The 71,800-nt window shown below is 43.2% G+C and overlaps 3 protein-coding genes across 3 annotated transcripts; 1 reads left to right on the top strand and 2 right to left on the bottom strand.

The window, feature by feature from the left end:
* Positions 1 to 12,728: 12,728 nt before the first annotated feature.
* Positions 12,729 to 33,102, bottom strand: Wdr92 (WD repeat domain 92). Its single transcript, XM_032916544.1, has 8 exons — positions 32,832 to 33,102; positions 27,085 to 27,185; positions 24,677 to 24,807; positions 22,445 to 22,546; positions 20,099 to 20,214; positions 19,105 to 19,239; positions 17,423 to 17,520; positions 12,729 to 13,882 (listed from the first exon to the last, which is right to left on the bottom strand). Exons 1-8 carry the CDS (start codon positions 33,012 to 33,014, stop codon positions 13,675 to 13,677), a joined length of 1,074 nt encoding a protein of 357 aa, XP_032772435.1. The 5' UTR covers positions 33,015 to 33,102; the 3' UTR covers positions 12,729 to 13,674.
* Positions 33,103 to 33,413: 311 nt separating this feature from the next.
* Pno1 (partner of NOB1 homolog) lies at positions 33,414 to 41,261 on the top strand. The gene is made up of 7 exons (XM_032916780.1): positions 33,414 to 33,665; positions 33,790 to 33,939; positions 35,814 to 35,897; positions 36,075 to 36,135; positions 36,385 to 36,502; positions 40,483 to 40,553; positions 41,056 to 41,261. Exons 1-7 carry the CDS (start codon positions 33,462 to 33,464, stop codon positions 41,121 to 41,123), a joined length of 756 nt encoding a protein of 251 aa, XP_032772671.1. The 5' UTR covers positions 33,414 to 33,461; the 3' UTR covers positions 41,124 to 41,261.
* A 4,011-nt stretch (positions 41,262 to 45,272) lies between these two features.
* Positions 45,273 to 63,224, bottom strand: Ppp3r1 (protein phosphatase 3 regulatory subunit B, alpha). The gene is made up of 5 exons (XM_032916012.1): positions 63,184 to 63,224; positions 50,340 to 50,516; positions 49,251 to 49,310; positions 48,699 to 48,883; positions 45,273 to 47,380 (listed from the first exon to the last, which is right to left on the bottom strand). Exons 1-5 carry the CDS (start codon positions 63,194 to 63,196, stop codon positions 47,333 to 47,335), a joined length of 483 nt encoding a protein of 160 aa, XP_032771903.1. The 5' UTR covers positions 63,197 to 63,224; the 3' UTR covers positions 45,273 to 47,332.
* Between the last annotated feature and the right edge of the window lie 8,576 nt (positions 63,225 to 71,800).

Raw genomic sequence — 71,800 nt, 5'->3', positions numbered from 1 at the left:
ACTCTCAGCTCCTCTGTCAAGCCTGTCTGGATGCTGCCAATGCTTTGGCCTTGATAATAATAGACTGAACCTCTGAACCTGTAAGCCATCCCCAATTAAAGGATGTTTTTATTATGAGTTGTCTTAGTCGTGGTGTCTGTTCACAGCAGTAAGACCCTAACTAAGACAATAGGTATATAGTAAGGGACTATGGGGGACAAATAGATCTCATTGGCTAAAGGAAAATCGAACAGATAGTTATGAATGGGTGGGAACTGGGACAGGAAGTGGGGAGGGGAAGAGACGATGAGAATACCTGAGGGAATATGGGTGAGACAGCCAAAACTGAGGGCCATTTGATGGGTAATGTGGAAACCGAATACAGTAAATGCTTCCTAAAATATATACAGATATGCAGGTGATCTAAAGGAGGGTACTGAATAACGGGGGGACTGTCTTAGTCTCTCTAGAGCCACAGAACTTATGGGATGTCTCTATATATTAAAGGAAATTACTGGAATGACTTACAGGCTGCAGTCCAATTAACCAACCAATAGGCAGCTGTGAATGGGAAGTCCAAGAACCTAGTAGAAGTTGCTCAGTCCCACGAGTCTGGGTATTTCAGCTGGTCTTCTGTGTAAGCTGGAATCCTGACTGACAAAGTAGGCTCCAACAGACGTGCTGGCAAGTAAGTGCAAAAGGGCAGAAAGGAAGCAAGCCTTCCTTCTTATGTAGGCCTCCAGCAGAAGGTATGGCTCAGATTAAAGGTGTGCACCACTGTGCCTGGATCCAAGCTGTTCTTTACTTGGAACTTGCTCTGTCCCAGGGTGGCCTTGAACTCAGAGATCTGCTTGCCTCTGTCTCCTGGGATTAAAGGCGTGTGCCACCACCTTGCCTGGGCCTAAGCTTTCCACAGGTGCTATGCTTCAAGACTATTGAAAGCCTGTGTCTTCCAGACTCAAGATCTGGATCACAGGTGTGCCATCCACTTCTGGATTGCAGTTCCTTCCAGATCCAGTCGAGTTGATAACTGGGAATAGCCATCATGGGGGACAGAGCCCCAACAGGCTATCTCTTGTCACCAAATGAAGCTTCCAGTACAGGGTTGGGTTATGCCTAATTGACTTGTTGGCCAAAGGGGATCCCATGGGAACCCAAAGACAACCCAGGCTGTTGCTAAGGCTACAGCCTGCTCTCCACAGACTGAAGGCAAGGCCCTCTTGCTTAAAATAACAGCTGCACACACAACTCGCTGAACACAGAGATGGCCGTGGGAAGGGGAGAGTCAGTTTTCTTCAGGGAAATGTTCAGGAGAGGTGAGCCATGCTTCAGCAGATGGCCCTATACCAATGCACATACGGGCAACATCAATTAGACTCAGTGGGCTTGAAAATAAAAGTGCAAGAAGTTGGGAGAGAAGAGAGGGGAGGGGAGAACGGTATTGGAAGTGGAGATGGGGGTGGATTTGATCAAAACATTACGTGCATGTGTAAAATCCATTTTTATTTATTTTTAAGATCCTTTTAAGATCTCATAGGATGGTTCACACCTAAAAAATGTTCATTGGCATAGTGAAATAAATGTATGTATTAATCAGAATGAACACTTCTACTTCAGACAGAGCTGTGCTCTTTGCAAATCTGCAATGTTCGCATCAAGATCAACCTGAATTTACTGAAATTAAAAATTGATGCTAAAGGGGGCTGGAGAGATGGCTCAGTAGTTAAGAGCACGTTCTTAACTACCGAGCTATCTCTCTGGCCCTGAATTGTTTAATATCCGTGTATTTATTTACCCATTCCGTGTTTGTGTTTGTCCAATGTGTATCAGAAGGCTCCTGTAGGGACCAGAAGACAACTTCTATGAGTTGGTTCTCCCCTTCTCCCATAAGGGCTCAAGGATGGAACGCAAGTTGTCCGGTTTTACCCACTAAGCCATTTTCACAAGCCCTCGGTTTCCATTTCTAAAATGAGAGCTAAATGCCCAGGAAAAAAAAATCCTCGAATTCATCCAAGTTAAGTTTGATAAAGAAATAATTAACAACAAAAGAGGGAGTTTTCAACTCTGGAGTCAGACTCCCTGCATTTCAACCTATTTTCTATTATCAGCATCACAGTGTTGGTTGAACTGTTGAAACTGTACACGTATCTTTTCTTCACCTGACGTAATCATCTTGGAGGCTTGCAGCCTCGGTCTGCTAATCTATGCCTAGTCCCTGTAGCTTCTAGCCCCTGTGTTACCGAGACCTAGAATGTTTTCAGCCTCTGAGACTTGTTGCTGAATAAGCTTGCCCTTTCTATTTCTTTCTGATCCCTGGCTGGCTGGTTCAATTCAGCTGTCCTGGTTCAAACTCCTCTCCAAGCTGACTGATTCAATCTGGCTTCTCTTGGTTTCTTCTGAATTATTCTGCTTGACACCAAACTAACTCTAGCAATCTGTTCTAATCTTCTGGCTTCTTCTCATTCTCTGGCTTATTCTGTCTTATCTAAGTGTATCTTGTTCTCTCTCTTTCTCTGCAACCCGCCTCTGTACAACTGTCTCAGTAAAACTGCCCTCTCTCTCTGTACTGATCTCTTAAATAGCCTCTGTTTTCTCTCTGTTCTTCTGAAAGTTAGGCTTATCCTATTCTGTCAAATCTTTTTCTGATTTGGCACTTTTTCTGCCACTCAATTAGACATCACCTTCAAACCTGGGTGCTTCCTTCTACAAACTGACTTTACTTTCATTGTTTGGGATTAAAGGTATGTACTAAGGGCATTTCTGTTCCAGCCAGAGGAATTAAAAGTTTATTCTAAGGCTGAGCCACACCATAAGTAGAAATAGTTGTTTCCGGGGGTGGGGAGTAAGTTCAGTGGGAGAGCGCTTGCCTAGCAAGGGCAAGGCCCTGGGTTCGGGCCCCAGGGGGGAAAAAAAAAAAAAAAGAAAAAAAAAAAAAAAAAAAAATAGGTTTTTCCAGTAAATAATTCCACCTCAGTGTTCACAGTGTGACCAAATATCCCGTAACATATACCCTTAATCATTTCTATTCCCTCACTTGTAAAATATAGACAATATCATTAACTGCCTTTGAGGTTTTTCCTAAGGATTAGGATTAAGTATCTATGCAAAATTGCTTAGCACAGCTCGTGGTGTATAATATTATATATGTATATGCTTCGTTTATGTGATACAGGGTCTTGCTATACATCTCAGATGGGCCTGGAACTTGTGACCTTTTGTTTCAGCCTCCCAAGTTTGAGAATTATAGGCATATACCACCATGCCCATATATATATATATATATATATATATATATATCTGATGGCACTATTAGAAATCAGTGGAAGTTGTATGACGTGGGCATAACTGAAGGAAAGAAATCATGGTGCTGAAGCAGGTGTTGAAAGCCTTCTAGAAAGGCCCTCCCAGGTCAAAGAAGAAACAATGTCACTGAATCAGTATCAGTTCATGTAGGATGATGTCATACAGCTGAAGGCAGGTACAAGATAGAACGAGGCCTGTCATTGGATGAGAAGGAAGGATGGGCGGGAGAAAAGTTTGAGGGAAGAGAAGGAGACTGGGACAGAAGGAGTCTGGGGAGGAAGCCCTGGAGAGAACATGGAGGCTGACGTTAAGATTCCACGCTGTACCTTTACAGGTTGTTATGAATGTTCTTAAGGGATGGGTGTGTACAAAGCTTTGTATGTCTAGGTGAACAATTATATCTTATCAATTGGATCAGAGGTTATTGTGTTGTGTGTTCCTTCTTGTGGCAAATTAAGTTTAAGAGAGTGTATGGTGGCTGGGACACTAAGCCGCCGTGGAATTAAAATGTCTGTTTCTAGCATGGTGGCAGCCTGCCTTGGGAACTGGAGGGCAGAGAGATTATTACCAGGCTCAGAGAGAGGCCATCGGCAGTGTGATATGGAATGGAACAAAGCGGGTGAGAGAGGCTTTGCTGGCTGAGATTAAGATATCTACCAGATATCTTGGGGCACTGCGTTGCCGGATCTAGTGGGGGTAAAAGACAGCATTTTATTTTTTATAATTTTACAGCAACCAGTGCACACGTGTGTAGCCTTATTCCGTTCCTATATCCCCAGTGTCTATCTTAGTGTTCTAAGTTGCTGTGAAGAGACACATGACCGAAACAACTCTTCTCAAAGAAAGCATTTAATTGGGGGTTTGCTTACAGTTCCAGAGGTTTAGTCTGTTATCGACACGGCAGGGAGCATGGTGACACGAAGGAAGGCATCATGATACTGGAGATCTACAGGCAGCAGGGAGAGAGAGAGAGAGAGAGAGAGAGAGAGAGAGAGAGAGAGAGAGACAGACTGACTGACTGACTGACTGACTGACTGACTGACTGACTGACTGGGTGGTCCTGGCCTGAGCTTTTAAAACTTCACATCCCATCCCCAATGACATACTTTCTCCAACAAGGCTACACCTCCTGTGGTAGTTAGAATAGGAAGGCCCCTTTTTAGGCTCATAGATTTGGACACTTTGTCCCCAGGAAGTAGCACTATTAAAAGGAGTTGGTGTAGCCTTGTTAAAGGAAGTGTGACACTGCGGGTGGGTTTGGGGTTATAAATACTCAAGCCAATCGCAGTGTCTCTCTGCTGCTGCCTGACAATCCAGATGTAGAACTCTCAGCTACCTGTGGGGATGCTCCTTCAGCACCATGCCTGCCCGCATGCTGCCATGTGTCTTATTGCGATGATAATGACCAATGCATCAATCGCTTCTATTGTATCTTCTGCTGTTGAGATTCTCTCTTCCATCTCTTGTATTCTGTTGGTGATGCTCGTGTCTATACTTCCTGGTCTCTTCCCTAAGTTTTGCATCTCCGGGGTTGCTTCCGTTTGCATTTTCGTTATGGCTTTTATTTCCATTTTCAGTTCTTGAACGGTTTTATTCATTTCCTCTTTAAATGCTTCGGTAGACTCCGTAAGATTAGATTTTAGGTCCTATTCTTGCACTTGAGGTGCGTTGGGATATCCAGGCTTGGTGTAGTAGGATAGCTGGGTTCTGGTGGTGCCATATTGCCCTGGCCTTTCATTAATTGTGTTCTTATTTGTTCTGGGTGTTAGCAGGCCTGTAGTCCCTAACGCAGCAGGCAGAGCTGGTAGACCCTGATGGCTACAGGCCTCCAGGATTGCACGTAGACCTGTGGACCAGAAGAGGGAGTGCTGAGGGGAAGGGGCAGACCTCACTGCTACTAAGCTTGCCTGGAATTGAGGCATAGGGATCTCATCTGATTATCCTGGGCGACAGCAGGTTTCCAGGGATGCAGGCAGAGCACGGCCCTCGGAATACAGTGCAGAGGGAACAGGGCACTGAACTCGCTGCTGCTGGATTTGCCTAGAGGAGCCACACACAGGCAGAAAATTGGGGTAGGAGTCTCACCTGGTGGTCCCTGGTGGCTGCAGGCCTCAAGGGATTGCTCCCCCCCCCTTTTAATGTAGGTCTTGGAGATAAAAACAAGGTCCTCAAGCCCTTTGCTGACAAAACTATTTCCCCAGTGCCCTGTGTTCCTACAAGAACAGAAAAGTTTGTATGTACAGTTAATTAAGAGTCAGAGCATTGGACGCATGGTGCCATGTAACACATAAAGCACTTACTGTGTGCTCAGCACCAAAACAAGAGTGAGGCCGGGTGAGGCAAACAGGGAGCACTGTTGGAAAAAAAACCTCACACTCATTACTCTCTCGGTGTTAAATTAATTTTTGACTTTTGCTCTTGCCAATTTTTTTCCTGTCCCCACTTTGAGTTATTTGATTTCACATGGTGTCATGACTGACAAGTTTATGAAATTGGGGTTTAGGCTTCTGTGTACTCATGATGTTAGAGACGGTTGCCAACAGGTACCCCTTGACCCACTGCCTTTCCTACTATCCTGGCAATTGAAATATTAATTTTAAGTGAGTCTTAGTGACATCTAGTAAGAAACCCCAGTATTTTGGTGTTGCTTGTTCTTCGGTGTTTCATCTACTTGTGGCCACTGAGATTGAAAATTTCAACTAAGTTGTGACACACTTATATATACGACCTTGCTAATTCTTGTAAATTGTTGAGTATTTAGTAATGAATGGCCTGGTATCCAGCATCAAACCATCATTCGACATTCGTGTAGCACCTGGGACCATATTTCCTGGCCCTTAAGGAATTTGCCATCTCTCCCGTACCTTCACGGTTCCGCTGTCTCTCCGGCACGTTCATGGGTCTGTGCACACCCACTCTGTTGGCCTTCTTTCCCATATTCTTTCTTTAACACACTTCTCTCACCTGCCCAGTGTAGGGGTGATCTCTCCTCACAATGCACCTCTGGAGTTGAGAGGGGCTCTGCCTCTCTTTAGAGGATTTGCACATACTTTAGCTCACTTGCTGCTGACACGTAGAAGGTAGAAGATTGCAAATGCTGAACAACTTATCCAGAATCCGAGCCCTGAAAGGGCCGGAGCATGTGGCTGCGTCTTCTAAAGTCATCCGCTTGCTCAGAGTCTCTCTTACTTCAGGCCGACGCTGTGGTGCGACCCGTGTTGTTTGGACATTTTAAACACAGGTATGTCTGATGAACAAACGTTATCAGCTGTGGCTGTGCGACCCTCCCCTCCAAGACAGAGAATTTCCATCCCAAGCCTTTGTTGCATCCATTAGAAGAAAGCTCTTTGCCTGTGGTGGAACCTTGCTGTTTGCTTTTGCAGATAAGTGAAGCCGGCCGGCCTGAGTCGACTAAGAAGAATAGGGAAGGGCACAAGAATCCAAGACAAATTTGTCCTGGGAACATGGTTTGAACTTCCTCTTTTGGTCCAGCCATGCCAGAAAGCATTTCACCCCTGCATGTCATTGTGGGATCCCTTCTCCCAGCGTGAATTGGGCTCCTGTGTGGAATCACTAATAAAACCACAGCTTTCCACCAAGCCGTCAGTGCACAGCCGTCCTGCTCTGCTTCTCTCCCCTACGAGCCATGGGCACACCTTTTCTCCAAGCCACCTCTGCTGGCCAGTCCCCACCCCTCAAGCTCACGTCAAAACCACTTCCCTCCTGTCGAGCTGGTTTTGCCTTCAGCCCCCTCCCCGTTGCGTTGTTGGTTTCGTGAGTTCTTTTTTTGAGACAGGTTCTCATGTAGCCTAGCCTAGTCAAACTTGCTATTTCTACGCAGTCAAGGATGACTTTGAGTTCCTGATCCTCCTCCTCCTACCTCCTACATTCTAGGATTAGAGGGGTACGGCATGCATGTGGTGCTGGATTCAAAACTAGAGCTTTATGCAGGCTTAGCAGTCACTCCACAAGCTGAGCTACGGCCCAGCCCTGATTCTTCTTGATTCCCATCTAGCTTAGTACCACATGCTTAACAAATTAATACAATTTTGGTGGATCTTGGCTCTTCGACGCTATCTTAAGCTCTTCAGCATGAGGTGAGAATGTCTCACACAGCCCCAAATCCTGAAGCCCTGCTGCCAAATGATAACGGAATTCTACTGAGCGTGAATTGTATGCCTGCAGAGTTTCTGAAGCTATCGGACTCTGGGCCTCAAAAGCTTGTGAGGTAATTAATTATTACTAACGCACCATACGGATGAAGAAAGGATGTTCGGAAAGGAAAGGGACACAAGCTATAAAAATAGGCTATGAAATAGAATTAGGATTCTAACCTATACCCTTTGGGCTCCAGAACCCATGAGCTTATTCACTACACGAACGCTTCGTAAATATGGATTATTAACCACACACAGAATCCCAGTGGCACAGCAAACAGACCGGGATTCATTAGCTTTGGGGAAGTCAGATACTTCCTTATAGCCTGACAGATTTTGTCTGAGTCCAGACAGAGTGATTAAAACCCCCAATTCTTCCAGCCGATGCATTTGACCGAAACATCTATGGGCTCTATGTCTTGTTATTGACTACATAACTGCCCATGTAGCATCCTCACTATATTAGTATCCCAAGTAATCTAGAGATGATTTAAAATATGTAAGGAGCCAGGTAGATTCCATGCACATACTGCGCATTTTACCTATGGGACACAGACAGATGGGGAGCATCCCAGGACCATCCCCTAGATAATGTCAGGATAGCTTTGGACAAGGTTGCTTTCTTGACTAAGGTTCTTCTCTGTACAAGAAAACACAAGAGCTGGGCTACAGTATTCACAGCCATCAGACAAAATCCACAGCTCAAAATGACTGGTACATAAACAGAATTATTCATCTCTCACAGTGAGTAGTTGAGGCAAATTATCTGGGATGGGTAGGGTGCTCCCCTCTTGGGTCACCACCACCCTCTTGGTCCCACCCTTCCGGAGGTCTCTTTACATGGTCTCAGCTGACTTCACCTATCGGAAAGAGAGGCTGACATGTGCAGAGTTGATTGTGTGCTCCTGATACTGAGCCCACAGAGCCTACATTGTGCCTTTCGTAGAAACCCAAACCCTGCCTAACTACAGCAGAGACAGCCTGCGTTAGGACTTGCGTTAGTTAGCTCTCCATCACTATAACAAAATACAGGACACAGGCTCCTTAGGAAGTAAAAAGGTTTACTCTGGTTCACAGTTTAAGACAGTCAAAATTAAGTTGGTGGCCCTACTGTTTTGTGCTTCTGGCAGTGGCAGCGTAAGATGGAAAGAAGAAAAAAACCCAACAGTAAACAGTACACATAGTCCAAGACGCAAGAAGAGAGGGTAGGGAAGAGACTAGAGCCCCACAGTCTTTTTGGAGGGCATGCCTCAGTGATTTCAGACCCACTTTCTGTACTATTAGGAGTCTTATGACAAAAAAATGGGAAAGTGAAATCAATAAACACACACAGGCTGGTATAGCTTTAGTCAGAACTGAGGCAATGCAAAAATCTGTTTGGATCAACCTTTCCAGTTGGACTGTTTTTACTTAAGATGAAGCAAAAGCAGAAACTCGAGGTATAAATTATGAGTGAGCTAAATTATCAATACTGAGAGGCTCTTTCTTGTCTTTCCTGGTATCAAGGCTTCAGGCTGCTCTCGCTGTGAGCACTCGGCTTCCTGGACACATTCAAACTCTGGGCAGCCTACTCTTTTGGGGTCCCTGTTTCACTATCTCAAAATGCCATAGCACCTCCCCAACACGGAACCAAGTCTTTAGCAAATAAACCTTTGGAGACACTTGTCTAAACTGTGAATTATCTTTACAAAGAGATTCCTATCAAGTCTCTCTAGAGACAGGCTAGCAGTTTTCCCTCTGTCTGGACTCCTCTGTGGGATCCTCAGCTTCAGTAACCTAAACACACACACACACACACACACACACACACACACACACACACACAGACACACACACATATTGACACACACACAGACACACACACACACACACACACACACACACACACACACAGACACACACACACACACACACACAGACACACACACACACACACACAGATACACACACACACACACACACACAGACACACACACACACACACACTGACACACACACACACACACACACATACTCACACACACACAGACACACACACACACACAGACACACACACACACACAGACACACACACACACACACACACACACACACACACACACACACACAGACACACACACACAGACACACACACAGACACACACACATGGATACACACAGACACACACACACAGACACACACACATACACACACACACACAGACACACACACAGACACACACACAGACACACACACAGACACACACACATACTGACACACACACAGACACACACACAGACACAGACACACAGACACACACAGACACACACACAGACAGATACACAGACACACACACAGACACACAGACACACAGACACACACACACACACACACACACACACACACACACACAGTGCAAAGCCTGTCATTTCTCCTATGACACATCACTTAGCAGACCTGGACGTTTCATTCAGGTCCCAGTGCTTCAATAGACTGTCATCTGTCTTCTCAGGAGTCTGCATTATGGTAGCTTGGGAATCCTGAGTCCCCTAACCTGGGGAGTCATAGAGTTATGTTGGAGCATTGTTCCAGAGCCTTGATTCAGTCAGGTGTGTGTTGAATCAGGAGTTAACAGGACTCAAACCTCCTTATTACAAGAACGGACACCCCTGAGTGTGAATGCTATCTCCTACCAGATAAGGGATCAGCAGATCAGACACCTCCTTATCTGCCGGCGGAGAGAGCCAGAGCCCTGCTCCTGTTGCTACCTGGCTCGTTACCTCCTCTCATTGCCAGCGAGCCTGTCTCGTTTGCGTGGCCGTTCTCAGATTCTACCTACTTGGACCGAGAGGTTCCTCCATCCTCAGGGCTGAAGGACACCTCAGAATAATGCATGCTTTCAGGGAGATCACAGGATTTAGATCCGGGTTCAGCCTATCTCCAGATAAATGAATTGGAGGGAGAATCTCTGAGGCATCTTCCAGAGCTGACATCCAATGACAAAAAGGAGCTGATAAAAAAGGGACCATGAGCAAAGTCGCGGTACCAAAGTGTCTTCAGCTTCCTGTGGGAGACCTGCGTCTTGACAACATGGCTGTTTAGTGGGTTTCGTCTCAGCTGGATGGTCCATAGACCCACCGGGCCAACTGGGGGCTTTTAATCAAGTTTGCTAGTGTAGGAGTGGATGTAAAGAATATGGCTCTTTCCCACGTAAATCTGGAGCAAGGAAGATGGGGAGAAATCCTGGCGTCCTTCAGGGAGGTGTGACGAAGTCCTCAACTGAAGATACTTTACTAAAATCAGAATTTCCATGTAAAGAAATGGTGAGGGGGATGAAGGAATATGATGTTTATTTGGCAAAACAATTACTTGCTTTAAAGACAAAGGCGAGTCTTTTCCCTAGGAAGAACCCATCCCTGGTACTAGACATCAGACTGGCAAAGATACAACCTTTGTCTGCTGATCTCATTGCATCCGAACAAGCACAGATGTTATGTGGGCTTTTTCATGAGTTTGTGCTTTAAGAGAGAGACCCTTAAGATAGTGTGTTTCTTGAGGTTCAGTTTGTTTCGTGTGCTTTCTGGGAATTAAACAGTGCAGATTTTCCCAGCTGGATTTAAAAGGTTAAAAATCATGTTCTTTTTTTAATCAGAGGTCTGCGATGGAACCATCACCCACGAGGAGGCAGTGCAGTATGGGTATCCAGTTAAACCAAAGCTTGGGCTTTGCATGACATCTCTAGGACAGAATGTCACCAGGACACGAGCGGTGAGAGGCAGGTCGAAGCCCGCAAACGTGACTGAATATTGTGGCTCCCAAGGACTCAGTGGTTATCAGAAACTTTCAGGCTGTTACTAGGGTTGAGGTGGGAGTAAAAACTGTTGCATACCCCTTAGACACCAGTAAGAGAGAGAGAGAGAGAGAAAGAGAGAGAGAGAGAGAGAGAGAGAGAGAGAGAGAGAGAGAGAGAGAGAGAGAACAATAAACTGTAGAAATGCAAAACGCACCCACTTAAGTCACCAGAGAGGTGAGTTCAGGTGGGTGCTAGCACAGGCCGGGTCAGGAATGCTCTAGTTAGTTGCCTTAAAAGGATTCTTTAGTGGGTTTATGCAGACACCAGAAGCACGGTGTTTCTCCCCAGCTTTGCACCAGCCTTGGGACTGACTGCCCTAGCTGCAACACCTATTTGAGGTTCGAAAGAAAATACAAAGGAAATGTGAGTTTTCAAGAAAAAAAAAGTCTAGGCGAAAAGGCCATGTTTCCTGTCATGTTCTCTACCTCACTGGGCTTTAATAAAAGCCCAATAGGCTGTGCATACAATATTCTGCACATCATTCAAAAGGGACGAAATAGCAATTTGGGCATCTGTGTCTTGTCTGTACCAGATGATAGGAGGGTCACGAAGGAGTTACTGGGTACCTAGCTGCAGACAAGGAGAAACCCGAAGTAACAGCCCTGGGTCCCAAGCCCTAAAGTGTCTATAAAAGCACGAGCTGATAACACCCCAAGTTTGGCCCCCGATATGAACTCAGCCAGAAGACCATGCTTGACTTACTGTAGCAGGATCTGTTTGCATTGCCTGAGACCCCTATCCCCTCTTCCTGTTCCCAGTTGTCTGCCTATTATTTCAATGTGCACTGCCTGAACTGCTTGAAGCAGCCTCGGGCCTTTGAAGAGTATTATCTGGCTAGTGGTTCCGTTCCTCTGTTTCCTAGACTGCTTCCACAGGAACAACTGACAACATCTTAAACTTAATGAAGTAAATTAATTGTTCTACTTAAAGCTTTCTTTATCATCAATAAATATTCTAAGGCAGATTTTCATGTATTTCCTATCTTTTTTTTTTTTTTGAACACTGGGGGGGGGGGAATCCAAGTGGCCTTTTTAAAGGCCAATTTTATTTTTCTTGTGTTACACCCACAACCTCGTTTCTTTCAAAATGTGCTTTGTATCTGTGTGTGTGCATGCACCAGGGTCAGGGCTGAGTGTGTGTCTCTTTCCACCTTACTCACTGAGAGACTCAGAACTCGGGTTCGTCCTTGCACAGCAAGCACATAGCCCCCACAGCTGTGCTCTGTATAAAAGCATTTGGGAATAAGGAATCAACTGGTTTTGTAAATTATGAATATTGTAGGTGCCTCTGTCCTTTTGAACTGAGCTGGGGGACAGAAGTTTAATGCAAGTATGATTAATCCAGGCTGTCCGGAGGCTCCGCTTAGGATGGGGCCAGAGTCAAGAACAGTGAGCTAAGGTGTACTTAACAAGGAGGGAGAGAGGGAAAAACAAAGCGAAAGAATAAAAGCTTCCACATATTTTAAAAACCTGTTTATTTTAAAAATATATTTTAAAGGTTTAACAAAAAGCTTTAAAAAAAAAAATCACTCCAATCTTCAACGCTCATCATCACTTACCACAGTCAAAAGACAGCCAAGGCCTGAATCTGAGTAAAAGAGACGGGAAGTCACAGTATTACCAGCTACACTGCTGAAAACAGCTCTCCAGGCTGTCCAGCCAGCTGTGCTCTTCTGGTACTTACAGACCAAGTGAAGTGACTCCTAGTGGAAACACTAAAACAAAGCACGAATGTACAGAGAAACCATGGAGCTTTGGAGATACAGAACAAACTTAAAATACACTTAAATAACAACTACTCACTTTGGCTTTTAAAAATATTTTTTAAATTTAAATACATTTTTTTAAATAAATTTCTAAGAATGTGCCTGTATCTGTGAGTACCAGTGCTCAATACAGCCAGAAAATGGTCTGAGACGCCCTCAACTGGAATGAAGGGGTTGTAAGCCACCTGATGTGGCTCCTGGGAACCAAACTTATCCTCGGCAAGAGCATCAGGCAAGCCTTCTCAGGGAGCTGTCTCTTCAGTGCCAGCATCCAACTGGTTTTAAAGGCAGGGTCTCATAATGCTGCCCAAGCTAGTCTTGATCTTATGGGCTATCTTAATCCTCCTGCCTCAGTTAAGTAGCTGGCACCACAAGCAAATACCACAGCTCTGGTTCTAATTGTTTGAACAGAAACACGGGGAAAGGCACAAAGCAGGTCCTGGTGTGTGGCACCGGCACATGCAGCAGCGTGCCGGTCAGGTCACCAAACACCCAAAGACGCTAGAGGCTGGCTGGCTGGCTGTGTACCTGTGGCTGTCATTCATCCCTCAAATCCAACCGTCTTCAATGAGGCCAGAGGACGCAGAGCTGAATTCTCTGAGTAAGCCTCTGGACAGTTTCACGTTCACGCCTTGGCTCAAATGGTCTGGAGTTTTGTAACTATCAGCACGCGCACCATCTGGTCAAAGGAACTACAGATGCAGAGCCCCCTTTTGTCAGGACTCCAGTCCAAACTGGAGATGGGCTGAGTAGACACGGTCACGTTCTGCAGAAGGCTGACGGAACCCGCGACTCCCATCTCGAGGCCCTCTGAGTCCTTCTTTGACCGATGAGCAGGGTATTCACTAGAAACAAGAGGCAGACTGGTGAGAGGGAACGTGGCATGCACTGTGGTGTTCTTCTGTGTAAGCTCCAGTGACTTTACCTCAGCTGATTACGGAAGCAGCGCTCAGGGCTTTCCAACACTGACCTTACTCGAGTAAAGGCAGGATTTCAGCTCAGCCCTAGACCGACACACCTCAGGCAATGGTGACTTTTCCTGCAAACTACACAGCGTCTCGATTCAGCATCTGCCTGTACTTTTTTAATATGAATGCTATAGGGTGGTCTGATTTGGGGCTCTCCATAATCTTTTGTGGTAGTTCTTTCCTAAATTTGGATGGCTAGACACCATGGGCAAGGTGTGTACAACAGAAAAGGCTATAAGTGACATTTACGAAAGCCCATTGAACACATCCACAAAAGAATTGGTACCACACCCCACTGCAGAGTCCGCCATTCAGACCTAGCCTGAGGACCTCTGTACTGTCACCCTGGGAATGCCACTGCGGAGACATTTTAAAACCAGTGCTTTCACAGTGGAGAAAACAATGCTAAGAATATCTGGGTTTTTTTTTCCGGCTAAAATTATAATATTTTAAGGCAAGAAGAGGGAAAGCTCAGCCAACTAAATAATAACTGGTGTAGATCTGAAAGGTGGGAAGGAAGAAACAACCTTCTCTAAGGCTCTAAGAAACACCTCCTCACAGGGCCGCTCAGAACCGACACTGCCAATGCCAAAACCCTGCAGCCAACCAAGAACAAAACAGAATCCAGACCCAGAGGCTAAGAGGCACAAAGCAATCCGACACAGTAGAAATGGAGGAGAAACCACAGGTAGTAAACATGTTCTCTTCCTTGTACAGCCAACATACTATTTTACTTAAAAGGAATAAAATGTTCACTCTCTCTCTCTCTCTCTCTCTCTCTCTCTCTCTCTCTCTCTCTCTCCCCTGCAGTGGCACGTCTGATACCCTCCTCACATCTCTTAGCAGAGTTTGCAGTTCCTTAGCATTAAAACAAAGTCCATGTATGGCTGTGCACACCTTAAATCCCAGCACCCAAGAGGCTCCACTACCTTGAGGCCAGCCTCGTCTGTTTAACAGTTGCTGGCCAGCCAGGGCTACATAGTGAGACCCCATCTCAAAAACCCAGAACAATAACAACAAAAACATAAGTAATGGTTCTATCCTCTCCACATTATCTACGTAAGATTTTTCTGTTTGTGTGTTGTTAAAGTCTGCATCCTCTAGGAATGCCTGGAAGGCGCCCTGTGAATGCTCACAGCTTGGCTGTACTCTCAGGCCAGAGGGATAAGCACAATCCTAGCTCAAGTGCATTTTATTCCAGCCACTTCCCTCTGCGGGCACGAGAAGCTTCCCAGCAAAGCTCCAAAGCATTTACAAAGTAACCAAGTTACCCGCTGTGATAATGATGAAGCTCACCTAAGATAACCTCCAAGAGTCGGGCTTATCCCTTCCTGGATAAAGTGCTTCCTCTGCAAGCACCAGGACTAGATTCAGATTCCCAGAACCATGTAAACACCAGGCTGCCTCGGTGCTGCCTTGATCTTACTCCTTGGCAGGCAGACAGAGAGGGAGAGTCAGCCCTGCTGCACCCATTCAGACAGCCCAGCCATAACCAGGGAGTTCCCTGTTCAATAAATAAAGTGGATAGTGATCAAGAAAGACACCGGATGTCGGCTTTGGGTCTCCACATGGGATACAGTGGTTAATCTTGAGGGAAAAAAGCCAAGAAATAAACTTCAAATTTCTAAGTGCATATAGATCCAGTCTTATTAACAAAGTTAAAAAAAAAAAAAAAAAAGATCCAGCCGCCACTCCACGCACATGTGGAGAACTGGTACTTGCTTCCTTTAGCAGTCTCAAGAGGGAGTCGAGGAGTGGGCACAGCTTAGCTAATGAGCCTGGCAAAGCCTAAACTGCAGCGAGACTGGACTAGAACCATGGAAAGTAAAGTGCAAAGGTTCCAGGATCAAATGATCCATCTATCCAAACACCTCCCAGATCACCTGGATCAAATGATCCATCTATCCAAACACCTCCCAGATCACCTGGATCAAATGATCCACCTATCCAAACACCTCCCAGATCACCTGGATCAAATGATCCACCTATCCAAACACCTCCCAGATCACCTGGATCAAATGATCCACCTATCCAAACACCTCCCAGATCACTTGGATCAAATGATCCACCTATCCAAACACCTCCCAGATCACTTGGATCAAATGATCCACCTATCCAAACACCTCCCAGATCACCTGGATCAAATGATCCACCTATCCAAACACCTCCCAGATCACCTGGATCAAATGATCCTTCTATCCAAACACCTCCCAGATCACCTGGATCAAATGATCCATCTATCCCAACACCTCCCTGATCACCTGGAACACCTTTAGTGACAGAAAGCACAACTTAAGAGACAAGGCTGGATGGAGTGTATTAAAATGTTGTTTCAATCAAAAGCAATCACAGGTTTGTCAGGTAATAGCTTCTCTAACAAGTACTATCTGGCTGCAGCCCTGTTTGTCAGCTTTTAAAAGGAGCTTAGAGAAGGGTTTGTAACCCTGAAAGGCCAAGCTACATTGTAAATGCTGTGGTTTGGTTTTTTTACACTAGTAATCAGATGCTAATTTTGAAATATCCTTCCATTGTAAGCATGTCATTTTCTGAATAACGTGTAAGGCTTTTTGTGGTCCTAATGAAGTTTTCAATTGGTTGAAGACGTGCTGAAGTGACAGTCGACCTGGCAGCACTTCAGTGTCTTCGGGAAACATGGACGATAGCACATGGTACAGCTTCCACAGGAGCTCAGCCTGCCCCGGTGGACAGGGTACAGGAAGGAGACAGGGGTGGTGACGCTTCACCTGGAGACCAACCAGGAGCCTCGGGCTGCCTTCCTTCGTTCTACCACAGGGAACTTAGCAAACTCATTTCCCAGACCTAAGCACTGTGACCCTCTCCCCAACTCCAGAGGCAATGCTCTAATGATTAGAACATAGAACTTAACTAAAGTCTTGGATGAAACAAAACAAAACAAAACAAAACAAAACAAACCTGGAAAAAGCTATATCCCCCGTCTCCCATCTCCTCTATCCCTTGATCCCTCCCTCTTTTTAATTATTGTTTATTTTTTGAGAGGGTCATATCTGGTAGCCTAGGCTGACCTGGAACTCATTATGTAGTTCATGCCAACTTCAAACTCACGCAATCCTCTTGGCCCATCTTCGCTGTGCTGGAATTAACACTGTGAACATGCCCATCTACAATTTCAAATTTATGGGGGGCTGGGATTGAGCGGAAAATCCAAAATATTTCTAAGTAGTTCTCATATACAGAGACATAACATGACAAATACATTTATTGTGACAGAAAAGGGCAGATTTCTATTAAATTAATTAAAAGAAAATATTTTGAAAATTAGTTACATAACACCCAGAAAGTATACATCCTGGCAAAATGAATTAAATCAAATATTAAGGGAAGAAAAGAAAAACTCATCGTCTTACTTCACACCCACAAATAACCTGAGAGACTTACTACTTCCAGAGGTGCAGATTCCCGGCGCCTCCCGTGGTCAGGAAGAGCTCCCTGTTTTGAGGCAGGTGCCGGACTTGCCATACAGTGGACTTATGGGCCTAGTCAGACAAAGACAGTACACATGTAACGTGTAATGGGCTTGCGGGCCTAGTCAGATGGTACACATGTAATGGTTAAAGACTAAATGGAAGCCTGAAGCGTGGGCTCTAAAACAAAGAACTGTAACAACCACCTTTTCTTTAGCTGTTACTGAAGAACATTTTATAGCTGCTTTAATTTTGGCAGGCAGGTTTGCTGAGGAGTATAGTCTGGGTCGGCAGTATGGCCTGCTGGAGCGTCCTGACTCGAAATGTTTCTGTGAAATTTGAAGGTTCTATGGCCTACCTTTGTAAGTGACCTGAATCTTCTCTTTTGCACTGTCCAACACCCTTTCCTTGTGTGTTCTCAGTGTTTTAACTACAAAATGTCATGGGAGCTTCTCTTCTCGTCCTGTCACTGTTCTCCAGGCTCCTTAGACAATGCCTGAGCATTGCTTTTCTAGACTCAGAAAACTGCCCATGATTTAGTGAAAATGTGCTTTTGGTATAGCATTTTCTTTCTTATACTCCCTTAATTCCAGGACCAGGTTTTCTCATGGTGCCCCAGAGCTCCCTCATGTAATATATGAGAACCCTAGACTTAAAAGATCCTAAAGACTCTACCAGAAAATTACTAAACTTAGTAAATACTTCCAGCAAAGTATCAGAATATACAATTAATACATGAAATTCAACATCCTTTGAATTTCCAATAATGGTTTTGCTAAACAAACAATCAAAAAACCCCAACTGAGCGGTGGGGGTGCACACTTTCAATCCCAGCACCTGAGAGTTACAGACAGGCTGATCTCTGAGTTCAAGGCCTGTTCTAGTTTAAATCCCCCAGCATCATGAGGGGTGGCAAGAAATGAATGAAATGCCATAGCATCCACAGTAGGGAGGGGTGGGATGTAACCTTATTTCCTGAGCAAGTTGCACATTCGAATCTTCAGGAAACAACCAACCTGCAGCTGTTTTCCTTCTTAAGTTTAGGAAAGGGTCACACTCCCTGCCTGTCTCTTTAAGGTAGGATATTTCAACATGGGCTTTTATAGCTACTTTATTCCAGACATCTTCTCTTTTTTTGTGAGTTATTTTCCCTTTTTCTTTCCTTATCTATTTTTCTAATCTTCCAAACCAAAAATCTTCCCCACTAAGCTATCTCAAGCAGAAGCCAAAGTGTAAGAAACAGAACATTCTTGAACACCTACCATTTTCTAAGCCAGTGTTTTAAAGTAAGTTCACTTACTACAGCAAATGATAACATAAAATAAAGTGGGATTAAGTGACATAGTGAAAATGTTATTTCTGGAAAGTACACTGCTAGTTATTAACAGAAATATGCATTTCTTAGAAAACACTAGGCTAGGATTTCCTGACCAAATTCTTCTCTTTTTTTTTTTTTTTTAACAATAAAATTAAGATTCCAGGCTAACCAAGATAGTAACAACAATCAGGAATTGTAAAGCTGTCAACTTTTGGAAAAGTATTGTACACAAAATTGCTTAAGATCCCACACATACGTGGCAGATAGAAAGCCTGGAGACACATTCTAGTACTGTCTAAAACAAACACCACCCTCCACAGAAAGAGCCCCGTATTTACCTTCTCCGTTACAGAGGCAAAGCCTTTGGTAGGATGCTGTGTTCTCATGTCGAAGACGTGGAACTTGCCTTCCAGGGACGTAGCCACTAACTTATTCATACTTATGTCCTTTCTGTCAAACTCCAAGCTGCACACCTGAGAGCACAGAATGTGCATGTAATGAGGAGGGGGTTATAGGCTTTGCCTGCTCTCATATACGCACACCAGGTGGGCACTTGATGACGCCCAGGAGGCCAGACTGGGGTGGGGGTGTCATATTCCCTGGAACTGGAGTTACAGATGGCTCTGAGCCACCATGCGTACGCTAGGAGTCAAACCCTGGTCCTCTGAAAGAGCATTCGATGCTCTTAATCACCGAGCTGACTCTCCAGACCCTGTTGGCTCTTCTAAGTTATCTGAATGGCTTAAAAATGAGAAGACCATGGGGAGGTGCTTGAATAATTATTAAACCTTTGAGTTAATTTGATCAACAAAACCATCTTGGGTTCCCACGCTCAGTAGAAGGTCACAAACCCATGTTTTCATTATTTAGCACTGCCTTTAGAAATCAGAAAGGAACCAAGTATACCTTAAAAAAGGTGTAACAACTGAAGAACCAAAAGTCCAAAGGTATTTGGTGAAGCTTTTCCTACTCCAGCAAGAAAAAGGCCTCTTATTTACTCAATTCCATATCATCCGTGTGGTCCTCAAATGGGCTGGAGGCTCCATGGACTCTGTACAAACCACATCTGAATACGTGTTCACTTTCTTATACTTTGGTTGTAAGCTGAGCCTTTAATGGCTGAGCCATCCCTTCAGCCCATGAATTCACTTTGTTAAGAAAGGATGTATGGCTGCCATTAGATTCAAGATGGCTTGGCCCTGAAAGGCTACCTTTTGTAGAAGACTGGAAGGCATGGGTTAAGAGAAGGGATCTGAGGCCTGTGCTGGGCTAGGCGGTAGGAGCAGGTACAAACGCGCTCAGGGAAGTGGACAGGACAGCAATGCACATTACCCCATTTTTAATGTTTGTCTCCCACCGCAGTGACATGTTTCTCAGATCAAACAACTTGATGTCCCCATTGTCGTAGCCAGCACAAACCACACGCTCTTCTTGATTATAAGCATTGCCTGGAAATCAAGGTACATTTCAGGGCTTAAGTTCAAGGTAAAGGCTTCTGAGAAAAATAATCTCACTTTTAAAAATTACTGGGGTAACCCCAGCCATGTCCTAACAGGAGATGAGGAGTAATAACTTTAAAAAAAAAAAATGCTTACTAGAAACTCTACGACAAAAGTCTACTTGAGCGTGTTTACTGGATTCTAGACAGAAAGGCAATGTTCCCTCACGCTCAGATATGGCTTAGGGCTTCTCTGGCAAGTTCTTTGGCTCTATAATCCACTCTAATATGTGCAAAGAGAGACCAACTACAGTTCACGTTGAGTAGGGCCTGGAAGACACTTATGCTTCTTTTGCATTCCTGAGTAGTGACAATATATGGATGCAAATGTTTTAAAATTATTTTGCAGAAAATTCTCTGTAATGAGTTGGAATGCATCTTTAGTGGTGTAGATGACCACACCTGAAGTTTAAAATGTGACATTAATTTCAGCATGCTTAGCTCCAGGATGGTTTTCCTGCGTAACTCTTACTAAATGAGGAACTGTGAGGGAAGAGGAAGGTCCTACCAATGTGTGACGGTACCTGGGTGATACCTGACTCCAATGTCTTCATTCTCGACTGCCTCCAGCTTCCTCCTCATATACTCCAGGCTTGCGTTTCTACTGTGAGCTCTTGATGGTACAGTATCTTGCCCTTCTAGGTCCCAAGTTCTCAGCTTATCACTGCCCCACTGCTTGTGAAACTTTTCAGTGAAAAGCATCTTCCCCTCCATGATCAAATCTCATGATCACCTTGGGCAGAATCTTTTATGTTGTTCTCCATTTAATGTACATAAAATTGTAAATACTATTTACTCTGTATCTGTCTTGTGACTCATTTTCATTGCCTTCTTTACCTGGAACCCTGCCTAAAACTTCAACTCATCACCACTGTGCCTCCCCACCCCCACTGCACAGCAGCAGTGGCATCCTGACCGCACGGACCGTCCACGGCAGATCACTACCTCCAGGCCCCACAAATAACTGTGCCTAGAGTCGTCTCTGTGGCCAGTTGCTCCACCATCTCCTTCTGGGGCACTCTGAAGCTATTCCCTATGTTGCAAAGTTTTCCCTATTTCTGAGACAGAAATCCTCTGAATCCTTGTTCTGAGATCAAAACGATCTCCCTCCGTGTCTGCCTCTGTCTGTCTGCGTGACTGACGCCTCTTGCCATGGTGTATCATGTTTTACACTGTAGGGAAAGCAGACGTCAGCTCTTCCTCACTGAACCATATGCTTCAGGTCTCAACACGGCCCCGTTTCACTGCTGCATATTCACAGTAAAGTAATTAAAAAAAAAAATCTAAAGTCGGGCATGGAGGTGCACGGCTGTAGTTCCAGGGCCTCGGGAGGCTGAGGCAGGAGTATTACTTGAACCTAGAAGTTTGAGGCCAGCCTGAGCAGCACAGTGAACTCTTGTCTCAAAACAACAAAACCATCACAAAAGCCGGGTTGTGGTGGCACATGCCATATTCCAGCCCTTGAAAGGCAGAGGCAGGAAGATCTCTGACAGTTTGGGGCCAGCCTTATCAAAAAGGAAACACAGGTTTAAATCTAAATACGGAGCAGCATGCAGCAGTACGTGCTTGGGGAGGCCACTAGCCTGGGCTCCGGCCTGCAGCGTTTACAGTCAAAGACAAGCAGCAACACTGACAAGATCAGTATGCACTGTGAGTATATTAACACAGGTCATAGTTATCAGACTTATATGAAATAATCATGTAACGGCACAACTATTTTCTAGAAAAGAAACACTGTAAAATGCAGTGTGAGGGTTTTTTTGTTTGTTTTTTTTTTTAGGTTATCACTTGGATTTGAGGCTTAGCTCTATTAATGGAATTTGGTACTAAACTAGGTCAATATTACCAATTAAACAGAAAAACATTATAATAATAGTAAATACTTTCGATACTCAGTAATCATGCCCACTCTAGGAGCTTTAGTGACGTTACTTCATTGGCTTTTCAATGCTATTAGCCATGCTGTACGTAGCCATGCTGTACACAGCCATGCTTTACATAGCCATGCTGTACGTACAGTAACTTCCCACGGTGAAAACGCAAACCCTGGCCTGAGATTGCCTAAGACTATGATGCCTGCCTAGACAAATCTCAGGAGTCTACAGAGCGGCTACCGGAGACTGCCTGTCATTTCCTGAGCCACGATGAACCTTGAACGAGGTTTCTTGTCGACAACTTACCAAATGCCACAGTCCAACAGTCTCTCTTGTTTTCTCCTTGTGCGGGTTCCATGTTAGCGACGGGATCCTCTTTTTGCCTCGGGTCCCACACCTTTACAGTTCCTGTCATGGATAAAAGGGAGTGGGCAAAATTCAATGGTGACTGATCGATCATATTTCCTGTTTATGTTCTCTTTCTACAGTTATCTGTACACGTGACAATAATTGTTACAACATCTGAAAATTGTTCATGGTTAAGTTGTCCTTGATACCACACATAACCCCATGTTAGTATTAGAATTGACTCCTAAACTAATAGCTATACAGAGAAAACCCAAAAAGTATTCCTAGGTTATCTGTAAGCTATGATAGGCACATCAAATATAAGTGCACAATTCCAAACATGCCTTATTGTCTGGGTTAGTACCAAATACATACAAACACATTTAGAATAGCGAGAGTATCATTTTAACTTAGTTTTTCTTTTTTTTTTTTGGAGCTGGGGACCGAACCCAGGGCCTTGCGCTTCCTAGGCAAGCGCTCTACCACTGAGCTAAATCCCCAACCCCCTTAGTTTTTCTTACTACACATAGAACCATTGGTTCTCTTCTTATACAGAAGAATAAGCACTGTCACACACTTTTGTATGGGGTTTTAAAATGCCATTCCATTGTAGGGAGGCAGCTCATGGCACAGTGAGCACGAGGTCCAATTTCACTTGTTGGCCCAAAAGAAGAAACAATCAATCGCACCTGTTTCAGATGTGATCGAGCTCAACTTTCCTGCATAAGTTAACGAGGAGGAGACTATCAATAAAATTAACTTAAATCAATTCATACTACAGGATTACTAACTAGATTACTAGTGTCACAGTCTACCGTCAACATGATTGCATGTAATGAGTTGGCTAAAAGGCCTACATCTGAGCAAGAATAGGGAAGGGAAAAATATCCCCGAAAGAGACCCGGGATAGAGCTGGTCATCAGAAAGGCTGCAATCTCTGTGGAGGGACTCCCACAAATCTGACAGAGATTACCATCTCAGCTGCGGGGTTATACAAGTCACTAAGATCTTAGTAAGTTTTCCACACTTGACATAGCAAAGAACGTAAAGACAATTCAAAACGCAGAATTAATCAACGCTCAGGCACTGATACTAGCGTCGTGGAAATGGAGGACAGTTTTTTTTTTTTTTTTTTTTCCGGAGCTGGGGACCCAACCCAGGACCTTGGCGCTTCCTAGGCAAGCGCTCTACCACTGAGCTAAACCCCAAACCCCGGAGGACAGTTTCTAATCTACAAACTTCCAGGAGGAAAGAGCAATGTTAGCCACTCGTAGTCTCTTGTCCACTACAGCTGGCCAGGGAAATGGGTGCTATGGTTTATTTAGAAATACATTTTATAAGTCATAAAATACCCCCAAGGACTTACATATTCAACTACAACCACTTCTTCAAAGCGTCAAGCCACTGTCCTAAGACTACCCAGAAAACATGGAGCACACTGACTGGGTGTTACAGAAGCATAGTTTAGCATGCTGTCATAGCCACGCGATGGCATGTTACAGCCATTTAAGTAAGAGTTAGGGAAGCAGAAGCGTCTGCATGTGACGAACTGAAGCACAGCGCTGCGGCGGCATGATGGACTGCCTGCCATCTCTCCTTGTGTTTCACATGGCTCCTGTGAAAAGGTAATTCTAACACACCTCTGCTCTCCGGAAACTACTAGAAGATTATATTTTGTTTTTCTTTTACAGTAACCTTTTAAAAGCAACCAATACATCTCCATGGGAGACAACAAAGCCCAGGCCCATGTAGTCATCCAGACCTGGTCTGTTGGTCCCTGAGGCCAGTGCTGGGAACTCAGACACATCCCAGAAGACGTCTTCAGGTACCTGTCAACCTGACATCGTGCTAAGGACTAACTCTGCTTTTAGAAAGAGTATGAGAAGCCGCCTCACACATCACCTCACTGACTGCTTCAGAAACCTGTGAAGACATTGTAAGTCCTTCAAATCAGCTCATGCCTAGGTGTTGAACTAAGTCCACACTGAAATATTCAGCGCTGGGTTTCTATCTGAAAATACAGAGAAGCCTGGAAGGAACTAGGGATGCACAATGAAACTTGTCTGTTAAAATGCAGATGCACAAACAGCAGCTACAGAGTCAGACCAACAAGACGATTCCACATGCAGAGCATATGGCAGTGCACAAAGGTGCCCGCCCACTAAACCTTTGTTCAGTAAACTGACTCACCATCTCGGCTGCCCGTCACGATTTCAGGGGCTCCTTCCCCAATTCCAAGTCCACCTATACCATCTATGGTATTTATGATTTCTTTGTGCCCCTTTACAGAATACACCGGAATCTCTGGAGCTTCCAAATTCCTAAGCAAAAAAACATAACTACTTATCACATGGCCTAAAAACCAATTCAAAGTAAAATAAATAAAAACCCCCAGACAATTCAAGCTGGAGGAAGACTATCGTAAGACAGAGGCTCTGAAAAAGCTTGAGGAGAACACAAGTAAAACACTTGGTGACAGGAGCTCAGTGAGGAGTCTCGGAAACGGACTCAACAGCACAGGAAATGGGCCCATCAAGGCATGAGTGGCTAAGGTTAACACAATGAGAGGTTATCCAGCCATGAAGAAAAATGGACAAGGATATTTGTAAGAAGTGGGACAGTTGTTATATTAAGCAAATAAGCCAGAATTGGGAAAACAAATGCCATGTTTCCTCTTATGCATAGAATATAAATTTAAAACTGTACACACATACACATGTGTATATATATGTGTGTATATAGGTCAAGCCTGACGACCTGCACTGACTTCTAGATCATACAAGGTGTGAAGTGAAAACAGTCCCACAAGCCATCTTCCACACATGCACACACAGAGACACAGATACAGACACACAGACAGAAGGACATTTGCTCTCTACTAGTGCATGTACATGTACAGAGAGACACTGACACTCAGACAGAAGGACATTTGTTCTCCACTAGGGCATGTACATGAACACACACAGACACAGATACAGACGCACAGAAGGACACACACACACACTAAATAAAATGTGAAAATAATTTAAACAACAAAAACAACAAAACAAAACTTAAACGGGGTCAGAGGGAGTGGGCAATGGAACAAACACAGTAAGGATGTATTTAGACTGAGTGTGGGGATACCTTTAACCTTAGCACTCGGGAGGGCGAGACAGACAGATCTCCGTGAGTTACAGGACAGCCTGATCTACACTGTGAGCTCCAGGGTGGCCAGGGCCATGTAGAGAGACCCTGTCTCAAAACAGACAGACAGACAGACAGACAAACGTGGCTGTATCCGGCAGAAAGAGAACCACAATCAGGCAGCAGGCACACAAGTACAAGCAGAAGGAAAGGAAAACAAGTAAGACCAAAGCATATCGATACATACATATGCATATATACATATACAATTAAAATAATGAACATCCACTACTCTGTATGATAAGCCCCCCAAAACAATGAAAAATAAATAAAATACAGAAAGTAAGACACTGGCCTCTCCTTCCATTTTTCTGAAGCTCTATGACAAAGTATGTAAAATGATGAATAAATATGAACTTAATAGCAGGAGTTAGAGGAAGGAAAATTGCACTAGGTTTTAGAGCAAGGAGTTACACTAGCTTCACTTTTATGTTACGTTTCTAAAATCAGATAGATGTGAACACAGTTTAACTATGAAGCAGTACAATACAAATGACAACCAAAGCAGGTTGCCACAAGCCCTAGGCAGGGAGTGCTGGCACCCTCCTCCAGTTTCATCCTGAGTTCTAAGCTGGCCTGGTCTACATAGTGATACACAGTGCGTCCCAGTCTAGCCAGTGGTACATGGGAACCCTGTCATCAAAACAAACAGCTCATAGACGAAACGAGCAGCTAAGAAAAACAAAGAAAGAGAGTTGCTGTATACTTTAAATGCGGAAAATAGATTTTTCCACAAAATAATTAAAGAGAAAGTTGAGTTCATTTAACTTTAAATATTAAGAAACAATTCTAAGTAAGATTTATATAAAGGCAACGAACAATTCTGTGATTTTGTTCAAAGCAGCCTTTTACTGAGTTGTTCAATAGACATTTTCCTAGAAGTCGTGTCTAGATCATAAAGTATTAATGGAAAAAATTAAAATCAGTGCATTGCTCTAAAAAGTCAAAACTCTTACTAAAATGGCATTAGTTAATCGCCAGTCCCAAATACCCTGTGGGCAGGTAAGAACTGGTAACACTGTTTCAAGTTCTAAACCAAAGAGCTCCACATCTTTCTAAACCTCTGACCTTTACCTTTTGAGGTCATAGTATAATTATATCATCCCCCCATCCAAGCCCTCCCACAGATCCCTCCTTACTCTTCCACATTGGGCCTGTTTGTTCATTGCTATTACATGCATACACATACATATAACGTTATACATACATATTCCTGAATGTAATATGAAGGTGAGGATTTTAAGTAAACATTGAATGTGACATAGAGGAATAACGCAGTCCTCATGGCTTCAGTTTTGGAAGGAATTAAAATATCTGAAGTAAGTATTTTAAAGTTAGAACTCTCTTTCAGAAGACTAAAAGCCTATCGAACAGAGTGCTTATCCCACTGGAGTACTGTTTAACAATCTTACCAGATATGAAGATTCCCATCAAAATCTCCAGTAGCCAAGAATCTCTGCTGCAAAGATGCGGCCCCAAATGTCCCACATTTAATGGGCTTAGCCTTTTCAATCTGGACAGAAAGGAGAGAGGACACTTTACTTATGTAAACACTTATTTATAACCACAACACTGACAGCTTTGGTGTGGGGGTTATAAATACATTATACATAAAAGCAATTAAAACATTTTCATAAAAACTATACTCTTTCTTTAGTTAATTTTATATAATTTAAAAAGCATATCACTGTCAAAAGATAGGTTTTTGTTTCAAGACAGGGTCTTTCATAAAACCTTGGTTGTCCTTAAACTCTGAGCTCCTAGGTCCCTGTGTAAATAGGGTTTATTTATTTTTACTTCATGTGTATGGGTGTTTTGCTGACATGTAGGTGCATGCAGTGCCCACATAATCTAGCAGAGAGCATTGGATTGGAGCCCCTGGAACTGGTGGTGGCCATGTGTGCTGGGAATCAAACCCAGGCTTTCTGGACAGCAGTCAGGGACCTCGGAGCTCTCTCTCCAGTTTCTGAGACAAGGCTTCTCACTTTGTTGCCTAAATCAGACATGATTCCAACTGGTCTAAAACCCAGAGATCATAGGATTACGGGAGTGGGAGACAGAAGGAGAGAAAGGTGGAAAGGGAAGAAGAGAGACAGAGAAAGAATCATCTCACTGAAGCACCCAAATGCTGCCTCCTTAACCCTGTGTGGTGGCCCACCCCTGTAGCCAGCACTTCAGGTATGGAAGCCAGAAGGGCAGTTGTGAGTTCCAGGTCAGGCAAGGCTACACGGTGAAGTTCAGGCCCCACTAGGCTACAAAGAGGTTTTTAATCTTCCCTCTCAAGATCCTGAAAGGGCTCGCATCTCTGCTGGTGTGTAGGTAAAAGAGGAGCTACCTCAAAGCAGAAATGAAAACAAATGGAGACATCGTTTTCTGAAGGCACAGGAACAAAGACGTCCATGAGCCTCTTGTAGTCCAGTCTATAGAACCTGGTAGGTAGGCGTTCAATGCTCTCTGACTGAGGGCATAAGGAGCCCTCCCTTAGCCCTTCAGCACCAGTTCTTGGGACGGCAAAGCCAGCAGCAAAGCACTCTCCCCGCTCCGCCCTTTTCATCCCCTGGATTTTACCTGCTGTGCCTCCAATGGTGTTTGGTGCCGTTTGCGAAAAGCATCATTCTACAGGATTTTCAGATGTGTGGGGTGGGGGGGGATGGAGGGGGAAAGCACATCCATGCAGAAGTCAGAAGCGGACTTCAGGTATCCTGATCTATCACTCTCTCCTCTATTCCTCTGAGACAGGGTTTCTCAGTGTCTCTGTCTTCCACAGTGCATGAGTTAGAGGTGGGCAGAAGTGCCTGGCTTTTTATATGGCTGCCACAGATTAAAACTCAGTCCTCATGCTTGCACAGCAAGCAGCCCCTCAACCATGCCTGCTGCCCCACAGATACCATTCTCAAAATGAGAATATGTCTCTTACATATATCCCAATTGTCAGGCAGACTTCTAGCTCTTTCTACTAAGGGAAGCCGATTCCAGGCCAGTAAGAGATTCCAAGAAGCAGTTTATTACACAGCCCTATTCTGCAAGCCCGAATCAACAGAAACATTAAAAAAAGAAAGTCCGAAGCATGAAAAAAGTAGGAGAGAAAATCAGTGCAGAAATGAATTAGAGCTATTTTTAGATTTCTCTTCTGGTTTTAACTCCCATTCATATATTTTGCAAGATAAATATATAGTATCATGTTTTCCTCAGGGTTTCTGTTTTGTTTTTTTTTTTTTTAATCAAAGAAGCAGAAACTTAGATATTACTACTTTACTGCTCAAGAATCAAACTCAAAACATTTGGTGAAACCAATTTAAAACATTAGACTGTGGAGCCGCCTGCAGCGTGACCCACTTCACTCAGAGGCTGGCTCAGTTGTCCACGGACTTCTGAAAGCAGCCCTGCTTCCTCTGCTTTCAGACGTTCACAGAAACTAGAAACTCAGAAGACACTACAAAAACCCCTGACTTGTACAGCACATGGAAGAGCTCTCTTTTTACACCGTAAGTACATTTTCTGTGGAAAGATGGGGAGAATCCAGTGGTTACTGTGGCAGAAAACAAATTGGTTAAAAGTAAAATAATGATCTACTTGGATAAAATTATTTCACATAAAATCGGCATATGAAATTGATAAACACGGAGTCTGGCCATCAGTGATAGTTTACCCAGGAGTGTATGTCGGCCTGACTACAGAAGCCCAAGATCAATAATTGCCATGAGAGGTATTTTTGTTCTGTCCGTGGGCGGGCCGACTGCAGCTTGTCAGTATTTCCTCCTCCACATCCTGGCACTACTTAATTAACATCGAAAGGTTTAGTCAGGCAAATGCCAACAAGCAGTGACTTCAGCAGCACAGGAGCGAAAACACCAAACTAGCTTACCGCCAATTTTTCCCGTGATTTCCTCTTTCAGGGCTGTCTGTCATATGGCGCCTTTAAGTTCATTAGCGGGGGAAAAATGTCTTATAGGTTGAAGATTCAGATACGGATGATGCAATGACACTTGGCTAGACTCTGGTCATGTGACCCAACAAACTGTACAACTAGGGAGCCTGCCTTCTCTTTGTCCTTCCTTCCTTCCTTCCTTTTATGTGTATGGGTATCTTGCCTTCAAATAGACCTGTTCATCAGATGCATGGCTGGTGCCAAAGGAAGCCAGAAGGGAGCATCAGAGCCCCTGGAATTGCAGTTACAGACAGGTGGGAGTGCCACCCAGGGCGCTGGATCAAACCTGGGTCACCTGGAAGAGAAGCTGGGTGTGCTTAACCACGGACTCATCTCTCTAGCTCCCGACCCTCCATTTCGATTTATTTGTTTATCTTTGTTTGTTTGTTTTGTTTTTTTGAGATACATCTCACTAGGCAGCTCTGGCTATTCTGAGGCTCGCGGTGTAGACCAAGCTGGTATCAAATTCACAGAGATCTTCCCGCCTCTGCTGCCCAAGTGCTGGTATTAAAGGTGCATGCCAAACTCCCCGCCTTCTGCCCTCCATGTCTATCCACTTCTTTAGCAATAAGATAAAGCACGACACAGGCGATCGCCGACCTGCGCCTTTTTTCTGCTATCTTGGGTGCAGTGGGTTCGGAGCAAGTCTTGATGTAATTCATCATAACGAAATGAGTATGCCTCCTAAAACTTAGGTAAATAATCTACCTGGTCCAAAAGTTCTCAACTCTGGCAGTCACCAAAATCAACTAGCAGAAGCTCGCATTTCTAAGGAGCAAGGCATGGGTATTTTAAATCTTGTACACAGCCATGATTAGCAACCAAACACAGAAACAAACTTTGATGCAGTGAGAGCCACTGACTGTATTTAACCTGCATGCTTTTCTGTTGCAGCGCAAACGAATACAACATTAAAGTTCTGAAAGTTGCTTTGTTTCTACGATGTTCCTTAGAAATGTTCTTTTTTAGCCCAGTACCTCTAATGGCAGCCTCAGTAATTACTAGTGGAGTGAAAAGGAAGCAAAACATCAAAGTCGTCATTCTTGTGGTTCAGGTTAGGTATGACAATTTCTTATCCCTAGTTATATTTCCTAAACGTTCTCTTATAAACACGTATTACTTTCACTAAAAATGAATAAATAAATAAAACTTTGCTAGCATTCTTCAGAAATTAGAAGCGATAAACACTATTTCACTTCGAATAACTTATTACTAAACTATATAAAAAAATCATAATTCTTGGGAAAGCAAAACACAAGCCTGTAAATGCTTTCTGGCTGAGGGCTGACTGGCCCTCACTTTAAGGCTTCTCTTATGCCAATGCTTCCTTTGTTCAGAGTCCTTACCAGACACACTGATTGGCAATCCCTACACAAGTATTTAAAACTGGGTCTCAAGTTCATTCAGTCTCCATTCTTTCAATAAATGTGTACTGAGAGACTGGTCTTTACAAAGCACAGGAGAAGGCATTGCTTTCTGGCTTATTGGACAGACTGTTTATTTCTGCCACAGTCAGTCAGTATTACAGGAGTGGAATGTACTGAAAGGTTCCTTGAGCAGAGATCAGATAATCCGAACTGGCCCCTGGACCGGCAAGAGTTGACTGCGCGTTAAGCAGTGAGGAACACAAGGCCAGGAGGGAAGCATCAAACCATGTTTAGAATCTCCAAGTCCAATGCCTGACTATAGAGTTGGAACTAAACTGGAAAACAGGCTCTCAGCAAAGCTCAGGGAAGGACCACATAGCTTGCCATGCAAGTTTATTTATCCTCTACTTGCCCTAATTTCTTATCAACTCTCAGCACCTCAACAACAAACTGTTATTTGTTTCAGTCAACCCAAATAGAAACATTCTGAAAACCTTAAGGAACTCTAAAATTGTTCCTTAGCCACAACTCAGCACTGTGGCTCCAGGCCTGAATCCCAGCCCCCTGAGAAGCTGTTTAGCAGTTTGAGGCCAACCGGATAACAGAAAATACCCATCTCGGAAAGAAAGGAAAGAAAGAGTTTTAAAAGGCTGAGCAGTGTGGGCTGAAGACACAACCTGGTGATCAAGAGCAGAATGGCCCGCAAGGTAACTCACAACCACCGGAACTCCATTCCAGGGCATCCAATACCTTCTTACGGCCTCCTGGGATACCAGGTCCACTTGCATATTGTATACACAGATACGTGCAGAAAAAAAAAAAAACATATACACGAAAGGAAAGGAGAGAGGAGGGGAGGGGAGGGGAGGGGAAGGAAGGGGGAAAATGTCAATTACTGTCACCATTCTGTAGTTGGCTACCTGGCAGCCTTTTACAAAACCTGTAATCTGGTCATTCATTATCCTCCTAAAAGTTCTTCAGTGGTGTCCTGCTTTTCTTAAAGAAAAAAAGGACGAATCTGTTAAATGTCTTACAGATCTTGCAATGGTCCCTACTTACCCCTTTTATATGTGTATGGTAATTTTTTTTTTTTTTTAAAAAAAACAGGGGTTGTGATCGCTGTAAACAGGGTCTCAAACTGAAATTCTCTTGCTTCTACCCCGGAACGCTGCGATTAAAGTTGTGCAATACCACTTCCAGCTTGGGTTTTTGTTTTTTAAAAGATAACGATCTTCCACCACTATCTCATGTTGTTTCTTCTGGAAACGTCATATTCTACTCTGCATTTGCCTTAGTTGCTTACTACTCATCCTAAATCTGTTTTTACTTTCACAGACCTGTGTATTAGAAAACTCATCTTGATTTACATTTATGCATTCTTGGTCTGGCTGTTTGACTGTCTCCCCCCAACAGAAAATAAATTCCGTAAGATCGTTGGCATTGCAATGTCTGGGCCTTACCAGGCATTGAACTGACACTTTGTGAAAGAATGGGGTATTTACTAGTCTTCACCAACTTCGTGGTAGGTCTCCCGCTGGTGCCTCATTTGGTTCTGCTGGCATGACACGTGGGTTTATTACATAGACCTACTAGTAGACTACAATTGCCAACAGCCTAAAAGGTCGTCGAACGTTGCCAAGCAATGTCCATTTCGCTTCCCAGAAACCCCGCAATGGACTGCACCGAGAATGGCGAGAGGAAGAGGCTGGCAGTGAGCCGAGGTACTAGCTCCGCAAGGAGATTTTGGGATGTTAAAGTTTTAACTCTGAAGTATTCCTCAATCTGTAATCTCCTTTCTGTTTCTGCTGTGGCAAAGAGAGATGCAGACCCACGCAAACCCAAACAGATCCAAGCCTGCACCCACCTCCCGCAGCAGCTTTAGGTCCCCGCGCTGGATCTCGTACACCTGGATAACGCCGGTGCCCCGGGCGAAGTTGCCCATCGTCACGAATTTGGCACTGCAGGGCACCCATTTGCAGTCGAACACTGTATAGTTGAGGCCCTTTTGAATATGGACAATGATCTGAGGCTTCTCGAAGGTGGACATGGTGCAGAAGCAGCCAAACGCTAACCTGGTAACCAAACTGCAAACATCTCAGGGGCAGTTTGTCCCTCCCTAGCCGCACTCAACCCGGACGCCTTAGCAAACTGGGCTTGGCTGCCTCCGAAAATGCCGGGTGAGCTGCTGAGACCGCACCAGATGCTTCTCCACACACGGCACAAGCTGATTTACCGCCTTTACCACAACGTTTTCACATAGACACATTAGAGAATGTGAATGCTTTGGCTGCGAGCGCGTGACCGCAAGGAGACATTAGCAAACAGGCATATCCTAGGGCAGCCATTCCGAACCGCAGACCAATCCTGCCCTAGGCCCCCGGCATGGACCCCGCCTCGGAAAAGGGGCGGTGCCTTCAAATTGATTGGTGGAGGCTGGCGCATGCGCGGCACAACCTCGCACGTGTTCAAGTGGTTGCACTTATCCGGGTTGAACATGGCCGAGATGGAGACGCAAAACACCGGGACGGAGGACGGCTTTACTCCCGTCACGTACAGAGGGGGCCGCCGGGCGAAGAAGCGACAGGCTGAGCAATCGTCAGCGGCGGGACAGGATGGAGACGCTGGACGCATGGACACGGAGGAGGCGCGGCCGGCGAAGAGGCCGGTCTTCCCGCCGCTCTCGGGAGATCAGCTCCTGGTGGGGATCCGGATGGGACGGGGCGGGGCCCAGGCGTCAGGACGAAGGGTCTGTTCACGGTTCTCATCTTTCCAGCCTGCATCTCTCCATTCGCCTCCTGAGTGCGTGTTTGTTTTTATTGCAGACTGGGAAAGAAGAAACGAGAAAAATTCCCGTCCCAGCTAACAGATACACACCATTAAAAGAAAACTGGATGAAGATATTTACCCCGATTGTTGAACATTTGGGACTTCAGATACGCTTTAACCTGAAATCAAGGAATGTAGAAATAAGGGTAAGGAAAAGGGCTTATCCTTTTTAACCTACCGAATTTTCGCCTTCAAAAGTAAAGTAAATGAGTGCATTTTTTTTCCTTCGTAGAGTTATTCTATTAAGCGCCCCCCAAACCCCGTTTTACTATAGTGAATTTTAAATTAAATACCCTCAAAACTACATTCAAAACAGGTATTGACTGCATTCCTAAATCGCTTGTAAGATCACTCCTGAATATTGTGTATCCTCTTGAGTGTCTTCTCTGTGTTGACTTGATAAAAGTAGAGAATGGCCCACGGATGTACATCAGTAAGTGGGAACTGCAGGTACCTACTTCAGTGTAAGTGCTCTTTTTGGAGGAAACATGTCACAGGGAAAATGTAAATTAAGTCTCTTTTTTTCTTCAGTAGATCTTCTGTGTCAACACCAAATTAATTTTCCCATATCATAATGCTTCTAATATAATATTCTAGCATCCTCAGCATTTCTAAGGGATAGAAGCCAGACACTTGGCTAAGCCTGTCTTTCAAGTAGGAGACCCAGTTGTGTGCCGCCGCCGCCCCCCCAATACTTTTTTTCTGCCAGTATCTTTGGTGGCTTTGCTCTCTGGAGAAGGCCACTTTCTCAGCTGTCTTCTTCAGGTCCAGTCAGCTTTCAAGGTCTAACTCAAGCTTTCTTTAGAAGTTTATCCATTTCTATTGTACTCAGCTGCCTTGTTTATTGCAGGCTCATTAGTTTGTATTCTTAGTATTTGCTAATACCGATTTGCTGATACCGTATATCAGACGCACAAAGGTAGCTTGACCTATACCACAGCATTTGATCTTTAAGGTATGATGTGGATGATTACACCCATACCAGAGGATTAGGCAAGAGAAGGTTAAGAAATTTACTGCCTTAGCCAGAGTTATCAAGCTGATTGCATCCTAGTGCTAGAAGGGACCATTCATGATCTTCTACCCTGACATATTTTATAGGTGAAAAAACTTAAATCCTACATATTTATGGGATTTGCCAAGAGTCACACATAGGGTGAGAACCAGAGTCTGGGCTTTGTTGTTGTTTTCTCTTGAGGTTTCACTCTGTAGAGAGATCTGAAGGGTGTGGGGACTGAAGGCGTGTGCTGCCATGTCCTGCTGGGAACTTTTTGAGTGTGAAAATCTGAACACAGTCCTCTATGCTTCTAAACTTGCCAAGTGTGTAGTCTCTTCAAATGATTGTGAATTTGTGTGCAAGACCCAAAGTAGTATTTTGGAAATTAGATTTGTGTTTTTAGTTCCTTAATTTCCTCATTCGTGTTTGCGTTATATAACACTAAGGCTGTCAAGGTGAAGCTTAGAGCTAGATGTGAACGGCATATTATTTACACTGGTGGGCATCCTAGGATAACAGTAATTTCTGCAGCTCAAGTAAGCAAGCACTTGTGGACAGGATTCCTACTCAAGCTGTTCTTGATTTCCTCAGAACCAGGCATGCAAGGAGTCAGAACTAGACTTGTTGGTTTGGGAAACAACAGCATATAAATAGTCCTTTCCAGCAGAACGTGTCAGGACTCTTGGAGAGAGGCTGCCTTGATGGAGAGGAGAGGTGGACCTGTCTGAACGTTTAAGAGGGCAGAATGGGTGTGAGCCCTTGGGGTGTGCTAGGAGAAGGTTGCCACTACCCTGGACCTGTCGGTATGTTTAGTCACTTGAGAGGGTGTGCATAGACCTGCCCGGCTCTCATACAAATTAAAGAGTGCTTTATCACATATAAAGGTGTGTGTGTGTGTCTTACAATATTGGGGGAGGGTGGCTGATGGTGAAGGAAATTATAGTAGGAATACCATTTGTAGTATGTCTATTTTATTGAAATGCCCTCCTTTCATCCCCTCCCCGTCTTCACTTTTTTTTCCAGACTTGTAAAGACACCAAGGATGTCAGTGCCCTGACCAAAGCCGCCGACTTTGTGAAAGCCTTTGTTCTTGGCTTTCAGGTAGAGGTGAGTGATCTCATGAGACGTGAAATGCACAGTGTGGACATTTCAGTAGATGGCTCATTTTCCAGACTTTTAGTCCTTTTATTGTAGCATCTGAGAAGTTCGGTTGTGAAATTACTGTCCTTGTCTGTCCGGTGTGTATCTGGAAAGACCTTCACAGTGTTTACTTTTGTCTTACAGGATGCGCTTGCCCTTATCCGTCTAGATGACCTCTTCCTAGAGTCTTTTGAAATAACTGATGGTGAGAACATGTGTGAACATCCAGCCTTTATGTTGTTTCTCATTGTGTTGTGTTGGGATTGTTGTCTGATAGCTTCAATTGAGCTGCACTATTAACACTTCTCAGAAAATGTGTATTTAGTGTGGCTTAGTAGTAGAAGTCAGTATGTAGCTGCCTGATGGCTTGTCCTTGTGCTCTAGTTAAGCCCGCCTGATGGCTTGTCCTTGTGCTCTAGTTAAGCCCACCTGATGGCTTGTCCTTGTGCTTTAGTTAAGCCCCTGAAAGGAGACCACCTGTCCAGGGCAATAGGAAGAATCGCTGGCAAAGGAGGCAAAACCAAGTTTACCATAGAGAATGTGACGCGGACACGGATTGTCTTGGCAGATGTGTAAGTATCTGTTCTCGAGGGAAATGTCATAATTTATATTTTATCTTCATAGTTTCAAAAAGTCATAGCTGTTATCTATTGCATGCTATTGTTCCTTCTCTCTCTCGGGATTAAATGTGAGACCTCGTGCGTTCTGGTCTTAGAAATTACTATAAAACCACCCCTTATTTATAGTCCTGCATGCAACCCACGTTCCTGGCGTTGGAGCCTTGTGGGCATGTGGTTCTGAGTGACTACGCTCCAACCTTGTAAGGCTGCTGACTTAGTCAAGGAAAATTCAGTCATTGTATTTTTTTTCCTCAGCAATAAAAGAAATACTTAGAATCACTCTTAAAGTAATTGATTACAAAGGAAGATTTTAATTTTAGACAAATCCAATAAATCATTCAGGGAAGTACAAGAAGTGGGTGTTTGAAATGCTGTCATGAAGCTTTCTTTTTGAATACATATCTGTATTTCAGGTAGGGGTACACCCACACCTTCGTCATTGGAAGGGAGGTATTGCATGCTGGGTAAGAGCAAACTTTGAGTTGCTTACAGTGAGGGTGAGGTACTGGATGCAGAACTAGGAGGACCTCTCTGAGGTCGAACTGTTCGGAGGTTGGTATCAGACAGGTAGACTAGAGCCGACAGAGTATGAGGTTGGCAAATAGCAGTTGACAGGGTGTGAGGATTTCACTTAATAACATTTTGCTATAATAATCATTATTCAGGTTACATTAACGTAGACATTCTTTTTACTTAAGGGTAACTTTTTATTATATTGGTGGCCCTCTCTTGAAACCAGATGTATTATCACAGTTCTGCTCTTTTATGGACTGGGCCTTCAGAGTCTGAAAAATGAGCTTTTTTTTTCTACCAAAAATTTCAGAGATGTGGAAATATAATATTTAAAATGGCTGAACCGAGCCTAAAAGTTTTTGTTGGTTGAGAAATCCAAAGCTCGAACCCACTTATAATGTACTTGGGGCTAATTTGTCATTAACTTTGTAATCCACAGATTTAAATGTCTTAGAATTTACTATAAAATTTTTTAAACAGAGTATTTGGGCTCAGCTTACATCAGTAAATTGTACCTGTGGGCACTGTCAGCCTCATGGGCTGCTCGGCGTAGCTCAGTGCTGGGCAGGGCCAGCCTAGTGGGTTGCCGAGCCGCTGCCACGCCCACAGGGCTCACCGTCAGCCCTCCCTCCCTCCCCCCTGTGTTCATCATTTAATCAGTCTTCTCCCACGGTACCCCAGTGGCCATTGCTCTACTTCCTGTCACTGATTTTGTTGTTTCCAGAAACTCATGTAAAGGGATTCCCAGTGTGTATTCATGATACTGCTTTGAGTTTCTTCGTTCTGTTGGGTCCAGCAGTAGTTCCTTGTTTGTATAGCCAAGTAGCATTGTAATTGCAGTTGATGGACATTTGAGAAGTTTCGTTTGGAGCCATTGTGACCAATGCTGGTGTAAACAGTAATTTGTTGTTGCATTTACAATATTTTGAGATTGTAATACAATTACATGTCTCCCTTCCCTCCAAACCCTATCATACTCTTCTTTGCTCTTTCAAACTTACTTACGGCCTTTTAAGAAAATTTTGCTCAGTCCTCTTAATGTTACTCACAGCTGCTTCCAGAGCTGTCCTCTTGGTATTGGACAGCAGCTGCTGTGCTCTTCCATGGAAAACCACGTCTCCCACTCGCATCTTCCTCACTTGCTGTGGTTCTTCGTGCAGGGCTGAGGCCCTTTGGGCTTTCCCAGTCTACTTTGGCTTGTCCATTGCTTTTGTCCCTGTTCAGTTCATATCGGGGCCATTGTATTAGTGAGACTTTATGCGTCACTTCTGATGTTAGTCGGAGATGTAATCTCACAGCAAACTCCGTGATCCTCTGACTTTTACGACTCTTCACAATGTTTCCTGCATTATGGGGCTTTTGCCGGTGTATCCATTGGGACTGGGCTTCACAACTCATTGGTTATGGAGTTTCCTTTATGAGGGGTAAAGATTACACTTACCAGGTTAAGTCCCAGATGAGAACGTCTGGTGTTTTTATAAAGTTGTTAATAATTGGCAATACACAGTACAATGTGAGCAAGATATAAAATTATAGAATTTGCTTTGTAGATACATTGGAAGTACCAGAGGGGGAGATAATGTTGCCTATGTTTCCCGAGCCTTCCTGCAGCTAAACATGCACACAGTAGGGGTGGGCCTTTATGAGCACCTGCCTCATCCATGCTGGGGTTTTCTTGGCCTGATCATGTGCAGGTTTATGCAGGGAAGCACAGCTGTTACGAGGTCCTGAGCACAGCCACCCGACATGGCCAGAAAGAAAGCAGTGCTTTGCAGCAGACTCACCCTTCTGGATGCTCCATGATCCATGTGGGGAGGCCAGTGACATGGCTGTCTCATTAGGGCGAGCTTTCTGCAGTTGCTCATTTGCTGCTCTGACCAACTTGGAACCTTTGTATTAATCACCATGCACTGCAAAAAGAATTTTCTCCAATGAGGGCTGAGGGCTGGGAGCTGCACCCATCTGTGGGTGCCCAGATAAATACTCAGAAGGCAACCTGTTGCTCTGTTTAGGAAAATAAATAGTAGGTTCTCCCCAGGTCTTATGTCCCTCCCAGCAAGGTTTTGTCCAAATTTTCAGTACTAGGTATGAGTTTCATCCCGTGGAGTGGGCCTTAAAGCCTATCAGAAAGCAGCTACTTACCCCGTGACATTGATAGCCCCATTCTGTTAGTGAGCCAGGTTGGTCACTATTGTAAGCTAGTAGGGTCCACAGCTCAGTAAAACCTGGTGACTTTTCTGTGTAGCATCTTGTATTACTATGTAAACAGTAAGTAGAGGGGAAGCTTCCAGGTAATACTGGCCCAATTTATCTGTGTCCTCTGACCAAAGTGTGCTGTGTGTTCAGCTATAAGATATCAAGGTAATATAGTCCCCGTCCAGCAACCTCAAAGTCAGTGTCTCACATCTAGCATTGGGCTTCTCATTTGATATTCTTTGAAGTCAGGGAGAAACATTGCAGCCACTAAGTATACAATGACATCTAGATTCATTTATATATATAAACTTAGCTTCTAAAATAGTTTCTCATAGATTTGCATGTTGAAATTAAAGGGTGCTGTAATCTTTGAATCAGTAGTGCAGTTCTGGGCATGCAGTGAGCATGTGCATGGTCTCAGCTTTCATGATTTCTGTGTCCTCTCCAGATTGTGTCCTCCGTCCTTCCCCATCGTAGTCCCTTAGGATGAAATTCAGGGCCTCACACTAGGCAGGGATGTGTGCCTCTGAGCTATATCCCTACCGATAGGTCTCCTGATTACTTGCAAGTTCCTTTCCTGGTGTACGATGGGAATAATAATCTACTTAGTAAAACTCCCTTGAGGATTATCTGAGCAAACACGGAGGACTTACTGATTGGAGCAGCTGTTGACCAGGAGTCTTGTTTTGTTTAGTCTATGTTTGGATGGGTAGGTCGTGAATCATAGCACCTGTGTGGAGGTCAGGAGTTAGTTCTCTCCTACCAAGTGGGCCTCCGGGAACTGTCAGACTAGGTGACAAGTACCATTATACACAGTCATCTCTCCCTGCCGTAACGAGTAACCTGGGAGTGGTGGTCCATATTGTAATGTCAGTGCTCAGGAGGCAGACAGGAGGCTCACTGCATGTTTGAGGCCAGCCTGATCAGCATTGCAGGAATCTGCCAAGAAAGGAGAAGGAAATTACTTTGTTCTTAATTATTCGTATTTTTTGATAGTTTTTTCTGTGGGGATATAAAAACCACTCACTCTAGAAGTGGTTTTAGAATGTCTACAGCACTGCCCGCCATCCCCACCCTCAGTTTAGAATGTCTAGAGCACTGCCCGCCATTCCCACCCTCAGTTTCAGAGCTGGATCTATTGTGATCGTCATCGTTTCCAGTTTCCCAGGATTTGACATGGGCGCACCTTTTGTGACTAACCTGACTCACTGTCCTCCTTTCAGGAAGGTTCACATTCTCGGCTCTTTCCAAAACATCAAGATGGCAAGGACGGCCATTTGCAACCTCATCCTAGGTAAGAGCAGCTGGTTCTTTGGCGTTCTCTCTGGAAAGGTGGGGAGGACTTCAAGCCATTTCCAAAGCAGCTTTCACATCCTTACAGATACCACTAGAAGCTGAGGAGCTGGCAGAGGGAACCCAGGAATACCTTAGACTCCATTGTTAGAGGAAAAAGGGTGTATTGGGAGTATGGTTAACTCTCGCCGTTCCTAAGGAGGTACACAGAAAACCCATTCCAGAGTAACTGAGAACATTACACATTAGCTCTATGAAATGAGGAAAGCTGAACATAGCCAGTCAGCTTGGTTAATCCGGTTAATAGATCTAGAGTCATAGCAAGTTGCTCAGAGGAACTGGTGAGTTGTCTCTCATGTTCTGGTCTGCCCAGCTGCCTTGTTTTTGAAGTAATCTTTTTACAACTCAGTTTATTTTCCTTAGGAATGCAAGGTATTTGCTTCTGTGCAGTTCCTCTGGGTCTGTATATATTCATATATGTAATCTGCTTTTTCCTTAAACAGGAAACCCTCCATCAAAGGTGTATGGCAATATCCGAGCTGTGGCCAGCAGATCAGCAGATCGATTCTGAGTCCCATGGACCCTTGAGATGTTCACATAAGCCACGCACGGGAGGAATTTCCCAGCCACCTAAAGCTCAGGTTCCTTCTAAGCTCTCAGCCAGAGCAGAAGCAGAAAAGGAAGGTTGAACAGGACTTGAACTCACCTGAAAAGTACAACAGTTTATAAGTAAACCACTTGGGACAGTTTAAAACCCTGTCATTTAGAGGCAACTTCATGCTTACAACTTTTTGGTTATGGATTTACAGCTAAACTTATAAACTTATATAAACTCTGAAATCTTTAATTAAAAATGAATCGGTTCTTGGTACTGGGCACTGACTCTCCGGGTTGGGTCGTGGCAGTGACTTGCACTGTTGAACTGTGTGCTCTTCTCTGCACTTCTGAACACTTTATAAAGCGAAAGCCCTGCATCCCAAGGCCAATAAATATTTTTCAAATAAGTAATGAAAGATGTTAGACGTGTTTCTCTTGTACGGTAAAGGTAAAACTGTTCTCCAAACGGTGTATTCTTGTAACTAGTGTCTGTATATGAATTTGACGCTATTTCTTACATTGTTTTAGAACCCCCTTCTAAACCTGTGACATAGATACTATAATCTCTTGTTTCTCAAAAGCCTTAACCAAAACACTGTAATGATTGGAGGTCAGGAAACTCATGCAGTGACTAAAAATAGTACTTTAAAAAGTTAACACTGCCTTATGAGTGTTTTGCCTGCATGTAGGTATGTGTACCGTGTGTACCTGGCATTCCCTAGAGGCCATAGTTGATCAGAACCCCCAAACTGGGATAAGGTTGTGGATCCCCATGTTTTCTGGGAACTGAACCCAGGTCCTCTGAAAAAGGTCAATAACTGCTCTTAACCACTGAACCAGATCTCATAAAGAGGGTGTGTGTTTGTTTGAAGGTAGGGTATTACTGTGTAGCCCTGGCGAGCCTTGAACACACAGAAATCCTGTTCCTGCCTCCTGAGTGCTGGGATTCAAGGTTGTACACCTCCACATCCAGCACAGCTTTTATTTTTATTGTGGACACGTGTGTGTGTATGCCTACCCTGTGTGTAGATGTCCCCTGGAGCTGGAGCTATAGATGGTTGAGATGTGGGCAGTGGGTACTAAACCGCAGTCCTCTGGAGGAGCAGCAAGTGCTCGTAAACAGTGAGAAATCTCTCCTGGCTATTTTTTGAGGAAAAAATGTGTATTCCGGGCTGGCCTGCAACTCACGATATCGGCCAGCTTGCCTCAAGCTTGGGTCAGTTCTTGGGTCGGTCTGCTGCCTCAACTTGGCATGTGCCAGGGTTACAAGTGTGAGCTGTCACGCCCTGCTTGGTAGTGGTTTTGTTAAGCTCCGGTTCTCTCGGCAGTAGGAGGTGCTGCTGTCCAGACTGCTCTGGACTACGGATATACCGTCTGCCCACAGTGTATTGCTGGAGTGTCTCACCAAAGGAGAACGTTTAGTATCACCAGACCTCGTTGAAAGGGTGATATATTGGGGCACTTTGTGGAGTCTGTAGAGCATTTAAGAGGTACAGACCCACCGTCACTCTGCCCAGTGAGATATTCAAAATTGTGATGACTGTTACCATGTGCTTTTCTGGAAGTGAGGTCTGTGTATTTAATACCTTTCTAAGTGTCTGAAGTGATCCAGGCTAGGTAACAGTGTTTGGCTTTAATTCTAAGGAATTGGGGCAGAGTTAAGAATGTAATTTTTGCCTGAGGTTTAGATTCCGTTAAATTGCAGTATTTGTATTCTTCCCGCCTGAGTACCACCCTGCATTCAAAAAGGGTACCGTGCTAAAGTAACTCTTGGAATACGAATGAATGAGTGAGTGAGTGAATGAATGAATGCATGCATTCGTCTTACTGGTAGTTAATACTAACCTGGACCAAATAACTCCCTTAATACCTTATGTCAGTCCAGTGTAGCCAGCCTGAAAGCTCACTGGTGTCTGTGGCACTGCCTGCTGTTGGACTCATCTGTTAGCTATAAAGCTACAGTCTTGGATCCTCTGCGTCTATCACAACTCTCACTGTGCTTCACTCATTAGTACTTAGGCTGGGTTAAAAGAGAAGGGTTTCTTAGGGAAAGCCATGGTATAATTTGGGGATTCCTAGGTAGTCCAGATTTGGGCTCCAACTCTCAGCACTAGTGATAAGGGTGGAAGTTAAGGACTGTCAGGTATGTGGAGAAAGGCTCAACTGTTCCATTCCAAGAGCCTTGTTATGACTGGGGCAATACAGTGTTACATTTTTCAAAGTGTCCATAGCCATTCAGTAAGTTACAAAGTACCTATTATGTGTAAAATACTTACCTTGGAGAAACACTGCTTATTTGGCCATAGAAACCACAATCACCAGAAACTTTCAAAGAACCGTGCCATTTGATTTTGTTAGGGGATAGGGAATGAAAGATTGCATTAAGACCTAGAAGCTCTAAATCAGTTTGAGTCTGGAATGTACACTCTGAGAACTATCAAGGAAGTAAATCTTTACCCTCTTGTCTACACCTTTCTAAAACATTCTGCACAGTAAAAATGCTTGCTTAAATAGCTTTCCTCTAACTTGTAATTGGTAGATATTAATACTGCTTAACTGTAATGTGCACCACCCTGAGAATGCTGCCTCCTAAGCTCCGAACAAGATTTTAACACCAATTCCATTTCTCCCTGTTGCCCTTGGCACAAACTGTTCGGTATTTGTCTCCAGAAACATCATTATCCCATCAACATGGGAGTGGAGTGGTCTCACTTAACAACTGTTCATGTTAGAACATGTGTTAGATTACCTATTCCTCTACAGAATACTTGGACTGCTTCCAGCTTTTGGCTGTGAACTGAGTCTCTGCGACTTCACTAGTAACAAAGAGGTGGCCCAAACTGTCTTTGATACTATTTTTCTTGCTTTGGGGATGAGAAAGAACAGTAATACTGCCTAATGCTTGTAGTGTGGATCTCACGGTGACGTGCATTTGCATTTCCTTAAGGACAGTGCTATTGAACATCACTTCCTGTGTTTAGGGACCACTTGTGTATCTGCACTAATGTCTACTCAAGTCCTTTACCCATATTTTAAGTAGGTGTTTTATTGCTGTTCTGTAGATCTTTGGGTTGGATTACTTTTTTCCTATATGGTTTACAAGTATTTTCTTCTACTCTTAAAAGAATTTTCATTTCACACTGAATAGCCATTTTCTCTTCCAGTCCTCTAAAGCAGCCACTCAGTTTAATGCACGTGACCTTGAGACCCTTGAATACAAATCATCTTGGTGTAAACATACCCACCAACCTAAACGCACTTGGCTGGGGTATCATTTACCTGGCACGAGCATCTCAACTGTTACAATGCTGAGTACACAAGGGTTTTGTAGTTTAAGTGTCACAAGTAGGTTGGGCGTGGCAGTACACAGGCATAGTGGTACAAGCTTCTAATCCATCCTAGCATTAGGGAGGCAGATGCAGGGGCAATCCCTTGACTTCCAGGCTATTCCGGTCTACAAAGCAAGTTCTAGGATAGCCAGAGCTACACAGAGAAAAAAAAAAGTCTCAAATTTTCATGTTATAGTTGTAAAAAATTCAATAATCCCAGCACTCAGAAAGCTGAGGCAGGATTACAGAAACTCAAGGCCAGTTTGTTAGCGAGACGCTGCCAAGAAAAATAAATGAAATCGGCACACGTGTTATCTAGGAGCACATACTCACTCACTAAATACTTTAATGAACAACCGGAGGCACCCAGGCGATGCTCTGAAAACCTAGATTTGTGCAAAACAAGCAAATGACTAAAACGTCTTTATAACCAGGGAAGACAAAGGCGGGGAAGAAGGATGAATGCTGTTGAGTCTGGGTGAAGGAAACCCAAGAGCCTGCACACAGGTGAGCAAATGTATCACGGGCATTGGTTACTGGGTATGGCTTGCTGTACAGGTGCGAGAAGCAGGCCACTCTCTCAAGGCACTTGTAATAGGCCCAGGTCAGGGCAGTGGAGTCTCAGGGCTTTGCAACATTTAGCCTTGTTTATTCCAGATAAAACAATTTATGTCACCTGTAGTCTATGGTTCAGAACAACAAAACATTTATCCAAGTTTTTAAAACCCTAAAAGCCTGAACAGGATTATCAACTGTAGCAGTACACCTGCTTCAAATACAAGCTGACAAATACATTCAAGCCAAGTTTCAAATATTTTATTTTCTTACTCATACAGTATGAAGTTCTCTAAAGATTTCACAACATGACATGTATCATGCAGAAGAAAATTTAAACATTCAACATAAACCATACCCTCCCCACCTCCCTCACACAAACTAAAAAAGAAACCCCCTCATTCCCCAGTAAGGAAATAGTTTGCACTATTTTTTTCCACAACGCCAGCCAAGATATGCACAAGCAAGAGATATAGAAAGCATTTGCTAAAATATTTGTAACAAATAATTATGTACAAAAAAATTCACAAAAGACTCGTCAGTCCCTCCTGAAGCAGAGCACATGGCGGTTGACACTGGGACAGATCACACCACTGGCTGGGATTGCAAGCCATGTGCTGATCCAGAGGGAGAAAGTAGTTACATGGAGTGGAGATTTTCATTTTGAGTATTAACATTTCCAAAGTTTGGCAACATCATCTGTTAAAATTATGCAAATTATGTAAACAAGAGGTACATTTTAAATTGATCTACATGCAAAACTCCATGTCATGCAAAGACACCAAGCACCGGGATTTTTCTCTCACAGACAGAGCCCATGGTGTGCAGCACTCAGTTGAGGGGACAGCGGTGGCAGGCAGGCGGACTCTATTTAATATTCCCTCACCTCGATTCGACCCGCCCTTTACAACTCATGATTACAAAACCAATTTATATAGAAAAACTGTATAGGGAAGACTGCCATATAAAACTATCCAGAATGTCTCACTTCCAGTACCTTTGCAGAGAAGGGAAGGGATAACGTCATGTGGTAGACCATGACGTACTTTTACGTCACACAAATCTATTACATCATCATCCATCGCTAGTTGTGCAGGCAAAACAACAAAAATCCATCATGTGCTATCTTGCCTTCTATCCGGCAAAGAAATTTTAAAAATATAAATGTGGGCAAAAATCTGCTCTCCTACGGCATATAGATTAGCAGGATACTCCGCCATTTTAACCACAAACAGGATTTTACATAAATATGTGCTCTTTAAGTATCAGTTGATTTTTTTTTTCCGGTTAACTGTCTTTTGAAATGCATGAATAAACCCATGATTTGTAGTTTAGTGACAAGTGTTTCCTTGTGTACAATGAAACAAGGATGTTTTAAGCCATTGCATGACTGCTTTGGATTTTCTTCACTAAATAATACGTTTAAAAAAGTCATGACTGCCTCAGAAAACTTCTGACCTTGATAAAATCACAACTGCTAATTATATTTTTTCTCAGGGACGCTTAATAAAAATTAACAGCGGCTACTTAAAAAGTATCAGCCTGAAGCAGCCACAGGATATGCAGTTCTATGGACACAAGAACCCACTCTTGGCAACAGCACTGAACTAGACCTCCAACAGAGATGGATTAAACGCTGCTCGGCAGTAAGACACAGTCCCTGGAAAGATACTCAGAGATATAAATAAAGTTACAGACTCGTTACAAAAGTGTAATTAAGGTAAATAATGGGGCATTAACAAATGCTTTGTCAATCTCTCAAAGGAGAAAGCACAGAGAAAGGAAACTAGCTGGCCTAATACCTGGCGCGAATTGTACAATCCTCTATCTACATATAAAACTGTGAAATAAAAGTAAGGATGGTATATGTTCTGCTTGGCACTTTTGTACTCTAACATTTTGTTTCTGAATCAAGTATATTAAATTAAAGCCAACCTACTAAATATATAGAAAGCTACATATATCTATATATAAATATTTACATATGTATATATAGATACTTTCTTGTTATAAAAGATGAAGAAAAATAAATTAAAGAGCCACCCCTTCCCTTTCCCCACCACACTGATATGCTCTTTTCATGCTGCTGCCCCTCAAACTTTAAAGTGCTACACTGAGTTATTGAGAGAGTAGGAGTTCAATAACACTTAGTTGGCTTCATGAGGCTCATGTTGGAAAATGTGGCTTCACAGAGAAAAATACTTCCATTTAAATACACAGAGAGCATTGCTGGACGTCTTGAGCAGATCTTCAGAGATGGAGAAGAAAGCAAAAGTGTTGGGTGGTAGTCTTCAAAGAGTCACACATCCACCACCATCTTTTTGTGGATATCTAGGCCACCTACAACCTGCAAGAGACAAAAACAGGTTTTTAGTATGGAAATCACATCCTTCTTTCTTGGGGGGGTTGGGGCGTCAACTTGACTCAGGCCAGAATCTCCTGGAAGAGGAACCTTAACTGAGAAAACGCCTCCATCGGATTGGCCACGGGCCAGTCTGTGGAGCACTTTGATTGATGATTGATGTGGGAGGGCCCAACCCACTGTGAATGGTGCCACTCCTGGGCAGGTGGGGGTACTGAAACAAGCCATGGGGAACAGCTCCTACCTACAGGTTCCTGCCTTGAGCTCAGGCCCCAATTTCTCCACTGTAGATTACAGCTCAGCTTTTGGTCATTGTTTTTTTTATCACAGTCAATAGAAAGCAAAGTAGAATACTACTTTACCAAAAGTATAACAGATATATAAGGCGGGGCTCTTTTTCACAGAAGCATTTTTTTAATATTGATATGTAATTTATTTTTATTTTATGTGCACTGGCATTCTGCTTGCGTGTGTGGAGGTGTCAGGAGCTCTGAACTGTAGTTCCAGGCAGGGTGAGCAGCCATGTGGGTGCTGGGAACTGAAAGCAGATGCTCTCCTCTGAAGTCTCCTCCAGAACAGAGCCGCTGCTCTTCACCACTGAGCATTTTCAAGCCAGTTTTGGATGATTTTGTTGTTGTTCCTTGCAGTACTGGGTGTGCCCTGACCCAGGGCCTCCTGCATGGTGGTGGGCAAGTCTTCTCCAAGACGTTATTGTCAGAGGAACAGGCACGGTTTTGAGCAAACCTTAAAGCATGTCCCAGTTGTAATTTCTAGAGGCTACCAACAAGTAAATGCCTGGGCCTGTGAGGAGACAGCTGTGCTGGTAAAAAGTCTGCCATTAAGCTTGAGGACCTAAGTTAGAATCCACAGAAAAAGCTGGGTGTGGCAGCATCTACTGATTCGGCTGCACAGATGAGACAGCCATAAGGTCATGGGGCTTGCAGGCCGGGTCGTCCAGCAGAAATAGTGAGCTTTAGGTTTAGTGGGGGAAGAGGGCAAAATAATTAGCTGCACAGGAGGCAGAAACCTGCTGTTGCCCTCCAGCCTCCAAATACACAGAGATTCCCATCGCCCACAGTTGCTGGTGCCATTCCCGAGGCCCGTTATCTGATTGTGTGTGTACTAATTCTTGAGAAGAGCAGCTTTTAATTATCAGTGCTTAAAACATACTCCAAAACTTGAATGTGGGGCAATTAGACAAAACTGAAATGAACTTCAAAGCAAAGCATGCTGATAAAACCGTCTGGTACACTGTCCTTGAGTGCGTTAAAAGCGTTAATAGAGCAGTCAGCCTCTCACTTACAGCACAGAACTCCTCAAAGGATATTCTCCCGTCCCCGTCCTTATCTGCGTTTATTATGGTTTTGTCTACAATCTGCTGTAACTGCGTATCTTTCAGGTTGTTGCCCACCATCATCTTCAACACCTGGAAGAGCTCTCCATTGGAAATATAGCCGTCTTTATCCATGTCGTAGATACGGAAGGCAACTGGGAAAAAAGGGGGGAAAAGGAAAATCACTGCAATTAAAGGGCAAACAACAAATACTTAAAATGAAAAACAGTATTACCGGACTATGAACATGGCACTTTTTAAAGTACAGACGCTACCTATGTTGGACTGACAGCTGACTACAAGGTTAAGCGATGGAGCGAGATGACTAGCACTGCTTTCCAGCCTGTGTGCGCCTGGTCTCAGAAACATGTCTTCCCACTATAACACTAACGGTGACACAGCATTCAAATATCCTAGCTGCGAACATCATGGATGACTCCCACTGTGACTAAAGGGTCTTAAAATGTTTTTAGAAGTCTAAATTACAATGTGGAGTGGCAGTTTAAGAAGGAAAATACTTACACCTCAACTTCTGTTCCTTATCGCCTTTGACACTGAACTGAGAGACTCCTTCAATGAATTCTAAATAGAAGTTGAAAATATTTACAAATCACAACTTTTAATTTTTATAAAGAAACGCAACATTCAAAAGCCTATTTCTTGTACAAAGTATTAAAAGTAATGAAAAATCAAAAATGCTAATTTTTAAAGAAGTATTTATTTTATGTACATATACATTCTGGTTTCACCAGAAGAGGGCATCAGATCCCATTACAGACGGTTGTGAGCCGCCATGTGGTTGCTGGGAATTGAACCCAGGACCTCTGGAAGAGCAGTCAGTGCTCTTAACCACTGAGCCATCTCTCTGGACTCCAATATTGTCATTTTTTTAAGGTTCCAAACACAATTATTTCATTTTATTTATTTTAATTTTTAATTTGAGTTGTCAAGATTAACCAATTCAAATTATGTGTTAAGGCCTGTGAGCCATTAATACTCAAAAACACTCTTTAAGGACATTTATTTAATCAATTTCTTTAGACTATGATAAGGAAGACTACATTATTTTAACAAAACAAAAATTATTTTGTTTCCATTCCAAATTTCAAAATCACATAAATACACTGTTGGAAAGTTCTTGAAAAAGAATTTCTTTACTATTTGGCAAACAATAATTTATAAACAAATAAAAAACAAGAACACTGAAAATACTAGTTATACGTTATTTAGAAGTGTAAGATCAAATATAAAATGATACATAAATTAATCAATATTTGCACCAAAGATTCCTTGGTGTCTGGCTAAAATAAAGCAGATCAGTATAGGTCTCAGTCTTTAAAATAATATAAAGAAACAAGAAAAAAACACAGTTTTCTATATCGTTAACCTGTCCTCGAGTAAGGAAATTTTCTTAAAACAAGGAAATAGGCAATGTTCCTTTTTGTAGTAGATCACACTGTAATAGATCCCCTGCTAACTTATGAAGTAAAGAATAATTAAAATCTAGGTAACACAGACTTTCACGTTTTACCATAATCTTTATAAGACCACCAAAGATAGAGACACTTTAAGAGTGCTTTAAGACGACTTTAAAAACAAAATGACCGTTACCTTTGAAGTCCACTTCTCCATTCCCATCCGTGTCGAATATATCTATGACCCGCTGTACTAAAGGGTTCTGTTGTAACTCAGGCAGAGACATGAACTCCTCCACGCTCAAAGACCCAGAGTTGTCCAAGTCAAGCTTCTTGAATCTCTTTCCTAGCCTTTTAATCTCATCAGCATCGACTAAAAGCAAATGAAGAAAGCGGCAAAACTTTAATTTTCAGTTTGATCTCAGAAGCTTCAAAATTCTTCTCAGTAAGTACAGGAAGTGCTTCCTCTCCTTCAGAGGCATTTGTCTATTCCTCCCATTCGGTGAGTGCCAATGACACGCCAGGCAGCCAACTACCCCAAGGTGACGCTGCTTTACCAAGCGGATCATGGAGCCCGCGACACAGGCTGAGTCATGTCTGCTCTGCCCCATGGCACCTTTATCTACATCTTCATTAAAGTGTGCATTTAAAATATAAGACCATATTCAGATGGATACTGCAAAAACTACCTGCGGTACTAAAGTACAGACCACGCGATCACAGGAAGGCACTGACATCTACTGTAGCTCAAAAGGAGCAGAGTAATGTCAGTAAACATGCAAACGTATGGGTGTGTGGAGACTTCTCCCGGTACTGATGCTCTAGAACTTACAGATGCCATAAAACCCCAACCAACCCGCGGGGGTGCACACAACAAATCTAATGGCCATCACAGTTGGCCTCATGCACCTTAAAAATGCTCCAAACAAATACACTTCAGTCGACAGCTGAGCAAAAGTCCCCTAACTCTCCAAGCTTGCTCTGTGATACACAGTGAAACACATCATGTAATCTGGTAAATTATGCCCGAGGCCCCTGCAACGGAGCACGAGGCAGAACAGGGTGTTCACAATGGCAGCTGGGAATTACAGCGGACCGCACTGCCTCGCACTCTTCAGAGGAGTAACAGAGTGCACACTGGTGTATGTACTACTTCTCTGAGGGAAGACAGAAAAGTCTCATTTCAAAAGCATGGCGCCTGCCCTAATTACCTAGAATATTTAAAGCCAGCTGGGAAGGCAAAATCATGAACAGTGCCTGGGGGTGGAGGACAAAACGAGAAAAAGAGCGTTTGAAGATAAGACAACATACACTTGGAAAGCAAAACAGGAAATTTAGTTCTCTTAATGCACTGTGCAAGGCGGTGTGACTACCATCTCCACAGAAGCACGGCCTCCTATGGCCAGCAGTGAATGAAACCAGCTGCAGGGTAACACATCCAACATGGCTTCAGGTTTGAAATGGTAGGTTTACAAGTCTACCGTCCATGCACACAGCTCTGTAACTGACTGAGCTCAGTCCTGTTAGCGCCCTTCCTTCAGTACGTGGTACAGTCATGGGTCATTTGCATAAGTACTGAAGCATATTTCAACATCCGATAGATACCACCTTTCAAACATCCCATTCTCCCTTTAAAAAAAGGAAAACAGCCTTCAATCTATTGTGCTTCTCAATGTTTCAACAAACTGTGGGCAGTAACTTTGCCACCTTTTAAAAGAATAGCTTTGAAAAGATTAAATTTTCTTTCAAAAGAGAAAGATGTTTTTCTGAGACAAGGTTTCACTATGTAGCCTCGAGCTCAGAGATCTGCTTGGCTCTGCCTCCTGAGTGCAGATTTTTTTAAATAGCTTACCTATTAAATATAAATTATGGTGAACTGAAGTGAATGCCACACTTATGCTAAAGATTTCTTTAAAAAGGAGCTGACTGATTAAAACTTCATGACTCTACACTTTTAGTATATTCCAGGTACAGTCTAAATATCTTAGACTTTAATAACCACTTACCATCTATCTCTGTCCCTGACCTAACGCCCTACTGACAGTCCCGTTTGGGGTCCGTTAATTCAGCAGATCACTGGCTTCCAGGAACCCACGAGCTACAGATATCTAACAACAGACAGCATAGAGACCTACAGCGACGGTTTCCCTACTTACAGTAACCCATCTACCACGGATCTTCAGCAATAAATTTGGTAAATACATTAATTTTCTAACTTGCTTTTGCTTTGTAGCTATGAAGAAAAGAACTGAATAGTGAATGTGCTCGGTATCCTAATTCTGTTCCTGAACTACAGCCAGTTGTGTTTATATAGAGAATAGAGAATAAACTATATTCCCACTGGAGTCAGATCTGTGCTTTACGTACGTACAGAGAGGAAGGGAGGGAAGGAAAGAGGGAGGGAGAAAGATAGTTTGTTTTTGCCCCATTCATACCCCAAACATCATCATCAATAACAACAAAATCCCAAAAAAAGACAAAAAACAAGGTTTCTCTGTGCATTCTTGACTATCCTAGGATTCACTCTGTAGATCAGGTTAGCCTAAACTCAGAGTCACCTGCCTCTGCCTCCCAAGTGCTGGGACTAAAGTGCAGCATGACCAACCGGCCCTACATTAGTGTTTTTACAACCCAACCTACGACTCAAAGGATCTACTCCCAGGAAGTCACTCACTAATCAGCACCAAATACCATGCACCCAGCGGTCTCACTGCCTTCAAAGGTAAGCAAGGAGCTCTCCCTGTGGCCTGGACTTCCTCTATGGTCCATACTCCCCTGTGCTGTTCTAAACAGGGTTTTTTGTTGTTTTTGTTTTTAAACATGATACTCATTTGAAAGTTTGCCACAGCCTTCTTTGTCTTTTTCCCCTACCACTCCTCTAGCTTAGTATTTGCTTGCTTCTTCTGTTTCCTATGACCCGGCTGCTTTTAGTATAGAAATTCTCTGAGCAGCTAATCATAGAAACATTGAAGAGGCGAATCTCTCTAGTCCTGTAGGGTAGGTGTCAAGGGAAACATCCTAAGACACTGAATGGCCTCAAAGGGTCCCGAGATGATATATTTCCCTCCTAAATTGTGAAAAACTTCATGTGTGCCAGGAAGACACACTTACAGGCGGTCTGGGTATTGGGCTGTCTCATGATACCCCCAAAGTGTGAGATAAAGCTTTCACTACAGCATGGGAGGATCCAAATATCCCAGGGTGAAGGCAAGGAAACTACACAGCAGCGCAGGGATCCAACCCAACACATCCCATCCGCTCACATAAAAGGCCACAATTTTCAAGAAAGAGGGAAAAAAAGACTAAAATGGGAACCAAAACTCCAGGAGAGGAAGCATTTGCTGGGGGAAGCTAATTAGTAGCTGCTTTTATATTTTAAAGTTAATCATTTTACCTGGAAATTTGAAAGCATTTAGGGAAATGGGGAATAGCTGATGCCCCTGTATGTTTTATTCACTTACTTTTTTACATACTACAAGTTTCAACTGTAGACAATCGGAAAATGAAAAACATCCAGTCTAACAGGACTTTAAAAGCTACCTAAGAAATACATTACAAATTTAAATGCAATTCATGCTGTTAGCCAAGTTGCAAACTTGAGGAGGAAAGTGTTGGGCCCTACCTTGGGGTGTTTCCCTTCCCCCTTGCTGAGCCTTTTAGCCCGCTATAGCAAGTTGTTTACACCCTTGGCAGCTGCTCTAGGCCCTGATTTGGGCCCAGGACTTTCCCTGGCAATCTTCTCCCTCGTTATTAAGAAATTGTTTATGCCCCTGATTGGGTCAGGGACTTTCCAGGACACAGATTTTTCCTGTTCTCCTGTTTTCCTGCTTGGGGATTTTCACCTGCTTTGTTGTTTTCCCACAGCTTTTGCCTCGGGTATATAAGGAGATCAGAGCTAAGCCTTGGTGGCACTCTCTGGAAACGGGTGACCCGTGTACGTGTTTCTTTCAATCCTGCAGACCTACGCCCGATATTCACACACTGGCATGAATATCATTTGGAGGTCCCACGGAGATCAGGGAAAGAGAGGACAACCTGATGGGATCGTTTCAAAAGGTCAGCCGGCAAGGAAGCGGAACATATTGGGGACCACGGGACAAAACTGAAAGTAAGTATCGCTACAAAGGTTTTGTCTTAGCCATGGGAACTACAAGTTCCTCGTTATTGGTTGTAGATCAGCTTGTGAGTTTACTCAAACAACAAGATACTAGTATTAAGGTAAAGACAGACCAAGATTTTGTTAAAACTATAGAACAAGTCAGTCCTTGGTTTATAGCTAATGGCGGTTTGAATATTCCGGATTGGAAACAGGTTAAAGGGGACAAGGTAATAATGGTAAAATGTTTTTGTGTATGTGTTCTTTCAGAGTTATGCTAAAATCTAGAGATGCGAAGTCAATTCTCATAGATGCTTTTAGTCTTTGGACCCTGACCAGAAAGTTTCCACCCTAGACAAAGGAGAGAATGGATCTGAGAAAATAGTCTTCCCGGACTCTCCACAGATGCTTTGGCGAAAGACGGAAAATGAGCTTACGCTTTTTAAGAGCTCTCCTAGGGACAGAAGGAAGGCGGGAGACGTCCTGCCTCCTTGCTGGCTCCTATTGGAGAAGTGCTTATTTCTGGTTCTGGGTCCTTTAGGTAGGCTATCTGGGTCCCTTTGGTGGGACGCCATCTAGTGGAAAGAAATACTGAGTTACAGGAAGTGCACCTTAGAGACACTGCTGGAACTCAAAGTGAGTTCTGAGGGCCCCAGCTTAGCTTAGCTCTTCCTCTTCTCTGGCTTTCCCTCACCACTCTCTCCTCCCTTCCTCTCTAGGAACCTCCAGGAAAAGAAAAATTCTCAAAGACAGCGCTATATCATCTTTTGGGGAGCTTGGGGAGGTGAAACTCGATGCCACCTCTATTCCCCGAACAAAACCCACTGGAAACTTCCTCAGTCGCATGTGGACCCTTGATCTGTGAAAGAACTGTAGGGTTCTCTGGTTTTTTTTTGTTAGAACTGTCCATCTGCAAGAGCATTTCCCTCTCTACTCATTAGCCCCTGAAGCCAAATATTAGCCCAAGTACATCACCTTCTGACCTCCGGCCTGCACTACAAGGTGTTTAGGTTGAGATTTTATTACCTTGTTCTGACTCAGAGCACACCAAATTAGTAAACTTTAGTTTCCTGAAAATTTACTCTCCTAACACTGTTGATTTCATGTAATTCCATTTATCTACTGGTGCAATTGTTAGTCTGTGCCGATGACGTGCTGTGTGTGTGTACATACACGTGAATATAACACAGCTTTGTCTCAGTCTACCTGGCCTTGTTTTCTTTTTCTTCACCCTCTTCTACCTCTTCTAACAAACTGGTGGATCAACACCATCCTAACTGAAGTACAGGCTTGCAAGTCGATTACCAAACTAACGACTAAGGAAGGGACTAAAGGAAGAAATGCGGAAGACAGACTTAATATACGCAGCAATAAGGCTTATTTAAGACAGAAACAAAGGCTTGGTTTGGCAGAAGAATTCATAATAAATGGGTGATCTTGATTTCACTTTTGTTAGAATGTGGGCCTGCCCCTAACACACAGCAGTGCTTTGCAGAAGGCTGGCTCCCAAGCCTGAGATCAGGCCCCAGCTCTTTGCAGCAGCAATCCCCACTTCTGGTCCTAACCAGGCCGAAGCTCCTCCGGGCTATCCGGATCATTCAGAGACACCCACCTCTGCATCTTAGGTTGTCTTCTGTCCCCGTCTCCTCCCCCACTCCCCTCACTCTGTCAAGTTCCTCTTAGTGTTTTAAAGGGAAACTCTCTTTCCCTTAAGGCTCCAACATACTCTGATCACCACTGTACTGTTTCTGTCATGGTCTCCTTCTCTTGAAACACTGTGGCTTTGGAGTCCATTACTGCCGCCCTTCCTTTATATTTAACAACTTGTTTTAGACCCAGGTTTAGACTTAAAAACTGGTAACACCTTGTCTTCTCTCTCTCCTTCTCTCCGAGTAAGTGTAAATTTGTATGTAATACCCTGAGAGGTCAGAGGTAAGGTTAAAGCCCCTGGATCAGGAGTTAAAGGCAGTTGTGACCTGCCTGGCTTGGATGCTGGGTATGGACTCCAGTCTCCACAGGAACAATACGTGCTGCTCTTAACTGCTGAGTTGTCTCTGTAGCACAAATAAACAAACGGTCACTGTCCTTAGCTGGCCTAGATCAAGAGATCTACCTGCCTCTGCCTCCAAAATACCAGGATTAGATTAAAGGCAGACAACAGTTTATGTCAGCACTGAGAACGCTTACAAGCTCAGTAAACTGTCCTGGGTGCATCTTTCTGTTTTATTTTTCACAAACCTACTTGTAACACGCTTTATCCTTAAGTTCCATTCTTGTCTATTTTCAACGTGGACCAACTCTTCTATGTTTGCAGCCCCGCTCTGTACTCAATGTTCCACTGAACTCCATGAGTAGTTTTTAGGCTACATTCCTACAGCTAATAATGTTAGCTTAAAATGTTTCCCCCTGGAAACCTTCTCTTGGGTTGTTGCAACCTGAAAGAAAGCTGCTGCCTTAGAGGAAGAAAATCCTACTGGAAATAATTACTCCTACTTAGTGTATTCCTGCTAATCTCATAGTAACCACAGAATAATTTTACTGGACAAATATTTAAATTATTTGCAAAATTTGGTCTAATTACATAGAATTTTCCTTGTTCCTATGATCTTTAAATCTCTTGATTAGTGGCTAAATGAAAGAATAGCTCAGTATGAGATCAATTTTCAAAACTAACTAGGGCTTTAAGCCTAATTCTTCCATTAATTTTTCTAAGTGTAAAGCTACATAAAATTAACAGGTTCCAGGTACGGTGGTCCCTGTGAGTTTGAGGCCAGCCTGTTCTGTACAGTGCACTACAGGCTAATCAAGGTTACATAAAATTAAAATAAAATTTAATGGCCATTCTATCAAGCTGGACATAAATGGGATACCATATGCTATTATAAGTACTTAGTCTTTCTATGGGAATTCCTGGGAGACAAAAATCTAACACAGACTGAACAAGCTGATGTCATCAATTAGAAAAACATCACACAAAAGAGTCCCCAGCCCCCAGCTTCTCTGACGAGGACGCCATCGGGTACGCCCACCCACTTTTTATGTAATAAAACTTTAGGTTTGGGCTGGCAAGATGGCTCAGTGGTGGGGGTGTTTATTGCCAAGCCTTAAGTTTGATCCCTAGAACCCACATGGTTGATAACTGATTCATGCATTTTTTTTTTCTTGGGTTTCAACACACATGCAGGGATAAATTTGTACATTCCCATGCCTCACCTCAAATATGTGCTAACTCCCTGTGTGGACACCTTCAGTGACTGTCAAAACTGAGTTACACTGTCTTAACTATACCACAAAGCCCCACACCCTCTGGACTGCATTTCTACTCTAATTCCTTTATGATTACTTATATGTAATCTTTTACTGATAGGAATAGAGCCGGTCTTGACTTCAAGGGAATACAGGAGGCTGTCCTTGTCACCATGCTTTGGAACAGCTGGTAGGGAAGACCTCCTTTTACCTTAGCCAAATGCTCACAACTCAAAGTTCTCTCCACTCTCAAAAGAATTCTCTTACTATTCAACATAACTTGGATTTTGAAAAAAAAAAAAAAAAATCCAACTTCAAGATCAAGCCAGTTAAGTTCCAGCATGGAGGAGGGGTGTGAGGCCCCACCCTGAGCTGAAGCTATTGATGGCTGGTACTGGTAGGTTCTCCAGAGCCCTGTGATGAACCCACATACATAGGGGTAGCACTGAATGGACTTGGTAGGGTAAAAATACTCATTTTAATGGAAGATGTGAAGTCAGGAGTGAGATGTGTTAGAGAATGTGGAAGGAGCTGGAGGGTAATCAAGATATAAGATAATGAATGAAACTTATAAGGAATTTAAAAAGTCAGGCATGTAAGTCTTCTAAGAAGAACTCTATCTGAAAAAAAGTCTCTACTTTAGATTCCAAACCACCATGGCTTAAAAAAAACAAAACAAAACAAAACAAAAACTTGTTATGTTAAAAAACAAAACAAAACAAACAAAAAAAGGTATTCATAGAGTCTAACCAAGTGACTATACGTTGTACTGATATTAGAAATGTTGCATGCGGTGGTCAATCTGGTCCAGCTAAAATATAACCTGTTCTGAAGACCAGTGTGAATGAATGGTCTTGTAGATCTGACTACATATCCTGTGCTATGACCAGAAGCTCAACTACATAAACTCTGTCAGGAGCAAGCAGAGGCTCTCATGCTTCCAGCGGATGGCTACACTGCAGACGACTTATGTGTAGCTCTGGGAAGCCTTAGGCATGCTCAGACTTCTGCCTTCAGTTCCCAGGAACTGTCACCCTGTCACCTTGTGAGGAATACCCAATGCCTTTGGGTTGGCTTTGCATCCCAAGTATACGAAAACACCGTGTCTCCAAGGGCAACGGCATTCACGGTAAATTTTTCAGAACTGTCCCAGTGCTACACCAAGAGATGTTTCTGGGGGTGCTGGTCCGGGAATTTACTAAACACAGTAACACCGTACCAAAGAAAAGGCTGCATATTCAAAATGGGACACACAGAAAACTATTTGAAATAAGAAATTTACAACCTTAGAAACCATATTATTTCTTTTAAAGCACTTTCTTGATTAAATGAATCCTCATGATATCTAACAGGTCAGGTCTAGATAATTCAGAAAAATACAAAATGCATATTTTGCCAATAAAATGTAAAGGCAAATTAAAAAACAAGTCCTACTGGAATTCCTCTTTCTGACTGCGAAATAAAGATGGCTTGGCAGGTAATGAAGACAGAAGCCTGAGGTCTGTCTTTGGAACACACTTGGAAGGAGAGAAGTGACTGCCTGGTCCTCTAACCTGCAGGCAGACAGGCAGGGACACTGCCTGGAGCATGCAGATTCACACACACGGGAAGCAAGTAAACAAATGGAAAACCAACAAGATTTGTCTCTGTCCCCAAAATCTACACCAAGTCTGGCATATTTTCTCTGCCTTAGTTACTAATATCTGGATGAATTTGGTGGGAAGGAATTCAAAATGCTACTGCTATTTGATTTATTCTGAAGTTAACTAAACATTTATTTCTCCAATGTGGAATCTGGTGTGGTCCTAAAACAGTAAGACATCTCAAATTATTAACCAAAAATAAGTTACAATTTGGACAATAGATACTAATTTCTTAAAATCAGCCATTCCATTCGAGGTAATAGTTATGGAAACACGCTGGCCAGAAGGAAAACTAGAACTAAAAAATTATTTCAAGGCCAGGTGGTGATGGTGGTTCAAGCCTTCAATCTCAGCACACGGGAGGCAGAGGCAGGCAGCATCTCCTTGTTAAAGCCATATCAAGTGAGTTCCAGGACAGCCAAGGCTATACAGAGAAACCCTCAAACAAACAAACAAATAAACATACATTTCAAACACTCTAAACAGCAAACATGGATAAAAAGCTTTGCTAGATCCATCTATAGATAGATAGCTATAATATATTTATCAGACAGAAAATAAATATCTAAAATGAACTCAAAATACAAAATGCCAAATACAAATATCGAACAGCTAATCAATAAATAGGTAAATGAGATGAAAAGATTTCAAGAGATGACATGAAACTGTCACACACACACAGAGAAAAAAATGTTCAATGTCCTCGACCAGGGGGGAACTCCACTCACACCAGTCAGAATGACTGTCATAAAAACAAATCAAATGCTGGCAAAGACTCGGGTGGGGCTTGTCTACGCTGCTCTTGGGAGTGTCTACTAGCAAAGCCACTGTGGATGCCAAGGTGACCCAGCTATGCCACCCAACACAGCCCCACAGGAAGGACTCTTACGAAAGAACGGGATGTAAGCAAAATAACGGAAAGTCGGAGAGAAAGCGGCATGCTTCCTCTCAGTTTTGAGTTTATATGACAGGAAAGTAGAAGCAAGATAGACTGAGGGGGAGGAGAAAATAACAGGGGGATGTGAATACAGCACATTATATACTGGATTGAAATGGATGTCTGCAACCTGGCACTATCTACACACAGTGAGTATAATCTAATCAATAAAAAGTCCTTACAGACCAGCAGTTTAATATTCTGCACAAAACAGATCAACTATCAAATGTACAAAAGAAGAGGAAGTTACTACAAATGTGAAGATTAAAGTGATATATTACCATATGGATAGCCGTCTGTTTCCTTAAACATGAAACCTCCATAGTTTGAAGACTTTAGGGCCTGAGAGATGGCTCAGTGCACTCCCTGCCCTTGCAGAGTACCTGGCCAGACTCCAGTACCCACATCTAGTAGCTAACGACTGCTCCTAACCCCAGATTCAGGGGAACTAACATCTTCTGATCTCCCAAACACTTGCACACAGAGACCTAAGCATAAACGTAATTAAAAACGAAAATAAAACGGCCAGATTTTAGATAGGAACCACAAACTTAAAAACCAAGTACTCATGTGGGCTTTCAGTACTTCTAGATTAAAATTCTTAGATACTTCAAAATTATCAAAAGCCAGACATCACCAACACCTCATGAACTGGATACCGGCAGATGCCTGTGATTCCAGTACTCGGAATGTCAAGGCAGGAAGATCAGAAGCTGACAACTCTGATTACAGAGAAAGTTCAAGGCCAGCCCGATACACACATGATCCTGTCTCAAAAAAGCCAAGAATCACTAAGCTGGATGTGGTGGCACATGCCTATGAGCCAATGGGAGGCTGAACCAGAGGGAACTTAAATTCACGGCCAGTCTACAAAGCTGCAGGCCGATCTGGGCTAGAGAGCAAAGCAAAAGTAGAAACTGGCTTCAGAACACTGCAAAAAACACAACAGTACAAACGAATTCAAACTGAGAAGAGCAGTTTTAATACTGCAAAACCCAAGCAGCACCAAGGCAGAGGACTCAGAGCAAACAGAACCAGCCATAGTAAAAGGGCCAACGGGGGTCGTCCTGAGAACAGCATGACCTAGAACCCTAGAAGCTTCAAACTGTCTTAACCTACCACGGTCTCCATTCCAGTTCCAAAGAGCCTGCCCACCCTTTCCTGATAAACGCCCTTTCACAGGAGACCTGACTTATTTCCAAGCCACCTGGTAACCACCAGTCCTTAAAACAAAAATGACTAAGACTTCATTTCTTTCTTTTGGTTCTCTGATTATCAAGATCTCAGACTATCCACGTTCGTGTTCTTCATTTCTGATGCCCAACTGTTCTGAAACAGCACCCAAAGGCTGGAATTACAGATGTACGCTACTATACCTGGGTGCAGACACTGATTTTGAATGGTAGAAGACAAAAGGGAAGGAAAGAGGGAGGGAGGGAGGGAGAGGCATCAAATTCCATTTACAGATGGTTGTGAGCCACCTTGTGGTTGCTGGGAATTGAACTCATGACCTCTGGAAGAGCAGTCAGTGCTCTTAACCGCTGAGCCATCTCTCCAGCCCTGCATTAAACTTTTAAGAACATTTATAAGCCACACTATGAAACTGCCTATCCTAAAATTAGGAAACTACAAAGTAAATGTTAAGCTTCTCGCTCTAGAACTTTGCAACCACAGACACAATTCTAATTCTAAACTAACATCCAGCCTTTCAAATATTAAGCTTCCATCTAATGTATATAATAAAGTTAAGACCTGGACTGGCAAAAATGACTGAGGGGGTAAAGGGGCTTGAGGCAACCTGAATTCAATCCCTGGACCGCACATACAGGTAAGAAAGAACAGACTCTACGGATGTCTTCTAACTTCCATGTACACGCCGTGGCACACGTGTCCACACAGGCAGGCCATGTACAAACACATCCAAACACAGTAATAAGACTACAATAGCCAGTCATGATGTGGTGGTGTGAACAAGAATGGCCCCCATAGTCACACAGACTTGAATGGCTGGCCTCCAGGGAGTGGCGCTTTTGAAGGATTAGCAGGCATGGCTTTGTCAGCGGAAGTGTGTTACTGGAGGGGAAACCCAAGCCAGGCCCAGAGGCCTCCATTCCTGCTGCCAGGGGACCTGGACATAGAACACACGGCTACACATGCAGCAGCATGACATGTCTGCTCGCATGCCTCCGTGCTCCTGCCATGACAACGGACTAAACCTCTGAAACTGTAAGTCGGCCCCCATGAAAAGCTGTCCTTTATAAGAGCTGCTACGGTCACGGTGTCTCTCCACAGCAACAGGGCACCGACTAATGGATGCGTTTAATCCTAGCATTTTAGAAGCAAAGAACAGATCTCTGTGGAAAAAATCCCCACAAAAATCCTGCTGATCTCTACCCTTACAGTGACACTGAGGCAAACTTGTGAGCCCTGCCCCACCCACAATGTAGAGATAAAGTAAAATGCAATTAAAAATAAGAAGCCATCCCCAAGCTTATAAAGAAACATTTATGGTAGCTGAAGAAGTCTTTGACAACCGACTTTCGCTCTAGAAATCTGCTGGTCTTCACGTAGTTACCCTGCCCCATTCCATCAAGGTCCAAAAATGTCAACTTTCAAATGGCAAAATACAAATTTAACACATCTGTTTCCCCTCCCTCTAGTCCAGGTGGCAGCTGATCCCGATTATGTGACAAGTTCTAGCCCACGAAACACAGCTTTCGTGTTCTTGCAATTCCATTTCTCCAGTGATTTGGGGAATGCTGGGGACAGTTATTCACATTACAAAATTGGTTGTGGATCAACAAATAGAAAAAAAAAAACAAACCAGAACAAACAAAAAACACGATAACAAATTCACTTTGAAAAGAACCCTCCTTAGTTCATAGAGATTTGGGGGTTCAATCTGTAATTGCAACATTGTGCATATATTAATAATGAAATCTATTTTCTAAATATCCCCTATACTAGTTACTTAAAGAACGTGTATTCCATGCCTTCTCCATTTTAAATGCATGCTACCTTTGATACGAAAACAAGTACATCACAGAGATGTATGCCTGCCCCCTCCAACCCAGACTCATAAGGAAAACAAGTGCTTGTCGCCGTCCCGGTAACTTACAGTGTGAGCACATTTCCAGAGGGTAACTCGCCTCATTCCCCTGCGGAAGGAAGGAAGAGAGACTCAGTTAGTTATGGGAGACACCTAAACATCCTTAGAACAGTAAACAACTGTTTTATTGGCAAGAGACAAATGAGCCACACCTTTTAAACATAAATTTATGTCCAGAATTATAAACTGTACTTACTTTTTAACTGATAAGAAAACATATCAAGTATTTGTTAACACCATCAACACGACACACACAAAACCCCACAAATCAGGGGCTGGCAGGCACTTGCTTGTCTTTCTGGAGGAGCTCTTTGGTTTTTGATTTCTTTTCCGAGACACAGGTTCAAAGCCCAGGCTGGCTTGAACTCCCAGCGTAGCTAAGGATGACTTTGAACTTCTGAATCTCCTGCCCTGGGATTATAGGCTTGTGCCAACACATTAGGCTAATGAACTTATTTTTGGTAAAAAGTCTCAGAGTGAGAACATTCTGATCATTTCCACTTAAAGTTTAATGAGACTGCAATATGAACTGTTAAGGAGAAAATCCTTGTTACCAATTATATCCATTCACTAAAACAGAACTTTCAAAATCCCGCAAGATGTTAGCAGAACACTAATGAGCCCGATCTAAAACGGCCGTTGAAAACTTGCTTCCAAGCACTTCTTTACTCAAGAAGCCATCCTGTTGCTTATGTACTTTCCCTACTAGAGGAAGGAAAGGGTATTCTAGGGAAAAAATTCAGGCCTAAGTTTCCTAAAGCCAACATGTTTTAAACTTATATAAGAAAGACGGCAGAATTCAAGCACTGTCCAATATGACCAAGTCATTCACAAGGTCACCTGACAATGAACCCCTCGAGTAAAACCATTAGCTTGGTGTTGGCGATGAGCTACGTACTTGGCATTTTGAATAGTAGTCTTGCTATGAAACTGTCTAGCACAGAACTTAGTCTGCAGAGGCCAGCCCTGAACTCATAAGAACCTGCCTGCCCCTGTCTCACATGTACTGAAGGTGTGTACCAGCAAGCCTGGCAAAGAGCTGTTTTTTGATCGAAACACAGACCAGAAAGACCTGACAACATCTGACCACTGGGAGTACCATCACCTCAACCCCGTGGCTAGTCCAGCACAGCAAATCGGGAAGTTGCGTGAAGCAGGACTTTTCAGAAATGACTTGCCGTCACTGGTGTAAAAAAAAAAAAAAGGCGCCTGGGGTCTGTCCCCGGAGAACTGAGAAGTATAAGGTTATATTTGTGGGGAACAGCACCTTACTGAGAGAAGGAAGATACAGAGACCTAACATCTGTAGCAACCTGGGATCTACAGAGAGCTCTCAGTTGCATTAGGCCATCCCCAAAGTCAAGGATAGAACTAGTTGAGTGGGTTAACTATCTCTGATGCTTACAGAGCTGGGAACGCTGGCTGTGACTTAAGAGGGTGTGCAGACAAGGCACTGGGGTACAGTCCTCAGAAGGTCTGCATTAGCCATGAATTAAAAGGCTATTCTGAGCTTACCCTGCAGAAAGATTTTTTAAAATCAACCATAAACTCAGTAAGTTAATTCCAAGTGATTTGAGGGCAGGACAAAACAAGCAAGCACTCTAAAGGAACAAAACAAAATCCAGCAAAACGGCATATAATTCAATGTCTGACAATGAAAAAAAGCCATGCAGAAAAGACCATAATTATACCCTGCCACCTAATTTATAAAGAGAAATCATAAAGCAAATCTGTATTCTATTCTCCTATAATATCCTCTATTCATATACTATATTCTCCTATTCTCTTCACATAATATATTCTATCTCCTATAATACATATCATAAATATGGCCCAACAAGATTACATCAGGCACAGTGGTGCACATTGGTGACCCAGGAATCAGGTGATAGGGGAAGAATGAGTAATCTTCATTGACTTTGTGAGTTCGAGGCTAACCTAGACTACATGACACTGTCTTTAGGGGTAGGAGTGGGGGTCCTCAATAGGATTGGTCCTGTTTTACTGTTGGTGGTGGTTTGTCAACCTGGGGGTCCACTTGGGTATCCACCCACCCTGGCACCCAAGTCTCTGGGAGGCTATGCACATCCTCCCCCACTGAGGGCAGACAAGGCAGCTCAAACTTCACCAAAGTGGCAGGATCCAAAATTAACTCAAAGAAATCAGTAGCCCTCCTTTAAACAAATGATAAACTGGCCGAGAAAAAAAATTAGGGAAACCACACCCTTCACAATAACTCTAAAATATCTTGGTGTAACTCTTAACCCAGCAAGTGAAAGACTGAAGCTGAAAGATCTCCCATGCTCCTGGATAGGCAGGAATAACGTTGTGAAAATGCCCTTTTTACCAAAAGCAATTTACAGATTCAATGCAATCCCCATCAAAATTCCAATACAATTTTTATAGACTTTGAAAGAGCAATATTCAACGTCATATGGAAAACTAAAAATCCCAGGAAAGCCAAAACAATCCTAAACAATAAGAGAACTTCAGAGGAATCCCCATCCTAGCCCTCCAGGTCTGTACTACAGAGCAATATTAATAAAAACTTCATGGTACTGGTACAGAAACAAACCAATGGAATCTAATCAAAGACCCAGAAATAAGCCCACATACCTATGGACACTTGATTTTTTTTGAAAAAGCCAAAACCATACAATGGAAAAAAAGAAAGCATCTTCAACAAATGGTGCTGGTCTAACTGTATGTTTACATGTAGTAGAATGAAAATAGATCCTTATTTATCACCCTGTACAAAACTCAAGCCCAAGTGCATCAAGGACCTCAACCTAAGGAAAACCCGACACACTAAATCTCACAGAAGAGAAAACGGGAGATACCCTTCAATGAGTGGGTCCAGGAGAAACAAGTCCTGAACAGAACACCAACGGCTCAGACTCTAAGATCAACAATTGATAAACAGGACCTCACGAAACAGTAAAGCTTCTGTAAGGCAAAGGGCATTTCCAACAAGGACAAAATGGCAGCTTACAGACTGGGAAAGGATGTTCATGAACCCTACATCTGACAGAGTATCCACTGACTTACAGAGTGGGAAAGGATGTTCATAAACCCTACACCTGACAGAGTAGGTTGTACATTGTATAAAGTACATTGATTTTATACCCCGAGTTTATAAAGAACTCAAGAAGTTAGACATCAACTACCCAATGACCCAATTTAAAAATGGCTCCAGAGGCTAACCCGAGGAATCCCCAATGGCGGAGAAACACTTAAAATGTTCAGTTCTCTAAGTTTATGATTCTTCCAATGTAACTTGTTTGGTATTAAGGGTTTTCTTTTTTCGAAACAGGGTCCTAGCTGGTCTGGAACTCACACAGTAGTCCAGGTTAGCTTTGAACTCAGATAGCCCCTTGCCTGTGCTGCCACGTGCTGGGATTCAAGGTGTGCACAACCATACTTGGCATAGACGCATGGGTTTTAGGACACTGAGCTATAATCATTCACTAATATCATCTAACCTGATGCTTCAACCACTTCAAATCTGGGCAGCATTTGTTCCTACTCATCGGGTTGGTCCCTCCTCCTTCCAGTATGTACACACATCGTTCAGAACATGTTGACCACATTACATTTTCCTCTCCTGGGGCCAGGAATCGATGATTTACTCCAAGGAACTCGCTCCTTTCAGATAGAGAACTACTTTTAAGTCCTTAATTTAATCTGATCTATTCATACTTTAGGTTTTTATACTCTGACTAGTCCCTAGCACACTTGATTCTTCTTACATGGCTATAATCGGGTGTAACCTTTATTATAGAAGTTTACATCTCACTAAACTGGTGTATTAATATTCTAGGATACTTTTTCTGCATAAAGAGTCCACTATTGGGGCTGAGAGATGGTTCAGTGGTTAAGAGCACTGACTGCTCTTCCAGAGGTCCTGAGTTCAAATCCCAGCAACCACATGGTGGCTCACAACCATCTGTAATGAGATCTGATGCCCTCTTCTGGTGTGTCTGAAAACAGCTACAGTATACTTATTATTAATAAATAAATTCTTAAAAAAAAAAAAGAGTTCACTATTAGCCCTCCTTAACAGAACAATTTGTAAGGAATATATAGTGTGTATGTGTGTGTAGGTCTGATCAAAGTATAAACTGTTCTCAAATACTGTCCCCAAAACATAACTTTGGGACTGTAAGTCGTCTATGGATAGCCACGGATTTTGTGTCTGTCAAGAACTTACACAATCTAGACTCAGGGAAAAGACTTTCAGTAAAGATACAACTTTGAAAATTGAAAGTATTAACATATACAGTAACCTACCCCACCTAGAGGAGAGTTCATCCATGAACCCAGGCTCAGTGCTCAGGAGGCTGAGGCAAGAGCATCATCTGAGCCTGTTGTTTAACCTGGCCCATGAAACACGGCTGAGAGGCTTTCGAAACTAAGGAGGGGTCAGCACAGCGGCACACACTTTTAACGCCAACAACCAGGAGCAGAAGCAGGAGTTATCTCCGTGAGTCTATGTCCAGCCCGGTCGACATGCCAAGTGTCAGGACAGCTGGGGCTACACAGTGGGACCCCGTCTCAAAACAGTTACAATAAAGTAAAACTAAAACTAAAACATCCATCAAAAAGATTAACAAACCAAAATTTAAGGATTTGAAAAAGAGGTTATTTGTCAACTGCAAATCAACTGAGAAAAAGAAGCGGGGGCAGGCTATGGTTTAGATCTATAATCCCAGCATACCGCCCCAGAAGATCAGGAGATCAAGGTTCAATGGTAAAAGTTTTGAATAATATATCAACTCTGCATTATTCTATTGACTTAATATTTTCTTATTTTATGAATACATCATCTACTACTAGGATTCATATATTAGGATTATAAACAAATTAAGGAACAGGTTTATGTAGGAAGAGGTTAAGAGTAAAAACAAGGACAGTAAATCCCAACTTCTTCCTTTTTTTTTTTTTTCAGAGCTGGGGACCGAACCCAGGGCCTTGCGCTTCCTAGGCAAGCGCTGTACCACTGAGCCAAATCCCCAACCCCAACTTCTTTTCATTATAGCTTTTCTATGACTCATATATACTACAAGAACAGCACAAACTGACTTTGATCAGTAACTATAAACCATGGTGCTGGCTAGACAACAAGAAGTGACCCACATGGGGTTGGGATTTAGCTCAGTGGTAGAGCGCTTGCCTAGGGAAGCAAAAACCTGGGTTCGGTCCCAGCAAAGGGGCGGGGGAGTGACCCACACTACCCATTCCCCTCCTCCCTGTCAACTGTCTTTGGTTGGTTGGTTGGTTGGTTGGTTGGTTGGTTGGTTGGTTGGTTGGTTGGTTGGCTGGTTTGGTGGGCTTGGTTTCCTTCAGCTGAGACACAGTTTCTCTGTGTGTAGCCCTGGCTCTCCTTGAGCTCAGAGATCAACCTGCCTCTGCCTCCCAAGTGCGGCCAAGTGGTGCCAGGAGTCATATCTAGGTCTGAAAAGCAGGAGCCCTCCCCACTCTGTCTAACCCTCGCACGCTTCCCTACTTATCAGACACACAAAGTAAGATGGCATCACTCTAGGTTCCTCTCCTCCCAAGAGAAGATTTTATATCAGTACACTTCAAGCCCTGCAGTAGCAAACACTTGAATATTCTTATCAGTGAAATGTGCTCCCATAAATATGAAGTCAAACTTTATTGGGATGGGAAAATGCTGACCACCAAACCACTGTGGATACACTTTAAACAGCCCATCCATAAATGGGTCTTTCCTCTACAGGCCAACCATCAATCTGTCCAGGAACATGACCTCAACATTAAACAAACTCAAAAATAATAATAATAATAAATAAAAATTAAAGGGGAGAGGTACTATATCCAAAATGGTGTTTTACAAGGCAACTGGTATGCTACAGGCAATTGCTGCACGAGACTTTGCGTGTCGGGACTTAAGGATAGGGTCCAAATGTATAAGGCACATGTTGAATTTGTCAGATGCAGCAAAAGCTTTTACGTAAGAAAACTCAGAGACACAACCTGCTGGCCCCTCCCGACAGTGATGTTCTTCAAAGAAAATCTTAAAGTCCTAAAATCCTTCAGATGTCCTTAATTACCTTTAAGTTAGAGTTAAATGAAGACATTTTAAAAGTAAAGCAATGAGCTTATAGATGTAGAAAATGCTCTGTAAGATATTTATGAATGGAAAGGGGGAAACACTAACATTTACTAGAAGGAAAAAGTCAAACGCTATTTATGTTCTCCCTCTTCAAGCTCTCCTTTGGAGAGGTAGGGATAAGAAGGCTAAGTAAGCAGCAGGTATACGATGACAGAGACAAAATGCAAACGAACTTTGAAGCTAATAAAACCACCATATCAATACAAACAACCAAGTTTGTCCCACCAAATATAAAGGGGAAGAAATACTTTCCAATTAATTTCATAAAACCAGCATCATTCTAACATCCAAACAAAATGAATTAGTTGTTCTCACAACCTGTGAGTTGTTAAGTCCTTTGGGGAGGGGGTCAAACAACCCTTTCACAGAGGTTGCCTAAGATCAATAGAAAAGACATTTTTCTACAGTTCCTAACAGTACCAAATTACTGCTATGAAGTAGCAACATATTAGGAAAGTTGATAACCACTGAAATAAAAAGCAAAAACAGAAAACCTCAGATCATTTGCCTGAAGAACAGAGCAGAGATGCAAATACACTCAGCGAGATATTTGCAAACTTGGGGGCTGGAGAGATGGCTCAGAGGTTAAGAGTACCGACTGCTCTTCCAGAGGTCCTGAGTTCAAATCCCAGCAACCACATGGTGGCTCACAACCATCTGTAATGCGATCTGATGCCCTCTTCTGGTGTGTCTGAAGACAGCTACAGTGTACTTATATATAATAAATAAATAAATCTTTAAAAAAAAAAGAAATTAAAAAAAAGATATTTGCAAACTTAATTCAGGAACGCATTAGGATGATCATGATCATATACGATGAACAGGTGGGCTTCATCCCTGAAATGCAAGGCTGGTTCAACACATGCAAAGTGATATACATACATACATACATACATCACACTGTACAAATAAAGTTAGAACAGATAACATGCAAACTGACATATACATAAAATACATTATACAAATAGAACAGATTATCATGAAATCATCACAATGAATGCAGAAAAGGTCACTTGACAGAGTTCAACAAACTCTCATGATAAAGGCCCTAGAGACATTAGAAGTAGAAGATAAAAATAATAAAGGGCCTATAGAACAAGCCCATGACCCATACCACGTTAAACGGAGAAGAATACAGCATTTCCTCCAAAATCAGGAACAGAGATTTTCCCACTCTTCCCTTACTCAACAAAGTGTCCAAAATCTTAACTATAACAGCACGGAGAAGAAAGATGTAAAAGGGAAATAACAGAAAGAACCAAACTTTGTTTGTAAACAAGGCAATTGTGTTTAATAGACCCCACAGAGCGAACAAAAAACTCTGAACCAACACTTCTGGTAAAGTTGCAGAAGGCAACATCAGTTTACAAAGGTCAGCATGTGGCCTTCAAATATACAATGAGCTCATCAGGAAAGAGGTTAGGAAATAGATATATTTCATAATAGATCCCCCCCAAAATAAGGTACGTAGGAATAAACATTACCAAGGAAGTGAAAGACTTCTACAACGAAAACTTCAAAACACTGAAAAAAGAAACCAAGCCACTAGACAGTAGAAAGCAGTTGTTCACTCCTGGACGGACAGAATCAGCATTGTACGTGGTCACAGCAACAACAGCAGTCCAACAGCAACCCAACGCCTATCAAAATGCCCACGTCATTCTTCAGAGAAGTAGGGGGAAACCCAAGAACTCACATGGAACCATGACTAGCCAAAGCAATGCCTACGGAGAACTACCTCACCCCGTTAAGAATGGCTAGCATCAAGAAATCTAACCAAATGCTGGCAAGGATGTGACCCCATGTTCACTGCCGGTAGCGTGCAAACCAGTACAATATTACGGAGATCAGTATGAAGGCATCTCAAATACTATCATGTGACCCAGAATACCACTCCTGGCTTTCCTAAATTATCACAGATATGCTTGTACCTTCATGCTCCTCAGTGCTATATTCTTAATAGCAAGGAGATGGGGCCAGGCTAGAAGTATCCTACACAGACCAATGGAAAATAAAAAAATGTGATTTACCTCCTGGCTCTAGACACAGTCCGTCTATGGCATATAAATGAAAACATACACAAAAGTAACAGGCTTTTCTCAGCACAGTATGTCCAAGATTAGTTCAAAATGGCCACATGAAACCAATACAATATTCAATCATGGTGGCTCAACCTTGTAACCCCAGAATTTGGGATCTGAGTCAGGAGGATTGCTGGTATGAGGCCAGCCTCAGCTATACAGTAAAGGAATCATTATGTGTAGTGGTTTGAATATGCTTGGCCCAGGGAGTGGCACTATTAGGAGGTGTGGCCTTGAGGTAGGTAGGTGTAGCCTTGTTGGAGGAATTGTGTCGCTGTGGGCATGGGCTTTAAGACCCTCATCCTAGCTGTCTGTAAACCAGTGTTCTCCTAGCAGCCTTCAGATGAGGATGTAGAACTCTCAGCTCCTCCAGCACCATGCCTGCCTGGATGCTGCCATGCTCCCGCCTT

The sequence above is a fragment of the Rattus rattus genome, chromosome 11 (assembly GCF_011064425.1).
Source record: "Rattus rattus isolate New Zealand chromosome 11, Rrattus_CSIRO_v1, whole genome shotgun sequence".
Classification (NCBI taxonomy): Eukaryota; Metazoa; Chordata; class Mammalia; order Rodentia; family Muridae; genus Rattus; species Rattus rattus.
Note: the sequence above shows the minus strand (reverse complement) of the source record. Positions and strands in the feature narration are given on the sequence as shown.

Bases quoted from the DNA above. Each gene is read 5' to 3' on its own strand.
- Pno1 (XM_032916780.1), top strand. From the start codon at position 33,462: ATGGCCGAGATGGAGACGCAAAACACCGGGACGGAGGACGGCTTTACT. The intron at 33,666-33,789 runs GTGGGGATCCGG...TTTTTATTGCAG, and splicing joins TCTCGGGAGATCAGCTCCTG to ACTGGGAAAGAAGAAACGAG. The intron at 36,503-40,482 runs GTAAGTATCTGT...TCCTCCTTTCAG, and splicing joins CGGATTGTCTTGGCAGATGT to GAAGGTTCACATTCTCGGCT.
- Wdr92 (XM_032916544.1), bottom strand. From the start codon at position 33,014: ATGTCCACCTTCGAGAAGCCTCAGATCATTGTCCATATTCAAAAGGGC. The intron at 24,808-27,084 runs GTAAGATTGTTA...TTTTTTGCTTAG, and splicing joins GATGGGAATCTTCATATCTG to GAATTTGGAAGCTCCAGAGA. The intron at 17,521-19,104 runs GTAAATACGGGG...TTGTCTGACTAG, and splicing joins TTGCCTCTGTAACGGAGAAG to GCCCATAAGTCCACTGTATG.
- Ppp3r1 (XM_032916012.1), bottom strand. The intron at 48,884-49,250 runs GTAAGTATTTTC...CTTTTTTCCCAG, and splicing joins TAAGGAACAGAAGTTGAGGT to TTGCCTTCCGTATCTACGAC. The intron at 47,381-48,698 runs GTAAGTGAGAGG...TGTCTCTTGCAG, and splicing joins CCTTTGAGGAGTTCTGTGCT to GTTGTAGGTGGCCTAGATAT.